This window comes from Hibiscus syriacus, unplaced genomic scaffold (assembly GCF_006381635.1).
Source record: "Hibiscus syriacus cultivar Baekdansim isolate YM2019G1 unplaced genomic scaffold, ASM638163v2 tig00003041_pilon, whole genome shotgun sequence".
Classification (NCBI taxonomy): Eukaryota; Viridiplantae; Streptophyta; class Magnoliopsida; order Malvales; family Malvaceae; genus Hibiscus; species Hibiscus syriacus.
This window is the reverse complement of record NW_024061960.1, coordinates 8,824,032-8,894,239: the sequence shown is the minus strand read 5'-3', so window position 1 is coordinate 8,894,239 and position 70,208 is coordinate 8,824,032. Positions and strand designations below refer to the sequence as shown.

Here is a 70,208-nt window from a genome sequence, read left to right as displayed (position 1 = left end):
CTATGTTGTCGTTCCTCTTCATTTCTCTCTTTCAACACAAACGCTACTCTCTTCTTCTTCTACTTCCTTTCATGGCCGATTGCAACCCTTAGCCACCATGGCCGCTGGCTTGGTGTCTATCTCACACCCCGACCGTCGATTAAAGGAATCAAAAGGATGATTCAAATGATGACAACACGAACCCCCTCAACTATCTAACTCAACTGAAAACTGAAACCCATAACCCGAGCTCCTTACTCCAACGATGAAACCAAATTAAGGTAAATAATTTTCACTCTATCTCTCTTTATTCTTACTCTTTTAATTTTAAAGTCACGATCTAAACACTAAACCCCACAACCCATATGCAATATCTCTCGAACAAATCTCAAGGATTCGGTCTTAAGCTACGATGGTTCAAACACGCTCTCGGTAAGCTTCTAACCCTTATCCTCGCTTCAAACAAAAACCATACACATGAATCTTTGCTGGAAAATAAACAAAATGGGATAAATACCTCTTTATTAATGTTCAGTTTTTGGTTTTTTTTTCAAATGAAAAGATGAAGAACCTTTTTTTTACATTGCTTGATTCGAATAAAAGGAAAAAAAAACTTCACTCATTCCCATTTTGTTTCGAATCTGAGAAAAGTATAAGTTCCCTCTTGTTTACCCTCTGTGTTTTGCTACTGCCGAGACCCCCTCTATGATCACTAATAAATTTATGGGTTTTTTTTATGGTTCTCCTCTCATTCCCCCTCTTTTTCTTGCATGTAAACTCTCATTCTTTTTATCACCCAAATCCCATTGCATGTTGTTGGATTAGGTAGAAGTATGTAAATTATTTCTCTGATTTGGTGAAGTGAAATCCTGAAAGTTTAGGGATTTTCGGTTGCTTTTTCTTCTTTTCTTTTTTTTGACTTGGATGATAACTTTTGGTGATTGATTGGTGTTTGCTGTGGATGATTTGTGCAGTATCAGCTTCAACAATGGCATGATTGTCGGCAGCAGCTAAACGGGCCAATTCTGGATCCGAGTCACACTTGGGCTGCTCTTGGGCTCTGGGTTTTAATTTCTTCAAGCATGTTGTAATTGGTCTTTGTAGTTTGGTCCTGTAAACGTTGTAAAATAATAATATTAATAATAATTATAATTTTATAATAATAATAATTATTATAATACAATAATTATTATATAATATTTATTTCTCAGACAAAAACGGGTGTCTACACCTACCCCTCTTTACTCATTACAAGAATAGAGCAAAGATAAAAAAGACAACGCGTTTTTGTTCAGTTTTATATCCATGCTTTAAAATTTGATAAGTGATCCGCTCCACCCTTTCTGTTGGGGAAGTTGGACTCGAGATCGATTTGCTTCACTACTCTTTGGTGAAGGCTTAGGATTGATTTGCTTCACTACTATTTGGTGAAGGCTTAAAATGGCCCGGAGGACTTCATCTTGGTGTGAAAACATCCTACCCGAAGGTCTTATGGATGGCCCGAAGGACTTAACATCTTACTCAAAAGGCTTATAGATGACCCGAAGGATATAATCATCACGCTCAAGTAACATCCTACATGAAGGTCTTTATGGATGGCCCGAAGGACTTATCATCTTGCTCTAAAGGCTTACAGATGACCCGAAGAATTTAAGCATCATGCTCGAAATACTTACTGATGGCCCGAATGACTTATAAATTGTGAAATTTTGAAAATCACATTCTTTGTTTTCAAAAATTCCATCTTCTTAGAACATCATTTTTTTCATTTTCAAATTCATGTGAAAATATCATACCCAAAGGTTTTATGGATGGCCCGAAGGACTTATCATCTTGCTCTAAAGGCTTACAGATGGCCCGAAGGATTTAAGCATCATGCTCGAAAGACTTACTGATGGCCCGAAAGACTTATAAATTGTGAAATTTTGAAAATCTCATTCTTAGTTTTCAAATATTTCATATTCTTAAAACTTCATTTTTCATTTTCAAATTCATGTGAAAACATTCTACCCGAAGGTCTTATGGATGACCCGAAGGACTTATCATCTTGCTCTAAAGGCTTACAGATGACCCGAAGGATTTAAGCGTCATGCTCGAAAGACTTACTGATGGCTCGAAGGACTTATAAATTGTGAAATTTTGAAAATCGCATTCTTTGTTTTCAAAAATTCCATCTTCTTAAAACATCATTTTTTTCATTTTCAAATTCATATGAAAAAATCATACCCGAAGGTTTTATGGATGGCCCGAAGGACTTATCATCTTGCTCGAAAGGCTTACAGATGACCCGAAGGGTTTAAGCATCATGTTCGAAAGACTTACTGATGGCCCGAAGGACTTATAAATTTTGGAAATAGTTTAGTAAATAAGAAATCTTTAATTCCATCTTCTTAAACATCATTTTTTTCATTTTCAATTCATATGAAAAATCATACCCGAAGGTTTTATGGATGGCCCGAAGGACTTATCATCTTGCTCGAAAGGCTTAGATGACCCGAAGGTTTAAGCATCATGTTCGAAAGACTTACTGATGGCCCGAAGGACTTATAAATTTTGGAAATAGTTTAGTAAATAAGAAATCTTTCTTACTTTTCAAAATTTTCAAATCTTCAGATTTTAATCAGAAATTTTCTCATTTCATTTTTCATTTATAAAATGGATTAATGGTCTGGCCACATGCCCTTCTTCAAAGTAATGATTCCTCTGTGGATTGGCTCCCTTGTGTTCCTCAGGTTCTGCCTCACTAAACATGATTACATGTATTTGATGTTTTACTTCTCCCTTTCACTTGTCGGGATTTTAACATCATGCATCTTCTCTTTTCATTAGAAGACCTGTCAAAATCATGTGTTTATGCATGAAACACGAATGTAATTAGATGTATCAATGTAATGCATTATCTTTTATGCAAATGATGTTCTCATGAATGCATAAATGTCGATTTAATCTTCATTTGCCTTCAAAGTGGCAAACTTAGTCTTCTTCTACTTGATCACTATTTCCAGGGTCTAATTCATATACCCGTGTAGCAACTCACAATTTTCCAATTTGCATTTTGAAAGAGCTCTATGATCTTCTTCTATCTTCTTGTCGTTTTCTATCTTTATTTTGGATAAAGCGTTTTCTCTCTCAACTTCTTGCTATGGTCATGAATATGACTGTGTTGCCCCATTTCCGTCCTTGGCTCAAATTCGCTTTCAGAGTTGTTCTTACAGGACTCTGCCATTGATCAATGCTCAGTTAATTTGCTTTAAAAGATAGCTTTGCTCAAATTCAAAGTCTGCCCCTGACACTTCAAGTTGCGAGACTCATTCTCAATGACTTATTGGTCTGAATATTGTTTTCTCATCATGACGTGGGTTCAGTCGTGCCCCAACCTTATCTTATACTAGTACAAGCCTTCAAAATGCCCCATCACCCCAAATTATAAGGCTCATTCTTCATGCCTCCTTGGTCTGAATCTTGTCATCTCAACATTATGTGGGTTCAGTCGTGCCCCCACATTATCTTATACTAGTACGGGCTTCCAAAATGCCTCATCACCTCAAATTGTAAGGCTCATTCTCAATGCCTACTTGTTCTGAATCTGGTAATCTCAACATGATGTGGCTTCAACCATGCCCCAACATATCCTAACTTGAATGTTCTCATTCTGGTGTCACATCACATCAGTATTGTCGAATATCTTGAGGGCTTCTCTTCATGTTGCCACAAACACTTAAGAAGTTATCAATTTTTCTAACCAAATGTCTTGCATTTTATACAAGTTGTAATATGTGTCCCTTCTGAACCATGAGGTCATCTCCTTCTTGGTGGGTTACTGACAACGTCAAAAGGAAATGTTGTCAGTTCTATCCTTCATCCGTTCTAATCTCTCAGATCGTCTGCTTCAAGATTGCAGAATGCTTCATATTCTGGAATTGCTTATTCCTATTCTCCAATGGAGGCAAAATGAGCCTCACCAGCTTCAAGGACCTTTCGCATTCGAAACTGTCATGTTTAAAAATGTTTTCCCCCATTTTTTTTATTTTAGGGATCAAAGAATAATTTTTTTTTATAAAACATTTCCCCTTAATTCAGGCTCACAATCGAATCAAATGATAGACATGAGTTCATAGAATATCCAAAGAATCAATAACTCTTTAATATTTTCAGGGTTATAGCTCTTTAACAAGTGTAAAAATTGAGGAGTTGGCTTCAGGTTGGCTTCCTATCTTCTAAGGTTTCGACCACCGAAATGTCATTTCATTCTTGATCATTGTGAACATCGCAACATGCCCTTTTTTCTTGGCTTGGTATTTTAATCGGGATGCAGACAAAATGACGCAACTAGCATAATCCATTACTAGACTTTCTAGAACACTTCTATTTCAGTTCTCTGAAATCTTTCATTTGTTCAAGCTCCGTAGACTCCTCTAACTAAGGCAGTGCAGAAATATCGATCTAAAAATGAAATTTCTGAGTGCTCGTATGAAATTGACTATAACAGGTGTTCCATAACTCCCTTAGTCCATCTTTACCGAAACTCCTTATTCATAAAATTGATTTAATTTGCCATTTTCTGGCTAGCTGGAATCAACTTTATTATAATTTGCCTTTATCGGGCTAGCTGAAGGATTCATCTCATCACAAAGTCTTTGACTTGACAATCACAGTGGAGCATACACTGAATTGTCAGGTACCCAATCAAGGTCATGGTTTGAATATAATCTATTAATAAAGCCAGGGCTTTCGAGTTTCCTCTATAACCAATTGCCTTAGCGGAATAGCTCAGCTTTATTGTATACCCATATTATATATATATATATATATATATATATATATTGTTGGGTACGCGGATTCAATTTCTTAAGCTTGTCAATAAGAACATGTCACAGTCTAGGTGTTGTTGAAAGTCAGAAAATCTCACCGTTAGAGTTCAATTTCAAATCAACTGACCTAAACTAGATTCACCTACTCGACTATTCCATCCGTAAAGACCATAATCATCATCGAACGTCGTCAACAGAAGTATGGTCTAGACAGTTTTGTGATGCCATATACAAAAGATGCCCCATGTTGTCTGCTCCTATGCATACTTGAATACCAAGCCTATTGTTCACTTCCTTATAAGAGGAAGAGGCTATATCGGTCTCTGTAATAGAATGACATGGTGTTCAAGTATATCTTCTGTGGGTGAGGTACAGGGTCCTTGTTTTATTAGGTTTCAACCTTGTCATTTTGTTAAAGATTTATAACTCTAATCATTAAAGAGCTTTTAATTCAATTGATATTCAAAGAATTTCAAGTCATGAATTCGATTCAATGCTCACCATCCTTAAAGTAACACGAATTCATTTAAATATCATTACAAAAAACTGATGAGAAAGTCCAAAAAAACATGTTCAAACAAGATGTTGAAAATGAAAAAAGTTTTATGATGAACAAAATGATTTCTGCACCGTCAGGATGCCCCATTATTCTTCTGATGTAGCGGTGTTTGATTCGATCAGCTGCTAGCTCTGGTGCCCCACTCTATTTCGTCATCCATTGTTCCACTAGTTCTTGTGTCAACGTCCCATTTTCCACAAGCATCTCTATCTCCTTTAACAACGGCCTATAATTCCCTGTAGAATGCCCCAATTCCCCCAAGTGAAAATCACAAACACTATCCTGATCATAGCTATGAGCAGAAGGGTCTGGTTGCACTTTCACTGGCCTTGGTGTGAGGTATTGACCTTTAACCAAATGGGGATATAGGTCCGAGATAGAAGTTTGGAACACTTTCAAAGTATTTTTTGATCTTGGGACCTTCTTTGGACGACTCGAGTAACTTGCTACCCCTTTTCTTTTACGGTTGTGAGAGCTCTGGATGTGACATTCATTCACCTCACCAGCCTTTTTCTTTTGGTCAGTTGGATGTTTAGAAGTGACCTTCAAGTTTCCTTTGTTGATTGCATCTTCAATTGACTCTCCAGCCAGCATAAGATCCTTAAAGCCATTCGTCGAGTATCCTAGTATTAACTCAAAGAAAGGAGCTGGGAGAGAATCGTGAAACATATATGATATTTCTTCTTCTAACAAAGGAGGCTGAACTTGTTCTGCCACCCCTCTCCATATTAGGGCATATTCTTTAAAGCTCTCAATAGCTTTCATCCTTATCCTTTGAAGGTCATAACATTTTGGGGCTAAGCCTTTAACATATTGATATTGCCCCAGAAAAACATCAGCTAGGTTGACCCATGTCTTGATCTGTTCTTTGTTCAAATGATTATACCATACTACAGCAGGACCAGCGAGACTATCTTGGAAGAAATGAATCAGCAAATTATCATTATTTAAGTACCCTTCCATCTTTCTACAAAATATCCTCAAATGTATTAGGGGATAACTAGTGCCCTCATATTTCTCAAAATTAGGCACCCTAAATTCATGTGGGATGACCAAATCAGGGACCAAGCTAAGTTCCCTAGCTTCTAACTCCTTGTGAGAGGCATTAACGACCTCATATCTTTAACGGCTTCGTTCAACCACTTGAAATTGTCTTTAAATTGCTCAAAAATTGATGAGGCTCATCCCTAGGTCTGAGTTAGATGCTTCGGGGAAAATTATCGCTCTTGATGTACCAGTTTGATGAAATAGATTTCCTTTCTTCTCTATTTTCTCTTTATCAGCCACTTGTGGTACCAATACCTGAATCATTTGATTCGATATGCCTTGTAGAGAACCCGATGCTTGATTCCTCGTATCTTGTTGTGACCTGACCAACTGTTCTTGCAACTGATCTTGTGATTTCTTATTAACTTGCTCCATCTTGTTTGTTCATGATGATGAGGAACAATATGAATGAATGATCTTGTTATTATTGTCACATAACCTCCCATAAGTTATTTCCATGTTTTCATAATTAATGCATATAAAATGCTTAAATAAATACATCCAATGTAAATGCAAATGCAAAATGCAAATACAAAAGGTGTCATTCTAGAGTGACCATCTTAAAACAACTTTCATTGAACACAAAGGTTTCGGTACATCAAACAAACTTTTACAGATAATGGACAGCTTTCACTCCTAGCTTTTCTATCTCCTTCAAAAGCCAATTTAACTTCTACTCATGCTCGGGGGTTGAGTTATCAATCTGCTTTAATTCTCTTGCAAAGCCAGCTAAATCAACCCATTTGTGAGCCACATTGCTTGCTTAGGTCATAATATCTTTCATGATGTTGTTCATTTTCTCTATCTTGAGTACTGATTCTCGGAGCTGCAAATACTGCTGTTGATTTTTTCCTTGTAAGAAAGTCATTGTGGTTATGAAACTCTTGCATAAGATTACTACAATCATCCACCATCTTTATCAACTTCTTGTTCTTGGCTTTAGTGGCTTCTAGCTCAGCTTCACTCTCGCGCTTGTGGCGTTGATATGAAATTTCCATATTGGCAATTGACCTGTTCAACGTCTGATTTTCGACTTGATATCTTCCCAAATTATCAATAGTTATATTGCGTCTCTTCTTTCTGCAATCTGTAAATCATGAGAAAACTTCTCGGCTTTCATGCACCTTACAATTCTTTCTCCACTGTCCAACATCATTCTTCAATTTAGCGACCCCTACTATCCACTCCTCTGGGATATTTCCTATACCGGTAAATTTAAAGGCGTGCCTGATCCTTTGAAAACTATCCCACATAACTTTCATCTCTCTGCTCAATCTATCATTCTCGCTCCTTAAATGACGAATCTGAGCTTCATATCTTGGCAAACTATCTTCTTCTTGGATGTCCTCACTGATACCCTTACCTTTGAACACTTTTGGCTCCACCTTAATTGGATAATCAGTCACCAAACCCAGTTGACTCTTCATTTCGAACTCCAAAACTTCATTATCCAAAAGATGTTGGACTCGATGTTTGAAGGTAGTGCAATTCTCAATGGAATGTCCTTGAACCCCGACATAATACTCACAATGAACATTGACGTCATACCATTTTGGATACGGAGACTGCAGATGTTTCACATAATGTGGGGACACTTCTCGGGATTCTAGCAGTGCATCATACAACTCCTTATATGATATTGGGATATAATCAAAAAGAGAGCCACCTCTAGACTTGGGTTGGACTGGAATTCCCATTTTAATGCCCCTGATGTGGGGAGTAGACTATCAAACACCATCGAGTTCTGATTGTATGGCTTCTTTTCATCATTCTGAACTTCTACGGTTGCCCTTATTTCTTTGGCGTTTCCAAACAGCTTGTTGATATGAACAATGATTGTGTGTGGCCTCTCATACTGGCTAGAATCAGCAGGCTCTAAAGTAGTCTCTTGCATATTTGACACCTCAAGGTTGCTTCTGTTGAGCTCTGTTGTAGAAGTCTCTATTCCTTTAGACAAAGCATCTATCTTATCCATCATCCTGGACATCTGCTCTTTTATCTCTCTTATCTCATTTTTCTTTTTCTCAAGCATGTAATCTTCGGGTGCATATATTTCCACTATTCTCGAAGCTTTCTTAGGATGCAACTTCTTAACTGCGTTATAGTCTGCTTGATCACGAAACCCCTTGTTCATCATGAGAACCTTCTACTATGCTGACCACTCACAAATCGACACCTTTTGATTATGTTATGATCATGCAATGCAGATAAAGAGAAAAACCACGTAAAAAAAGTTAGTACAAATAAGATAACAAAATGACAAAATGCAACAATAGCAAAATAAGTAAACTAATAAGATAATGCAAAAATAAAAATGTGAGTGCAAATGCAAATGCAAATGCAAATGCACGGGGTGTTAATTCCAAAAAGTGACCACTCATAGAACAACCGTTCACTTAGACAACAAAAATTCAGTAAGTACACCATGTAGTCAAAATACAACTGTGATTCTCCATCTCTTCATTTCCTTGAGTTGTACTCTTCATGGAATCTAGTATTGCACTTCTAAAATTATCGGCGTATTTGATCACCTTTTGATAACGTCGGATGTCCTTAAATTGAATCTTGAAATCTCTATTTTTACCTCCAATACGAAATGGTCTTCATGTCTTTGTGAAAGGTTTTCTTGTCCTTGGTATGACTATCTATCCCTTGAGTCAACGTCTTGGCCTTTGCACCTTTAAGGAATCCTTCAATCAACTCCAGATCTCTTCATTCATCGGGTATCCTTCTTCATGGATCGTTTGAACATCTTTGGATCTCCTGGTTTTGACTACATGGTGGAGAATTTCTTGCCTCAATATGGCCATCCTTCTTGTTAGTCAATCACTTGCGAATTAACACCCCTTGATGACATGAGGATGCAAATGTAATAAAATCACAATAAAATAGACATAGAACAAAAATGGGTTAGTGCGCATTAGATAAAAAACAAGATAGGGGATATCGTAAACATCAAATAAACCTACCCTCACATGCTGGCTACCCTCACATGCTTTAGTAGATCCTACCCAACATGATATCTACCCACATGCTTTGTTATTCACAAAAAATCCTAATCGCATGTTTTTCTAGTTCTCATACTTACTGCAAAAATAACTTTGAGGAAAATATTAGAATGAGTTTCCCCATTGTGTCTGCGGACGGAGATTCAATCATAAGACGGACAGAGTATTGGTATCACTAACAAGGTCCTCGAACTGTCTTTTGCTGGTGCCCCATTGAACTTGACAGACCCTCGACCCTAACACATTATAGGCTTAAATAGGCCAAGTTCAATTCGAAAGGATACACTTCCCTATGTCCATGCAAGGAAACTCAATGTTTCGCTCGTAAACATAAGGCATGCACCCCAGAGGTTACTTGCTAAAGCCCATGCGGAGAAAAATAATTTTTCTCACGTAAGCGTAGTGTTCACCCCTACCTAACGGGACAGAGCACAATAAGAAGGCTCTAATTTTTCTCACGTAAGCGTAGCGTTTACCCCTACCTAACGGGAAATAGCACAATAAGAAGGCTCTAAATATCGAAAGGTTGTAGCAACAGTAAGGGGAAACCCATAATCCTCTACCTCGATCCAAGAAAAACAACATACTAAGGTCAGAAAATTAAAACACGCAAATCACACGTTAGTACAACTATTTATTTGTTAATCAAATCACAAATTAAAATACAAACAATCAAGGGATCAAAAACCAAATTAGAACGAACTTATAAATTTTGTTTGCAAAGACAATTAATTAATCGATTATCAGCTTGATCCTATAAAAAAGTCCCCAGCAGAATCGCCAAGCTGTCGAAACAATTTTTTTATGAGTGGCGAGATTTTGATAGAACGAACTTATAAATTTTGTTTGCAAAGACAATTAATTAATCGATTATCAGCTTGATCCTATAAAAAAGTCCCCAGCAGAATCGCCAAGCTGTCGAAACAATTTTTTTATGAGTGGCGAGATTTTGAAAACCGTGTCATTTTTAATTATTTCTCTTTAGGTTTGATTTTTAATTAAAAACAATGTGATTTTAGAAAACCTCTCGTTTCAAAAAATTTGGAAATTCCTTTACGACAAAAACAAATATGATTCGAGGAGTCGCCACCAATCTTTGATTAGGGTGTGATTGGGCACCCAAAAATGTTTTTGTCATTTTAAATAAATAAAAATTAATTTTAATTAAAACAATAAATTGAGGTCTGCATTACCAGAAAATGAGTTCGGGAGTCGGTTACGTGTGAGGAATGATTAGAAGCCCCACAGCGCCCTATATCGGTACCTAGTCGATTAATTAATGTCTTTGCAATGAAATTTACAAGTTCGACTTTAATTTGATTTATGATCCCTTAAAACAATAAAAATATATAACATTCAATAGCACCAAAATAATTAAATTAAAATTACTGAGTCATTAGAAAGATAAAGAATATTCGATTATTTAAAAATATCGAGACCAAATCTTTAGGTGAGTTCTAACGACCTTGTCTCAACAAATTTAAATAGTCGAACATTTTTTTTTCTTACGTTTTCACATTTTAAGGTGAAGAATCAATATTTTTTAGATGTCGCTAATGAGATACACTTTTAATTTAAAATCGTCAAAAGCAGATCTCTAATCAGTTAAGACAACCCACTTAAAACAATTTTAAATTAAAAAAGTATTACCCTTAATCCAATTATGTAATATGAGTCACGTGAGGCTCTCATGTGAAACTTAATTAAAAAAGTAATCATTTAAAAACAAACAAGCACTTAAAAATATCATATAAAAAGCATTTACAATCAAGGATTAATAAATATATTTAACTAATATAACAAATATATACATGCTATTAAACATGATATATAATAGGACTAAAAAAAAACATAACACTTGTAATTTTACAACTAATCATACTTGTCAAAACAAGGGTTGAATAATAATAAATAAAAATTACCGTCTTAACTACAAAAAACATAATAATGATAAAAAAAACTAATATACCACTTTAAATACTAAAACTAAAATAGAACTATGGTTAATAGAATGGACTGAAATTATAATAAACCCATCATGCCTAAAACCAAAGTACAACATCCGATGTCTAAACAGCAAAAACTAAATACCATAAAACTTAGGACTAAAATTAAATGTGCATGAAATAAAGAGACTAAATTAAATGTAAAAACATTCGATTTAAGGATTAAAATGAATTATAAACAAATATTGAATGACCTAAAGGCCAAATAAACCGTTCCTAATCAAACAACCCCAAGTCTCTTAAGCTACACCATTTTGGGATTATAATTAATATTCTAAATTTGACCTAACAACACATAAGGCTAACCTAGTATCACCTACGAAACTAAACCCATTCTATGTTGTCGTTCCTCTTCATTTCTCTCTTTCAACACAAACGTTACTCTCTTCTTCTTCTTCTACTTCCTTTCATGGCCGATTGCAACCCTTAGCCACCATGGCCGCCGGCTTGGTGTCTATCTCACACCCCGACCGACGATTAAAGGAATCAAAAAGACTATTCAAATGATGACAACACGAACCCCCCAACTATCTAACTCAGCTGAAAACTGAAACCCATAACCCGAGCTCCTTACTCCGACGATGAAACCAAATTAAGGTAAATAATTTTCACTCTATCTCTCTTTATTCTTACTCTTTTAATTTTAAAGTGTCGATCTAAACACTAAACCCCACAACCCATATGCAATATCTCTTGAACAAATCTCAAGGATTCGGTCTTAAGCTACGATGGTTCAAACACGCTCTCGGTAAGCTTCTAACCCTTATCCTCGCTTCAAACAAAAACCATACACATGAATATTTGCTGGAAAAATAAACAAATGAGATAAATACCTCTTTATTAATTCTGTTTTGTTTTTTTTCAAATGAAAAGATGAAGAACCTTTTTTTTACATTGCTTGATTCGAATAAAAGGAAAAAAAACTTCACTCATTCCCCATTTTGTTTCGAATCTGAGAAAAGTATAAGTTCCCTCTTGTTTACCCTTTGTGTTTTGCTGCTGCCGAGACCCCCCTCTATGATCACTAATAAATTTTTGGGTTTTTTTATGGTTCTCCTCTCATTCCCCCTCTTTTTATCACCTAAATTCCATTGCATGTTGTTGGATTAGTTAGAAGTAGGTGAATTATTTCTCTGATTTGGTGAAGTGAATTATTTCTCTGATTTGGTGAAGTGAAATCCCGAAAGTTTAGGGATTTTCGGTTGCTTTTTCTTCTTTTCTTTTTTTGACTTGGATGATTACTTTTGGTGATTGATTGGTGTTTGTTGTGGATGATTTGTGCAGTATCAGTTTCAACAATGGCATGATTGTCGGCAGCAGCTAAACGAGTCAATTCTGGATCCGGGTTACACTTGGGCTGCTCTTGGGCTCCGGGTTTTAATTTTTTCAAGCATGTTGTAATTGGTCTTTGTAGTTTGGGTCTGTAAACGTTGTAAAATAATAATAATAATAATAATAATAATAATAATAATAATTTTATTATAATAATAATTATAATACAATAATTATTATATAATATTTATTTCTCGGACAACAACGGGTGTCTACATCTTCCTCTAATAAAATTATCATGCCTTTCAATATATAATTGGTGTTCGCTTTTCAAATCTTTTTCCTTTATGATGTATAAGATTAGGTTTTTAGTTTATGATGTAATCTTTTTCCATTGTCAAAATTTCTCGCCAGTTTTATATTTGAACTCGGTGACTCTGTTCATAACTATGTATCTTGCTCACTGTTTAAAGCTATGGCCGACTCTTTTTTGTCCAGGTGTGCATGCTGGATTACCTAAATGCATTCCCGTTAACTTAAAAGACATCGAAACTGCTGGATTTCAAGTCGTAGACGAGGTGTTGTTGGAGAATTTAATGGAGAGGGGTTTGATCAACCCATCAGGAAGAGAGAGGAAACTCCCTTTAAAGGTATATATGATTCCAGGTTTATATCGCAACAACTCTAGTTATGAGAAGTGTAATGACCCCAATAGAACATGTTCTCTCGGTAGGAAGTTTCTGTTTTCTCTCGTGCATGAAGGCATTAATCGTAACAAAATCGATTCGACCTTCTTGATTACTAATGGAAATAACAATAGGATCACATGTAAAGCCAAATGGTTTGTAATTGAGATAACAATGCTAATTTACCCTCTTATTTGTTTCTCTCATATGCACGAAGTGGAATATGTTCATTGCAAAATCCCATTTATTAATTAGGAGGAAAGGGTTAATCAAACATGTGAAATAATGTTGTTTTTAACATAAAATATGGATTGTTATTGATTCGTTAATGTGTTGGTTTAGATTCTGGGTGATGGAGAGCTGAATGTAAAGCTAAACTTGAAGGCACGTGCCTTTTCAACATCTGCAAAGGAAAAGCTTGAGGCTGCTGGTTGTTCTCTCACTGTACTGTCGGGGCGGAAGAAGTGGGTAAGCCATCGGTTGCAAAGTGTTAAAAGTTAAGTTCAAAGTTTGGCAACCAACTTTGAAAAAATGATTTTCAAAGTTTGGTAAATGTTTTTTTGAAAATGGTTTTTCAAAGTTTGGTAAATGTTTCTTTGAAAAATAATTTTTCAAAGTTTGGTAGATGTTTGTTGAAAAATGAAAATGGGATAATCACAATTAATCCCTAGACTTTAGAGTATTTACAAGATTAAGTCCTTAAGCTTCAACTATAAATACCCTAGCTCATTTAGTTTCAAAACCATCCCAAAATCATTTTCTTTCTCCCAATACTAGAGAGCTTTCTTGTGAGTAGTGAGTGTTTTGTAAAACCTGTACTCTTAGTAAAAGATCTGCAGCAGTCCGGAGACGTAAGCAAAATTGGCTGAACTCCGTTATAAATTTCGGGTATTATTTTTCCGCTTTTATTTCGCATCCTCACTAATCTGGTTATAGGGAAATTACTCGTACTCTGTTTATTTCCCAACAACTATTAATCAGAGCTTTTGGTTGTGAATTTTGTCAATTTTTGCTAGGTTACTATTCATCACTTTTCACGTGAATAGTGAATTTCATGAATAGTGAAATTTTATCGGCGATACGAATTTGTCGACGGAGGTGTTCTAATACACGGCGGATCGCGAAAATTGTCAGAACGATCCAAAGAAGCCAGATTTGAGTGGGAGAGATGGTTACAGACGAAGGGAATGTAAAAATTGAAAAGTTCGATGGTGCGGACTTTGGCTTTTGGAAGATGCAGATTGAAGATTTTCTGTACCAGAAAAATCTATAGAGAAAATCGCCTCAGTGACAAAAAATGCCTTATAATATACAATTTTAACCAACTTTTTCCGGATTTGCCAAAATGACCAACAAAATCGCAATGCGATCGCTAATTCGCAACGCGATCTCCATTATCGCAAATTCGCGTATCGCAAATTCGCGTTGCATTTCGCGTTGCGATAGTTGGAAATCACGTTGCGATGGTCTACAGTGTCGTTGCGATTTTCCCAATTCGCAATGCGAATAAGTAAATCGCAACGCGAATTGGGAAAATCGCAATGCGATACTGACTATCGCAATGCGATAATACAAAATCGCAACGAGATACTGACTTTCGCAATGCGATTCTGACTTTCGCAACGCGATTTACATAGCGCCATTCGTATTAACGCGTATTTTTTTTTTCAAATTCCAAACACGAATGTTTTCTTAATAAATCGGAAACTGAACCGTCCACAGTAATCGCAACTCATAACCTCAAACCCAAAATCACAACACTCAGTCCCATCTCCATCTCTCACTCTCTACGGCGAAATCTGTCCCCATCTCCAAAGATTTCCGTCCCCATCGCCGGCGAAATCCTCACAACATTCACAGTCAAAATCCCTCACAATCATTCAGAAATGGAAAATCAACCTCCGAGGGTTAGTTTTTTATTTTTATTTGAAATTTTTGCATTATTTTAGGTTTTTTCATATTGAGATTGATGATAAGTTTACTGGTAATTTCAATAATAGATTAACCATTTCACTTAGATTTCTTATTAAATTCATTGATTGCTGCCAATACTGCTAAACTGTTTAGCCTGTGAAGTTAGTATTTGTCTTTTGGTTGAAGTAATGCAGAAGAAGAAATAGTTTCGAGAATGAAATCGCAACGCGGAAATAACTATCGCAACGAGAGAATCGCAACGCGAAAAAATCACAACGCGAACCAAAATCGCATTGCGATTTTCATTTCGCGTTGCGATTTTCATTTCGCGTTGCGATTCTCTCGTCGCGATAGTCATTTCGCGTTGCGATTCTCTCGTTGCGATAGTCATTTCCGCGTTGTGATTCTCATTATCTCGTTGCGATTTTCATTTCAACCAAGGCTTCATTGACATTAAGGAATAAAGTTAGCCTAGCCACTACAATTGCTTCGAAGCTTTCACTGCACAAAGAAAATTGTTTGAAGAAACTGCTTCGGGCCATGGCTGAGAGTACAACATCCGGGTGGAGATGCTAATTTGACCCATTTGTGGCTTCAGACCATGACTAGCGATCTACCCGACAGTATACAACGTGGTGAGGAAGAGATATGGTTTCATTTTCCACCGGCGTATACTTGTTTTGGGCGGAAGGAGTTCTGCTTAATCACTGGTCTACGATTCGGACACGATGATGTAGGCCGGTACACTCGTCATATCACCCGCCCATCATGGTTATCCAGGGTTTTTCCTGATGAGTCAATAGAGAAGCCGAACTTACACGTCGACGAAATGAAGAAATTGTTTAATAAGAAAGATGGTTTTACTCGGATGAATGATGTCGATGTTGTCCGAGTATGCCTTCTACTACTTTTGTATGCCGGCTTTTTAGGCAGAGAGGCCAGACAACCTATTCCTTAGGAGCTAATATTATTGGTAGAGGACCTAAATGCATGGAATCTATTTCCGTGGGGTTCATATATATGGAAAGCTACCTGGACTAAGTTGTCGTCTGCCTTTGATGACCGTAAAAGTTTGCGGGGCGATGGGTCGAAATACACTTTGTCAGGCTTTGTTTGGGCCTTTAAGGTAAGAATTTCTATATAATGTTTTCAAAATTATAATTAATTATTTAACAATTACTAATGTTTGTTATTATATTGTTTGTAGATTTGGATATTCGAGGCTTTTCCCGCCATGAAGACATATGCAATAAAAACTTCAAATGATATTCTCAAGGCTATTTCCTGGAAGAGGAAACGTATGTTGGATTGGGAAGACTTAATACCATATGCGACAATAAATAATGTAAGTTAACACAAATACTATCATATATAAACAAGTTATTAATAGTAGATGTTTAACTTTCTTTGAGTTTTTATATTTTTAGGAGGCCAACATTTCATTAATTAGACTGACACCCATGGAGGCTGAGCTTGCCACTGATTGGTGGCAAGCTAGTCAGCGTTTTCTTGATGGCACGAATGACGAGCAGCCTCCACTTCCTCCACTTCGAGAGCCATCACCTCACCCAGAGCCATCACCTGATCGACCCGACTATACACCTCTACAACGAGAGCCATCACCTATCCCGTCACATCATCGAGCCTCATCTCCACCATCACCTCATGATAGGCGACCGGCAAAGATGCCACGACTTCTATCTCCCTGTTCTCCACCTCCACGGGATGAGTCAAGGGAGTTACGTGATGAGGTCAATGCCTTGCGTGAGGAGATCGGTACTCTACTCGATAACGATGGTGCATGGCGTGTGGAGGTGTCTACTTTACGTGGTGAGGTTGCCGCTCTACGTGAGATGGTAGTATCGTTGCAGAATGAGGTTCATACTCTACGCAACGAGGTAAGTTTAAGATTTTCCATATTTAACTTGATGATAAATTTACTCGTAATTTCACTTAAATTAACCATTTCACTTAGATTGCTTAGTAAATTTATTCGGTTGCTGCCAATACTGCTAAACTGTTTATTAACACTGTGAAGTTAGTATTTGTCTTTTTGTTTTGTCTTTTGGTTGAAGTAAATTTATTCGGTTGCTGCCAATTCTGCTAAACTGTGTATTCTTTAACACTGTGAAGTTAGTATTTGTCTTTGTTTTGTCTTTTGGTTGAAAGTTTGAAATATATTTGTCTTTGTTTTCACTGATTAAATATCATGTCTGTTTATTTACTGATATTTGTATTTAATTATTTAGCGGACCGATAAGGTGGATGCTTTATGTCGGGTTTTTCTTGCACGACAGAGTTCACGTATCAGACGGCGTGCACGTGCTATTAAGTCTCCGTATACCCCAATAGTGCGAAGACACCGCAAGAAGAAGCCCGACTCGCCTGTCATCCCTCAAGAGTCCACTCCTATCGTTGAAGAGGCCCCTATTATTCCTCGAGAGTCCCCTCTCACCATTCAAGAGGCCACTGTCATCCCTCAAGAGTCAACTCCTATCGTTGAAGAGGCCCCTATCATTCCTTGAGAGTCCCCTCCCACTGTTCAAGAGGCCACTGTCATCGTTGAAGAGGTCTCTCCCACCATTCAAGAGCCCGATTCACATGGCATCATATGTAGGATTCTTGAGAAACCCTCTGACGTGCCGGGCATGATGGATTCAAGTTGGCTCTCGTATGAGTTACCGGCCAGTACCATACCGGTATCTGAAGTGGAGAGGAAACAACTACCAGACACAATTCTGGATAACACCCTTTGGGCTAAGACCGTAGTTGATTTTTATCTACATGAGCGAAGCCAGGGGTGTTTCACTGACATATGCAAGCTCAATGATGATATTTATTTGTTGCTTGATCGGTCTTGGTGGGGCGTATTATTAGGGGTCGAAGACAATGGCTATTTCGATGGAGGGGTAAGTCTTATATTTTCTTATATTTAATTTGATTTTTTTTTGTAAATTTATGTAAGTTATTAATATGTCTTTTTTTGTAAAACAGCATATCGATGCGTGGGTGTCACGTTCTAATATTAGGAAACTTAAGGAAAATAAAAGAAATACACGATATACAATTATGCCGACGTCTTTTAACGCCGTTCACTTGAAGAATCAACGAGATGAATCATTTGCGTTGGGCAATGGACAAGCTAAACTTTATCCTGCATGGTGGGAGGTCAATAAGGTTAGTGTTTATTTTAGATTAAGTTTAAAGGTATTCATAAATAAGTGCGCAAATGAATGAATTATTACTTATGATTGTAGGTGTTTATCCCTGTTTTGGAACGTAACCATTGGCTTCTCGTCGAGCTTCAGATCCATCCCTTAAGGCAATAGTATATGACAGCATGATAAATTACATATCATTGGCTGATTTAAGAGATATTATTAAGGGATGGAGCTTATATTTGCTAAATTCTTGGATACGATAAATTATTGGACTCGTTCTGGAAACAAGAAGCCAAAGAAGCTCAATATTACAGTTAGCAGAGACGAGACCGCACCACAACAAACGAAAGGACCTAGAGGGGATTGTGGTCCTTTCGTATGCTTGGCGTTGGACCGTTTGATCACAGGAAGTATAAAGTATCTACCTCCCACCGATATAGATAGAGCTGCAGTAGGCTTGTGGTTTCGACATTATATGGCTAGATCGATATATAGACGTTGCCTACCTGCATCTGCGTTATAAAATGTCCATAAACAATTGGTATGTTTATAGGCTTGTGGTTTGAAAATGTTTTTTAAGTACCTAGAATTCAATAATTTGTTTTTGTAGGTTTTAGATGTGTAGAAAGTGTTGTTTGAGCAAATGTTTGGTTTATACAGGTTAATCTCAGAAGTGAGCTGCGTGAAAATGATGTATGGCTGCAAAAGTTGATTCAATAGTAGAAGTGTTATTTTCTCTAATAATTATTGCTTATTTTTTGATTGTTTAATTGATTTGTAAAAGGTGATTTGTAAAAGTTGATTGTTTAATTGATGTTAACATAATTCTTATTTGTGCTTGTTTAATTGATTGAAATGTAATGGTTGATTTGTTGATTTCAATATGCATTATGTTGAAGGCAAAAAGTACTATCGCAATGCGAAATGAAAATCGCAACGAGAGAATCGCAACGCGAAATGAAAATCGCAACGAGAGAATCGCAACGCGAAATTAAATTCGCATTGCGATTTTCATTTCGCATTGCGATTCCCTCGTTGCGATTTTCATTTCGCATTGCGAAATTAGCGTTGCGATTTTCATTTTGCATTGCGATTCTCTCGTTGCGATTTTCATTTCGCATTGCGATAGTAATTTCCGCGTTGCGATAGACATTAAGATGATTACCTATTAAGTGATAACAACTGAACAGATCATAGCAATTTTCAAACTTAAGTTACTAATACATGCCTAACTGAAAATGTTAAAAGTTCACACATAAAATCTACATAATACAACGTTTGCATTTAAAAATCACCTAAGTTAATAGTCCCAAAAGGTGAAGCCAGTTGTGATTGGGATTTTAAAGATGATTGCGATTTTGATTGCCTTTTTCTTGACACCATATGAGCTTTGGATTTTGATGATGATCCATATTTTGGTAGAGGAAAAGATGATTGTGATGGCACTGGTGATCCACATGTCAACCTTGTATGACCACTTTCCTTGCACCGACTACATGTCGATCTCTTCTTCTCTTCACCCTTAGACGGTATACGATCGTGACTTTTTGGTCGGCCAGGTAGCCTTCTGTCCATGGCTGGTGGCAAAACTGTTTGTAAGTCATCTGGTATATCCCACTCAGAAGGATGTGGAATAGGGTAGACAATCTCGGCATAAGTCTGTCGATATACTTCTGTAGTGTAGCAATCCATAGCGTATGTGCTTGAATCATCTTGGTTTAGATGAAGAGCAACTTTTATAACATGGCCACACGGATAACCAGATGTTTGCCATTTCATACAACTACACGTCCTGCATTTAGACGACAAGCCCATTTAAGTTATTATCCAGTACTTCAAACAAAGTGTTTGAACATGTTCAACTCTCCATGACGTTGACTTCACACACGTTTCGTTATCTTTTTTCAGTCCATGGTGTAACACGATGTTCCAATGTTCCTGTAAATTTAAATAAATAATACTTAGTAAAATATATGATAAGTTACGAATTCAAAGAAATAATACCTGCATGGTTTCTTTTCTTGTAGTACCACTGTTGAATAGAGGCTTGAAAAAACTCCATTAACATAGTAATGGGTAATTTCCGGGAATGACGACTTAGAACATTGATTGATTCTGCACTATTAGACGTCATGAAACCATATCTTGCTCCAAGTTGATGTACTCTTGACCATCTTTCAAACCCGACATCTTCTAGTGTTTGAGCACACTGAGGCAAAACACGTCTTAAACAGTTTATATGCTTATTGAAATCCACTTCCCGATAAGCTTTTACAGCCTTCCAGTATGTCCATTTGTGCTTTTTTATACCAGCAGACCTTAATTTTAGATTTCTATACAAATGAACACCACAAAGTCCATGAAAAGCATCTGGGAAACACCTTCTAACAGCGTTGTCAATTGAGTTTGCCCTATCGAATATGATTGTCAGATTGCTAATAGGACCTATGCAATCCCTAAGATGCCCCATAAACCATGTCCATGAATTAGAGGTTTCAGATTTGCCAACCCCGTAAGCTATTGGCAATATCCCATTGTTAGCATCAATGGCTACTGCTAATAAGTTTACTCCAAGGTATCAACCTTTCAAATGTACTCCGTCAACTATAATAACTGGGTGCATGCAAGTAATAAACGAAAGAAGCTACAAAATAATATACACAAGAAATATAATCATTTAAATGTGAAATGCATGTAACTAACAGAAATGAGTCAACAGAATTATATTGATTTACTAACCGCAGCACCAATGTCGATAAACAGCAACTCAAAGCCTCCATCTCTATATGTTTTGATATGAGTTACCGACCCAAGATTTTTCAGCTTTAAATTGTGACAATAAGCCGACAGTTGGGCAAACGATGCTTCTGGAGACCCCCTCAACAATTCCAAGGCATAACATTTGGCTCTCCAAGCTTGAGAATATGATATACTAATCTTGAACCGAGCATTCATGTCAGTCATAATTTCATGTCCCCGATATACCCTGCCATTCAAAAACATTAACTCATCCAGAAAACCACCCAACACCTTTTTGTTTGCCTATCTATGGTTAGGAAAAACTTGGGTTCTTGAACATGTATGTTTATCAATAAAAGTCCTAACTTGAAACATTTCGCAATATTTTATCCTCTTTTGCAATCATACGCCACGTACAGTTTTTGTCAATCATACACCTTGTTTCGAAACGATCTTTGCTTGATTTGTTAACTTTTAGTTGATAGCCATCTTCCACACATTTCGTATACAAAGCTATCTTCAAGTCTTCCTTTGTATCAAAACAATCATCTTTCTTGATACGAATAACTTTTGTGTAACAATCAACTGCTTTCTTTACCAACTCTTCTTCCGGTATCTGAAGTAATTATGGCATATTCCAGTTATACTCCCGTGGCATTTTCTTTTCTTCGGGGACTTTTTTCTTCTTCTTTTTCTTCTTCAGGATTATATGAATTACAGAATGGATGTTCAACATGTTCATTCATAGCCTCCACTTCCTCCTCATTATCATCAACAACATCTTCCTCGGCAACGGTTGTTTCATCATCAAAATTCGGGTATTGACCAATATCAAAATCATTACACGCAGGGTCTGTTTCTTCTTCTGAAACATCATCAAAATCCGAGTATTGACCAATATCAAAGTCCGGGTATTGACCAAGATCAAATTTCGAATACTGACTAGTACTCACAATTTTTTCTCTTGGCTCATCATCGTCTAATTGGTCAATACGAAAACCGGAATTTGGTACTGAAAGTTGATTGGGATTTGGATTAGAGAAAGGTTGTGGGTTTTGATAAAAACTTAGTTGATTACTACCCGCTACTGACCCAACAATACTACTTCTAGGTTCAACAATATACAATGTAACATCATCACTTGAAACACTAATGTAAGCAATGAATCGTTCAACATCTTCATTGTCGGTTAACAAATAAACTTTACCATTCCTCTGATAAGATAGCCTAAATCCACTTAGGGGCTCTAAATTCAATTTCTTTGAAACACGTAACATTAGAGTTTCATAAGTTAACTTTTTTAATGACAGTTTTAGTTGAAGATTCATGGGTAAAGGCATATATTGTAAAACACCATGAACATTCTCCCATGACCCTCCAAAACACAAATCTATCCAAACATGATCAACATTAGATGATTTCATGGTTGTAAATTAATTTACTAAACAAACGAGCTGCGAAACTAAGACCTGTTGCCGGATGGGGAAGGATGTAGGAACGGATGTCGCCGGAGAGAGTGATAGATGGAGATGGAATGAGTTGCGATTTAGGGATTTAGGTTATGAGTTGTTGCTTCTGCGTAGATATATACACAAAAAATTTGTGTTGTGAAACTAAAACCTATTGCGAACTTTGAAAATCGCATTGCGATTCTGTTTATCTCGTTGCGAAATTAAACCTATTGCGAACTTTGAAAATCGCATTGCGATTCTGTATTATCTCGTTGCGAAATTAAGTATCGCGTTGCGATTTTCCTAATTCACAATGCGAATAAGTAAATCGCAATGCGAATTTGGAAAATCGCAATGCGATACTGACTATCGCAACAAGATAATACAAAATCGCAACGAGATTCTGAAAATCGCAATCATCTTCAAAATCCCAATCACAACCGGCTTCACCTTTTGGGACTGTCAACTTAGGTGATTTTTAAATGCAAACATATTATGTGTTTTATGTGTGCACTTTTAACATTTTCAGTTAGGCATGTATTAGTAACTTGAGTTTGAACATTGCTATGATTTGTTCAGTTGTTATCACTTATTAGACATTCATTTGACTATCGCAACGGGGAAATCGCAACGCGAAAATGGCTATCGCAACGCGAAAATGTCTATCGCATTTCGAAATGAAAAATCGCAACGCGAAAATGGCTATCGCAACTAAAAAATCGCAATGCGAAATGAAAATCGCATTGCGATTTTCTCGTTGCGATTTTCATTTCGCATTGCGATTTTCATTTCGCATTGCGATTTTCATTTCGCATTGCGATTTTCATTTCGCATTGCGATTTTCTCGTTGCGATAGTCAATTTCGTGTTGCGATAGTCTGTTTTGCCTTCAACATAATGTAGATTGAAAATCAACAAATCAACTATTACATTTCAATCAATTAAACAAGCACAAATAAGAATTATGTACACATCAATTAAACAAATCAACATTTACAAATCATCTTTTACAATCAATTAAACAATCAAAAATAAATATTCTTATTTCTTCATAAATAATTGAATCAATGAATCAACAACTTTGTGACCCCGTACATCCATTTCACGCAGCTCACTTAAGGATTAACCTGCAGAAACCAAACATTTGCTCAAACAAGACTTCCTACACATCTAAAACCTACAAACAACAAATTATGAATTCTAGGTACTTAACCAACATTTTCAAACCAAAAGGAGTATATATGTTAACAAAACTGCATTGACTTACCAATTAACAATGGACACTTTCATAAGGCGGATGCAGGTAGGCAGCGTCTCGATATATGCTCTAGCCATATAATGCCGAAACCACAAGCCTACTGCAGCTCTATCTATCGGTGGAGGTCGAAACTCTGTGCTTCCGTCGTCAAACGCGCCAAGCACAAGCATACGAGAGGACCACAATCCCCTCTGGCTCCCGCGATGTTGTGGCGCGGTCGTCTCTGACAACTGTGACATTGAACTTCTTTGGCTTCTTGTGTCCAGAATGAGTCTAATAATTAATCACATCCAAGAATTTAGCCAAATGTGAACTCCATCCCTTGATCATATCTCTCAAATTAGACAGTGATATGTAATTTATCATGCTGCCATACACATTATCTCAGGGATGGGAGCTGAAGTTGGACGAGAAGCCAATGCCGACGTTCCAAAACAGGGATAAACATCTGCATCATAAGTAATAATTCATTTATTTGCGCACTATTTATGAACACCTTTAAAAAATTTAAAAAATAAACACTAACCTTATCGACCTCCCACCATGCAGGATAAGTTTAGCTTCCATTGCCCACGAAAATGATTCATCTCGTTGATTCTTCAAGTGAACTGCGTAAAAAAGCCGTCGGTATTATTGTATATCGTGAATTTTTTTTATTTTTCCTAAGCTTCCTTATTATTAGTAGACGTGACACCCACGCATCGATATGCTGTTTTACAAAAAAATACATATATTAGTGAATTACATTAATGTTTAAAAAAAATTAATCAAAATCATTTATAAGACAAATATAAGACTTACCTCCCCATCGAAATAGCCACTGTCTTCAACCCTAATAGCACACCCCACCAAGACGATCAAGCAACAAAAACATTTCATCGTTGAGTTGCTTATGTCAGTGTAACACCCTTGGCTCCGCTCATGTAGATAAAATCACTGCGTCTTAGCCCAAAGGGTATTATCCACAATTTTTTCCGGTAGTTGTCTCCTCTCCACTTCAGATACCGGAAGGGTACTAGCCGGCAACTCATACGAGAGCCAACTCTCATCCATCATGTCCGGAACCGGTGGGGGTTTCTCAATACTTCGATATATTACCCCATGTGAATCGGACTCTAGAATGGTGGGAGGGACCTCTTCAACGATGACAGTGGCCTCTTGAACTGTGGGGGGACTCTTGAGGGAGGATAGGGGCCTCTTGAACGATTGGAGGGGACTCTTGAGGGATGACAGGTGAGTCGGGCTTCTTCTTGCGGAGTCTTCGCACCATTGGGTGAACGGAGACGTAATAGCACGTCCACGCCGTCTGATGCGTGAACTCTGTCGTGCAAGGAAAACCGACGTTAAAGCATCCACCTTATCGGGCCGCTAAAAAAAATTATACATAAATCAGTAAATAAACAGACATGATATTAAACAAAGACAAATATGTTTCAAACTAGCATTGTATTAACCCAAGTCATTCTATCATAGTTCACAAAATGCTCAGATATTCCAGAAGTAAGCACTTATATAACATTTAAAAGGACAACATATATAAACATTCCAGAAGAAGAATAGTTTACTTTCGCAACACGAAACTTAAAATCGCAATGCGAAAATGACTATCGCAACGCAGAAATGGCTATCGCAATGCGAAATGAAAATCGCAACGACAAAATCGCAATGCGAAATGAAAATCGCAACGACAAAATCGCAATGCGAAATGAAATCGCAACGACAAAATCGCAACGCGAAACACAAATCGCATTGCGATTTTTATTTCGCGTTGCGATTTCATTTCGCATTGCGATTTTGTCGTTGCGATTTTCATTTCGCATTGCGATAGCCATTTCCGCATTACGATAGTCATTTTTGTATTGCGAAAGTAAACTATTCTTCTTCTGCAAATTGAAACTTGAATGGATTGCATTACTTCACCAAAACAAAAACAAAACCAAAGACAAATACTAACAAAACAGTTTAGCAGTATTGGCAGCAACCGAATGAATTACGAGTATGAAAAATCTTAAACTTACCTCGTTGCGTAGAGTATGAACCTCATTCTGCAACGATGCTACCATCTCACGTAGAGCGGCTACCTCACCGCGTAATGTAGACACCTCAACACGCCATGCACCATCGTCTTTGCGTAAAGTATCGACCTCCTCACGCAAGGCATTGACCTCATCACGTAACTCCCCTAACTCATCCCGTTGAGGTGGAGGTGGAGAACAGGGAGATAAATGTCGTGGCATCTTTGTCGGTCGCCTATCTTGCGGTGATGGTGGAGAAGAGGCTCGATGATGTGACATAATAGGTGATGGCTGTCGTTGTGGAGGTGTATAGTCGGGTCGATCAGATGATGGCTCTGGGTGAGGTGAAGCTCTGGGCGAGGTGATAGCTCCCGAAGTGGAGGCTGCTCATCAACCGTTCTATCAAAAAAACGCTTACTAGCTTGCCACCAATCAGTGGCAAGCTCAGCTTCCATGGGTGTCAGCCTCTGTAGAGGAGTGTTGGCCTCCTAACAATATAAAAGCTCAAACAAAGTTAAACGTGTACTAGTAATAACTTGTTTATAAACATATGGTAGTATTTATGTTAACTTACATTATTTATTATCGTATACCGTAGTAAATCTTCCCATTGCAAGGTCCGTTTCCTCTTCCAGGAAATAGCCCTGGGAATATCATTTGAAGTTTTTTATTGCATATGTCTTCATGGCGGGAAAGGCCTCAAATATCCAAATCTACAAACAATATAATTACAAACATTAGTAATTGTTAAATAATTACTTATAATTTTGGAAACATTATATAAAAATTCTTACCTTAAAGGCCCAAATAAAGCAAGCCAAAGTGTATTTGGAACCATCGCCATGCAAACTTTTTCGATCATCCAAGGCAGACGATAACTTATTCCATGTAGCTTTCCATAAATACGAGCCCCATGGAAACGGTTCCACGCATTTAGGTCTTCTACCAATTTGATTAGATCATTTGAAATAGGTGTCTGGCCTCTCTGCCTAAAAAGCCGGCATGCAAAAGAATTAGAAGGCATACTCGGACAACGTCGACGTCATCCATCCGAGTAAACCATCTTTCTTATTCAACAATTGTCAGGTCTTCTACGTGTAGATTCGGCCTCTCCAGCTCAAGAAAAACCCGGGATAGCCATGATGGGCGGGTATGTGTCTAGTGTACCGACCTACATCATCGTGTCCGAAGCGTAGACCGGTGATTAAGCAAAACTCCTCCCGCCCAAAACACGTATACGCCGGTGGAAAATCAAACCATATCTCTTCATCACGACGTTGTATAGTCTCTGGTAGATCGCTAGTCATGGTTTGAAGAAACAGGTGTGTCAACATCGCATCTCCACAGGGATGTTGTACTTTCAGCCATGGCCCGAAGCATGTATCCTCAAACATTTTTCTTTGTGCAGGTGAAAGCTTCGACGCAATTATTTTGGCCAGGCTGACTTTATTTCTTAAGGTCAATTGAGCCGAATAAAAGTTCTACAAAACAATAAACATACTAAGTTAGATATACCAAAAACTACACTGTGAAGATATACCAAAAACAATAATAACATAAAGAGTAGTAGTTTATTCTTCAAACTTAAATTTGCAACACTGTGAATTTCGTATTTGTCTTTGTTTTTTGGTTGAAGTAATGCAATTCATTCAAGTTTCAATTTGCAGAAGAAGAATAGTTTCTGAATATGAAAATCGCAACACGAAAATGACTATCGCAACGCGAATTTGACTATCGCAACGCGAAACTAAAATCGCGTTGCGATTCTCGGTTGATTTAATAAGCAATCTAAGTGAAATGGTTAATCTATTATTGAAATTACCAGTAAACTTATCATCAATTTCAATATGAAAAACCTAATAATAATGCAAAAATTTCAAAAAGAAAATAATTAAAAAAACTAACCCTCGTTGGTTGATTTGGTTGATTTTCCATTTCTGATTGTGAGGGTGGCTCTGAGAGATGGAGATAGACGGATTTCGCCGGAGATGGGGACGGATTTCGTCGGAGATGGGGTGAGAGAGTGAGAGATGGAGATATGACTGAGTTGTGATTTTAGGTTTTAGGTTATGAGTTGCGATTACGGGATATACTGTGGACGGTTCAGTGTTCCAATATATTAATATTCGTGTTTGGAATTTAAAAATAAAATACTTGGCCAGGATACTAATGGCGCTTTGAAAATCGCATTGCGATTATGTATTATCGCGTTGCGAAAGTCAGAATCGCATTGCGAAAGTCAGTATCTCGTTGCGATTTTGTATTATCGCATTGCGATAGTAAGTATCGCATTGCGATAGTCAGTATCGCATTGCGATTTTCCCAATTCGCGTTGCGATTTACTTATTCGCATTGCGAATTGGGAAAATCGCAACGACACTGTAGACCATCACAACGCGATTTTCAACTATCGCAACGCGAAATGCAATGCGAATTTGCGATAATGGAGATCGCGTTGCGAATTAGCGATCGCATTGCGATTTTGTTGGTCATTTTGGCAAATCCGAAAAAAGTTGGTTAAAATCATATATTATATGGGAATTTTGGTCACTGAGGCGATTTTATCAAATCTATATCAACCTCTCTCAGGAAAGCAACCAGAGGGCATGAAGAAATGAAGACTGAGCTCTTCTCGACATACAAGCCCTCGGAGTTATCCGACTGACGTTATCTCGCAATGTTACTTTCAACATAGAAAAGGAAAAGACAACGGCAGGTCTTATGGCGGCTCTCTTCAGTATGTATAAGAAGCCATCGGCCTCAAACAAAGTTCATTTAATGAGACGATTGTTCAATTTGCGGATGGCGGAAGGGGCATCAGTGGCTCAACACCTAAATGAACTCAACACAATCACAACCCAATTGAGTTCCATGGAAATTGAATTCGATGATGAAGTTCGAGCTTTAATTCTCTTATCATCTCTACCAGATAGTTGGAATGCTACTGTTACAGCAGTTAGCAGCTCGTCGGGAAATAGTAAATTGAAATTCGACGATGTTCAGGATCTAGTACTAAGCGAAGAAATTCGATGGAGAGAATCGGGTGAAGCATCAACCTCCTCAGCCTTGCACACGGAGTCCAGAGGGAGAACCTCATAAAGAAATTCAAATCGTGGCAGATCCAAATCCAGAAGGGGAAAATCAAGAATAGGAAAGAAAGATTTTACCTGTTATAACTGCGGCAAGAAGGGTCACTTTAAAAAAGATTGCCGAGCACTGAAGAAAAATATCGGCACACAGGAATATGCCAACGTGATAGAAGATACAGGTGATGCCATGATTCTAAGCGTCAACAGTCCGATTGAATCATGGATCTTGGATTGAAGAGCATCTTTCCACTCCACCCCATGCCGAGAAATCATGGAGAACTATGGCAGTGGTGATTTTGGTAAGGTTCATCTAGCTGATGATGAAACCTTAAAGATCGTCGGAAAAGGAGACATCCGATTAAAGTTGCCAAACCAGACCACCTGGACGCTGAAAGGAGTAAGACATATTCCTGGCCTTAAAAGAAATTTGATTTCTATAGGACAACTTGATGGAGAAGGATATAACACAACCTTTTCATGAAGTGAATGGAAGATTACCAAAGGAGAACTTGTCATTGCTCGTGGTAAGAAGACTGATACTCTCTATGTAACCTCAAATTTAGAGAATATCATTGTAGTAATAGATGCTGATGGAAAATCAAACCTATGGCACCAAAGGCTTGGACATATGAGCGAGAAAGGGATGAAAACACTTTTGTCAAAAGGGAAGTTGCCGGATCTAAAGAGTGTAGATGTCGGACTATGCGAGGATTGCATCTTTGGCAAACAAAAGAAAGTCAGTTTTGCAAAGATTGGCAAGACACCCAAGGAAGAAAAGTTAGAGTTGGTTCATACTGACGTATTGGGACCATCTCCAATTCCATCTCTTGCAGGCTCATTGTATTATGTCACCTTCATCGATGATTCTACAAGGAAGGTGTGGGTTTATTTTCTGAAGAATAAATCAGAAGTCTTTGATACCTTCAAAAAATGAAAGGCCATGGTGGAAAATGAGACTGGTTTGAAAGTCAAGCGGTTGAGGTCTGAAAATGGATGAGAGTACAAAAATAGAAGATTTAGAGATTTCTTCGCAAATAATGGGATCAAGATGGAGACAACAGTTCCCATGACACCGCAACAGAATGGCGTAGCGGAGCGCGTGAAAAGAACTCTGAATGAACGTGCCAGAAGCATGAGGATACATGCCGAATTGCCCAAATTTCTATGGGCTAAAGCTATCAACACTGCAGCTTACCTAATCAACCGTGGGCCCTCAGTTCCCTTGGATGGTAAAATGTCGGAGGAAGTTTGGAGCAAGAAAGAAATAAACCTTTCACACTTAAGAGTGTTTGGTTGTATTTCTTATGTACACATAGACTCTTCTGAAAGAAGTAAACTTGATGCTAAGTTCAACAAATGTGCCTTTGCTGGTTATGGTGGTGATGAGTTCGGTTACCGATTTTTGGACTATGAAAATTGGAAGATCATCAGAAGCAGAGATGTCATTTTCAATGAGAATGTGATATACAAAGACATGCCAACCATAGAATCAAGTAGCTCAAATATCGAAGCTGAAACAAAGGAATTTGCTGAGTTTGAGGAGATTTCTGGAAATGATGTTCAGATCAGTCCTAAAGCAGTTCAAGAAGAACCATGCACACCAGAACTAAGACGCTCCTCCAGAATTCCTAAACCAACCCAGCGTTATTCGCCTTCTTTGCACTATTTGTTGCTGACTGACAATGGTGAACCAGAGTGCTATGATGAAGCAATACAGGTGGAGGATTCAGTCAAGTGGGAGTCTTCCATGAAAGATAAGATGGACTCGCTTATGTCAAATCAGACGTGGGAATTAGCTGAATTACCACCAGCCAAGAAAGCGCTTCATAACAAGTGGATTTACAGGATCAAAGAAGAGCACGATGGGAGCAAACGCTACAAAGCAAGATTGGTTGTCAAAGGCTTTCAGCAAAAAGAAGGTATTGACTAAAATGAAATTTTCTCTCCAGTCGTAAAATTGTCTACAATCAGACTGGTGTTGAAAATTGACGCCAGACAGAATAGTGATTATCCTGTAGGCTAGTTCCGACAGACGATTCACAAGAGAAAATTCGCCCAAAAAACAGAGAAAAAAAATCTCTAGGGTTTAATAAAATATTATAAAATCCAACAATGCAAAAAGCAGTCCACAAGCCGGACTGTTATAGCAAAAAAATCGTCTTTATTCGAATTTTGCCAAAAATAGCAAAATCCCGAAAATCACTCTAAATTGAAATTCGAAATAAAATAAGCAATCTCCCAAAAATCCGGCCTAAATCGGATTTAAATTGACTTCCTAATTAACAATCGAAATATTTCCATAAATAGTAAAAAATAACTAAATCTAGTGATTCGGAGGGGAAAACGGCAGAATTTGAGGTTGAAAAAAAGGCCACATGGAGCATAGCTCAATGTGGAGAGCGTGCGCGTCGAAAAGAGCTTTCCGGATTGGGGTCTTATGCGCGATTCTGACACCTGTAGCCAAAGTTATGGCCAAAAGACTGAAACATACTCAAAACGACCCCAATGAGGAACATGTCACAATCAATTCCCGCCTTTGCACTGATCTGCCAACTCATGGTATCTCAGCGCCATCAACGTGCAATCTGACAGCTCAGCATCATCTATCTCGGATCCCCCTGCATCAAAAATTGTAGCTGTAGAAAATTTACACCTTGAGCAATTAGATGTAAAGAAAGCTTTCCTTCATGGTGATTTGGAGGAAGAAATATATATGAGGCAGCCAGAAGGCTTCATAGAGGTAGGCAAGAAAAACCTGGTATGCAGGTTGAAGAAGAGCTTGTATGGTTTAAAACAAGCTCCTAGACAGTGGTACAAGAAGTTTGATAACTTCATGAGTAGCAGTGGTTTTACCAGATGCCCAAGTAGATTATTGTTGCTACATCAAGAGGTTCGACAACAGCTTCATTATTTTATTGTTGTATGTTGATGACATACTCGTTGCAGGCTCAGACATGCAAACTTGAAGCAAAAATTATCAAAGCAGTTTGCTATGAAAGATCTGGACGCTGCAAAGAAGATTCTTGGGATGAGGATCAAGATAGACACAAAGTCAGGGACTTTGATGTTATCACAGACTGAGTACATCAACTAAGTACTCTCCAGGTTCAACATGCAAGATGCTAAACCAGTAAGTACACATTTAGGTGTTCATTTTAGACTCTCCAAAGAACAATCACCAAAGACGGAGGAAGAACGTGCACACATGGTGAAGGTGCCGTATGCCTCAGCAATTGGAAGTCTGATGTATGACATGGTTTGTACTAGACCAGATATTGCTCAAGCAGTGGGAGTTTTAGCAGGTACATGAATAATCCGGGCAAAGTACACTGGGAAGCTGTCAAATGGATCCTCATATATCTGCGGGGTACTACAAACAAAGAACTTTGTTTCAAATGTGGAGATACGATACTGACAAGCTATGTAGATGCTGACTTAGTTGGAAATGTTGACATCAAAAGGAGCACTACAGGGTATGTCTATACTCTAGGAGGTACTGCAGTGAGTTGGGTTTCTCAACTACAGAAGGTAGTTGCTCTCTCCACAACTGAAGCAGAATATATGTCGCTGTTACGGAAGCCAACAAGGAGATGGTTTGCTCTAAAGTTTCTTGGAAGATTTAGGCAAGAAACAAGAAAACAATGTCTTGTATTGCGACAATCAAAGTGTTATTCATCTAGCAAAGAATCCGTATTTTCATTCCAGGACAAAGCACATACAATTGAGATATCATTTTATGCGGTCTCTTCTGAAAGATAGGATTTTGAAGCTTGAAAAGATTAGTGGAGCTCGAAATCCGGCAAACATGTTGACAAAGACGGTGACCACTGACAAACTGAAGTTGTGTTCAACTTCAGTTGGCATGCTAGAATAACAGGACCAGAAATGTTGCTGCATTGATCGAGGTGTGAAGACAGATTAAAATCAGTCTTCAATTGGGAGATTGTTGAAAGTATTGTTAAAAGTTAAGTTCAAAGTTTGGCAACCAACTTTGAAAAAATGATTTTCAAAGTTTGGTAAATGTTTTTTTGAAAATGGTTTTTCAAAGTTTGGTAAATGTTTCTTTGAAAAATAGTTTTTCAAAGTTTGGTAGATGTTTGTTGAAAAATGATAATGAGATAATCACAATTAATCTCTAGACTTTAGGGTATTTACAAGATTAAGTCCTTAAGCTTCAATCATAAATACCCTAGCTCATTTAGCTTCAAAACCATCCCAAAATCATTTTCTTTCTCCTAATACTAAAGAGTTTTCTTGTGAGTAGTGAGTGTTTTGTAAACACCTTTAAATTTTCTCTCTTAGTAAAAGATCGGTAGCAGTCCAGAGACGTAAGCAAAATTGGCTGAACTCCGTTATAAATTTCGGGTATTATTTTTCCGCTTTTATTTTGTATTCTCACTAATCCAATTATAGGGAAATTACTCGTATTCTGTTTATTTCCCAACACAAAGAACCTTGCTCGAGCCGACGAATACTTTGCCAAGAAGAGGGCTGCATCATCATCATCATCCGAACCGGCTTCTGAGTAAATAGCATGTAGTTTTTCAAAGAATTGTTTTCACATTATGGGCTGTGAAAGTATTTCACCTTCCACCCTAGAGCTGGAGGCGTGACACTTGTGTGGTCTTAATATAAAAATGGTAAAATATTTAAAATTTAGGGCAAACTACATAAATTGTCACTTAACTTATAGGGAACTTGCATTTTGCTCACCTAACTTTTAAAATTTGTAATAAAGTCATCGAACTTTTAGTTCGTTTTTAGTAAAGTCCCTGACGTTACCTCTCGTTAGTTTTGTTTGATCGCTTATGTTATTTTTTAGCTTGATAAAATAATCATTTTAATTCATTTTAGCTTAGTAAAAAAATTTCCTCACTCAAAATTTAGTGACAACCCTAAAAATCAAATTGAGACTAAAATCCAAAATCAATTACAACTCAATCTTTTTTAAACCCTATTGGGACTAAAATCACATTCAATATGACAAATAGTAATTTTAGAATATGAAAAATCTCTCAATTTCAGATTCCAAAATATTTAAACAAACTTCAGTAACATATGAATCAAATCAAAAATAAATTTTCCAAATACATCAGAAATAACAATTTATCGTTCATCACACTTGAAAAACCTTCAATCGAGTCTTTCTCCCCTCATTTTCATCCACTAGCAGTCGATAATCTAGAAAAATCCTAAATCAGAAAATCCAAATTAAACTTAATTTATCTAAGTCATTTGATTGGTTAAAGAGTTTTAAACCCTTTTAACTTTTTTCAAATTTTATATGGCGTCGTTTGAGATTTTTTAAATTTTTTTACTAAGCTAAAAAAATAACAGTAACGTGCTACATCATATAAAACTAATAGTAGATAACGTTAGAGACCTTATTGAAAATAAACTAAAATTTTGGTAATTGTATTGCAAGTTTTAAAAGTTATATGACCAAAATGCAAGCTTCCTATAAGTTTGGTGATCATTTATGTATTTTACCCTAAAATTTAAATTCTTAAAGAACTTTAATTTCGTTCATAGAATGTAAGATTACCTTCGGAAATAAGATTACCGGAATATTATATTACCTTACACATTATCGGGAATGTTACGTTATTGTGTTTGGTTTTTTGACATGAATGTATGATTACAGTGTTTGGTTAAAGGAATAAAAGATTACTGGAATGTATATTTTACTAAATTGTCCTTATGATATTTTTTTAACAAGTTGAATTCCATATATTTAAATGAAAATATTTATATAAAAATTCATAAAAAATATATTATTGTATTATTTTCAATTTATATATTTTTTATTAAATTTAAATTCATAATTTTTTTTACAATATTTAAAAGATAAATGGACATATTAAAAGAGTAAATATACCATATATTCTTTTAAACTTAATTAATATTTAAAAAGTTATGATAATTTGTGAAAATAAATTTTTGAAATAAATTTGTAAAAACAAAAGATTATAGGAAAGAAAAAAATTCCTAAGAAAAGCATGCAACTAGCATTTCCTGTGACAAGAAAAAACAAATTACTATTGAAAATATTTTATTACTCCCTATTAAGAATATTTCTCATACAAACGTGAGAATTTGAATCTGAAAAAAAATTCACCAATCTTGAATTCCATAATCCAATCACTAAGATCGATACTGAATGGCGCGTACGTCCGCGACGAGGAGAATAGGCGTGGGTCTAAAAGTTGACACTTTTGAGAAGAAAAAGAAATAGCCTTTCACTGCCTTCTACTACAGTGTTCACAAGTCAAAGAAAACACTTTTGCTTTGCTACAATTCACACCTTTTGCTTTCCCCCAACTTCACATTAGTAGCTAAACAAACGAGGCTACCCCCCCCCCCCACAAACACTTCTCAATCTTTCTTCTCACCCTTTCAGTGTCCGCCGGAGATGGGAGAAGGAAAGGGCTCCACCCTCGTCCACCTTCTGGTGGTAGTCCTCAGCTTGGTCGCATTCGGCTTCGCCATTGCTGCTGAGAGAAGAAGAAGCGTTGTAAGCCCCTTTTTTCTCTCTTCAACTCTTTTAAGCTTTACTTAAGATACCTAAAACGCTCCTTTTAATTTCCTGTCTTTCTTTTTGTTTCTCTTTGTCATCTTTGTTTTAGTGCTTATGTGTATTGTGTTTGATGTTTTAATTCATAAGGAAATTAGGCTTTTTTGAGGTGTGATATGTAGAGATTTGTGGGTTTTTAGAGTGAATTCTTGCTGGGTTTTGCTAGGATGTTATGTTTGAAGCTCAGATTCTCTGCAACTATTTCTTTATTCGAGGATTCCACATGTAGAATATGTTAATGAAGATCTACTATTTCTAATAGAACGTGTTACTGCCCTCCTCCCCTGTCAATGGCCCTTGGTTGACTATATAGTAAACACATTTAAACAAGGAAGAATAACAGAATAACTAGTGACATATACTTCAACATGCTTCAAAAGCCATGTGCTTCAATATAGTGCTTCTTTCAACCTTTTTTATGCAGTAATAACTAGTGCAGTTTCTTTATAAGGCGGAAAATTTGACGTGCATGATTACCTATGATGAACCACAATGATTAGCACTTAATATCTTTTGTTGAAATGGTTTGAAAATTGAGCGGCTTTTAAGTTTTGTTTAGGTTCAAAGTTTAAGGATTAGGGTTTAGGGTTAGTTCTACTTATGTAGTTGTTTTATTTTGTAAGGCGGTAGGGTTGGATATGACTCTGTAATTGGCAACTTTCAACCTCTTTTCTTGGAGATATTTTATGTGCCTAAGCCATTTACATTGAATTTATTTATGAACTTTTAACCTTTACTTAACCGCATTGTAGGGCACAGTCGTTAAAGATAACATATCAAATTCTACGTATTGTGTCTACAACTCGGATGTCGCCACTGGCTATGGAGTAGGTGCTTTCTTGTTTCTTCTTTCAGGTGAATCCCTGTTGATGGGAGTTACGAAGTGCATGTGCTTTGGGAGACCATTAGCGCCGGGTAGTGACCGAGCTTGGTCTATCATCTATTTTGTTTCATCGTGGTAAGTATTTCGGGCCTGCATACCGTATTATGTTCATAAGCCATCATTCTTTATGGTGGTCCTCATCTCTACACTCCTTGCCTTCCTGTTTTAATGAAATTTGAGTGATGATATGCCATATTACTTCCTTCTCTACCATTTGGCCAATATGATTTATTTTTTAATCTCGTTGATCGTCTTTCTTGCTCAGACTCTATGACGCATTCTGCTCACTTCGTGTATCCTGCTTAATATCATATACAAATTTTTATTCAGGCTTACCTTCCGTGTATCCTGCTTATTTCGAGATTTCAGTTATTTCATTCGCCTGCATTTGCAGGTTGACTTTCTTGGTTGCAGAAGCATGTCTAATAGCGGGTGCAACAAGGAACGCTTATCACACCAAGTATCGTGGGATGATTTATGCCCAGAATTTCTCCTGCGAAACATTGAGGAAAGGCGTCTTTATTGCTGCAGCGGTGTTTGTGGTCGCGACAATGGTTCTCAACGTGTACTACTACTACATGAATTTCACCAAGGCAACCACCACAACGCCAGCTCACAAGGCAAATCGCACGAATCCAACTGTTGGGATGACTGGTTACGCATAAGATTAAAACTACTCAATTAAAGGGTCTAGGAAGATGAGTTTCGCTTATTGTTTATAGTGAGTTCCGATTGACATTAATCATTATAATAAACAACTGTACTTATTATGTTCGTGCTTTTCTAGTGATGGTATGCCGCAGGTAATGAATGCTCGGTGTTAATGGAAGGACACTGATAAAGCGATTGATTGCAGAGAATTATGTACGTAAAGATCAAAGAAATGCATACTGGCGTAAGCCTTGGTGCTTTATTTCGGATCTTGGCCATGGCTTGGCCTAGTGATAGTCCACAGGAACTTTGTGGGAGAAATATTAGCAACTTGTTTCATATGGAAAACTGAGTCTGGTATATTAGAATGTCACATTCTAAGTTGCATCCAACTTAAATTGTCGTGTTTTTTTTATCACATTCTAGATTGTATTTCTTTTCGACATTTTTTTAACCGCATCTTAATCTGCCACACAACAAAACTCCCCATTTTGTATCCATTTATTAACGTAGGGAAGTTGGTGGTCAAAGTATACAGTGAGGGAGGATGGGTCATTTCGTGATGACTAAGGTAAAATGACAGCTGTCGCTGATTTATTAGACCAACTTCCCTCACACACAAACTCCATGTCTGAGATTAATATATAATTTATATTTTTATATAATCTTTTATATAATATATATTTTTATTAATAATTTATTTTTATCCTAAAATTTTATAAATTTATATTCTTAAATATTTGAAACTCATTCCTTAAAATTTTATACATTTACCCTTTATATATAATCTAGCTTCCTTCCCTACTTGTAAATTTTTAGATTCTAATATTATTTGAAGATTTAAGAGAAACTTAAGTTATTATTAATAATTCAGCAACTCTTACGTTAATAAATAAAAGTATAAAATAAAATTAGAGGACTAAACATTTTGAAATTGAGACATTAAAGGTACCAACTTGAAAAAAGTGTTTTTGGGTTTTTCAAAGTGAAAAATCACAAGATTGCATCAAAGTCTGGTAATTTGATACTTTAGATTTGATCTTGCGGACAATTTTCAGACACATCTCCTTGTTACCTACTTCAATGTACCACATATGTCTCCAACACCATGGCGAGATTCGCGGTCAACTTCCTCTACCTCCCCCATGTTTTCACCAATTAATATGTGCCACTACTTTTTTTTTATGTTTTTTTAATCAAAATTTTAATATTTTGTAAGTACAAATAATTCATAGATCTATATTTTATTACAATCATTCTAAGATGAAATAAAAAAAATTCTATTAAAAATTTATTTATAAAGAATATTTTAAAATAAATACGAAACTATTTCAATATTCATGCATATTAGGGTTCTATTTTCTACCAATGATTAAATTTATAATTTAGTTTGAAATATCTCTATTTTCTATTTTGATATTTAATTTTTATCTCATTTTAACACTTGAAATAAAATTCTATCATAGTTCCCCCTAAAAATAGCTTCCAATTAAAACGTGGTATGTGGCATGTTTATATTTGATTTTTTTGAGAGAAATGTTAGTTTACGTATTAAAATGAGAAAATAGATAGAAATCAGGGGCTAAATCATAAATAAGACCTTTTTTAATAAAAGAAAATATACCTCAAACTTAGTCACCGACATGCATATTTTTTAAAAAGAAAAAAGACCTAAAACTTAGGTTTAGTTACGTTTTAGGAGCTAGAAGGCTTAATAAATTACCCAGGATGAAGACTAAAAGTCAAGGAACAATAATACTGTGTTTAATCTCTCTCCATGGCTGAAACTGGAGTACTATATAATAATCATCTTCTCAGATTTAACCCATTGCTAGGCATCACAGTGACTGTACAACCTGTAGACTTAGAGACCACAGTTGTATTCTATTTCTTCTCTCTATCACGTGGGCCACTGCGAGTTGCATGAGCCGATCCTATCCATCTATCTATCTATCTATCATTCTCTTACCTAAATTAGTCACTTTCCATTTTTTTCTCCTGAAACTTCTCCCCCATTGAAATTCCAGGAAAAAAGCAAGCTGCATTTCTTTAGAGAAACAAGTTGGATTGTTGTTAGAAATAGAGTGTTTTCTGTTCTACTTTATGTGGATTTTGAGCGGCAGAAGGAGGAGAGTTTTGAATTCTTCTATTGTGGTGATGTTGGTGATTTATGTGTTACAGATTTTGGTTTGCGGTGATTGCTGTTTAGCTGGAGCTATCAGGATTTTCCCGGAAAATGGAATGAGAAAGATGATGGAAAGAAAGGTCCGCAACAACATGGAAGATATTCAAAACAACTTCTATGGAACAACAACATCTTTCAGTTTCAAAGGAAGAACCGATAAAGGATTTGAAGAAAGCAAACGAAGAGTTCCCAGTTGCCCAGACCCTCTCCACAACTAGTAGAAAAAACCCTTTTCAACCTAGATCTCCTCCATTGTTTTTTTTTTCTTTTGAATTTCGTTGATTAAATCGTATCCAAAATACCCGCGTTTTTCTCATCTTTACCTTACTGGTGTTTTGGTGGGAAAAACGATGGTATTTTGCTATTTTAGAACTGTTGTTTGTGGTTCTTTGAAGTGGAGGAGGATCCAGAATGTCTGGGAAGTGTCGATATAGGTTATAAACAATGAAACTCTGAATGTATAGAATTTCTATATGTACTTCCTTTTGGATCCTTTTTCACAAGAAACAAACATGTTTTTCTCTACATTTCTATAAAGAAGAAGAAAGAAAATAGTGGTATGTAACACCACAGATCCATGTTCTCTCACTGCAACAATCGCTAACAACAATTATAATGATCAAATTCGTTTCCCAGTAGCTGCTTTGTTGAACATGGCGAGTTTTCTTCTTGTTTATTCAAAATGCATGCTTCTTCTCACCTTTTCCCCAGAAACAGGAAATCACAGAAATATTTCCTAGACGTCAGATCTATTGACCAATTAGTTAATTCACCATCCAACAGAGGATCTTTCAAAAGTTACACAGCTTTTACTTCTCTCTTTAATTCTTTATGCACCTTATGGAATGTCACTGTTATAACTTACAGCCCTATCTTCTACCTTTCATATTCAAATTTACGACTAATTTTTTCAATAATATAATTCTTTAAGTTCGAATTTAGAGTATAATATTTATCTGTATTGATTAGAATAGGCATAATGTAAAAAAATATTCATAACATTGTTTAAATAGTCTTTTTGTTCTTTAACTTTTAAAAGTATTTTGATTCAAACAATTCATTTTAAGAAAAACAATTCTTTATTTTAGAGTGCTAACGGTTTGTTGACTAGTAATTTCCATCAACGATAAATATTTTTATCCCAAAATAAAACGTCATGGACCAAAATACTAAAAATAATAGATATCAAAATAATTATTTAATCACACGTTACAGTTGTTTTATCGTTATAGCATTTGAATACCAATATATTAATCAGGGTTTCAAATAACGGTCCACGACCGCGATATCGCCCGCGAAATAGCTGTAGCGCTGTCTTCCGATATACCCGCTACACCCGCAATCGCGCCCAATAGCACCGGCTATGGCCACAATCGCGATAAACATGAAATGACAAAAAATGCGACCGAGATTCGAAACCCTTATATTAATAATGCATAGATGTCACAAAATAAGTTAGGGTTAAAACTAGTGAAGAATGGAGCGTGGTGGTTTCGGAAACTTATGCAATTTATTTGACATTGTCTTGTTAAGGGTAGAAGACAAATTACAATGGAGTGCAGACAGTGATATTTTAATGTTGGGTAATTTGGATATTCTCTCCATTTTATAATCGTAGCAGTGGTGATTTGTTTGCTAGTGCTTTGGATTTGGAATCAAATTCACTCACTCTCTCCTTCTTCTTCCACGTCCAGACAATTTAACTCACCAATGCATGCAATTCTTTCAACTTTTTCTTCTACGTTTCTATTAAGCTCAATTTCAAATGAATTAGTAATAAAATTTTAATAATCTTTCAAATATGTTAAAATAAACACACACAATGATAGTTTCTTCCCAATTTAATGAGACAAAGACGTCCAAATTTAAATCCAAGCAAGACTCCTAACCGATTGGACCAACCCAGCAAGCTGCATTAATTTAGCCATACACGGATACGGTGCACATGAAGGATCTAAATTAATGTCGATAGCACGAGGTTAATTTTTAATATCATTTTAAATTGTGGCCAAATTAACATAGTTATCTAATTCTATCACACCCATTTTGAAAATAAACATTTTTTTAAAACAATAAAATTTATAAAAATATATATATAAAAATATTTTAATTGATTATGTTGAACTCATCGAGCAATCTTAATGGTAGAAGAGAGTGTTACTCTATTTAGAAGTCTTGGGTTCGAGTAGTTACGATTGAAAGGTGTGTGCTCGTCGTCAATGACTAAAAAGGATTTTGAATTAATAATACAACGTAATTATCTCAAACTATTACATAGAATTAATTGTTTTATTCATTATTATTTATTAATAAAAAATAAAGTACTGCTATTTTTGTAAACAATTATATTTAAAAAAATATACTAATTGATGAAATAATAAAAGATTTGTATATAAAAAATTTTAGTCTTACATTTGAATATCAAATAATTCATAATTGTTTGATATTCAAAAGATTTAGGCGGCCCAACCAGGTAGCTGGCTTTAATCCAACATTCAAACAATAGAGTTTGATAACTAGTATGGTCTAATTTGGTTTTTTTTAATAATAATTTAAATTATGTATTTATTTTAAATTTAATTATAAAAATATACAAATATCACTATAAAATTATAATTTTATTATTTTCAAATTAAAAATTGGGTATTATGGACATGTCAGATTAGGCTTATAAAATTTTTATAATTGATTTTGAGTTCAGTCTGATCCATAAATATTTATAGATACATCGCTTTAAAATAAATATTTTAGAAAATATAAAAATTAATTAAATTATAAATAATATGACTATAGTACTAATATACGTATCAAAGTCATGCCAAGAACTTCTGTACTTAGGATTGAGGTACTGAAAATAATTGAGTTATATAAATTTGAGGGGCATCTTCCTCAACAAACTTTAAGTAACTAATTAGCTTCAGTCCCATCTTCCTCAATCATTCTCTCTCCTCTTCAGTAGTTCTTTCGAGATCCACATCTTGCTCAACATACGTTATATAGTCAAACTAATTAGAATTACTGATTCAATGATTAAAATAAGATAAACTAATAACATAAGTGATCAAATTATTTTTTTTTAGAAATCAATAGCCAAAAATAAGATAAACCAAAAACAAAAGTGATGACCCGAATAATTATCTCGACATTTAATCAGGGTTGGGGGAGAGAAGCACGCAATTCTAAGATGAAAGGGCTCGTGCATCTGTTGCGGATTTTCTGCTACTCCGTTCACTCTTGCTTGCTTGCATGGCTTCCACCTCTCGAATGCTGTCCCCTTTACGTTTTCCTTTGCTTAAAATATTAAAAATATATATTTTATTATTCTATTTAAGTACTTATTACATTTTTAATAAACTTTTTTTCTAGTATTAAAAATAATTCACAAAATATTGATTTATTTTAAAGTATATTTTAGGATGAGACAGGGTTTTAAAAAATGGTTCGCGACCGCGATATAGCGGTTTCGTTGCCGTCCGAGTTACCCGCGACGGCTGCAATAGCGTCCGCGACGGTCGCAATCACGGTAAATCTGAAATAACCGAAAACACGACCGCGATCGCGATTTGAAACCCTGGGATGAGATTAACATTTTGTCGAGAGAATAATCATCCATTCAGTTTATCTACTCTTAAGATCCCATAACGGAATGGTCGATCATCTCGAGAAAAAAAAGACATGAATAAGTTTGAGTTTTTTAAAACATGGTGATAGTCAGGTTTGTCTTGTTGTGTTGGTTGGAGATTTGTTTCTGTAATGCTTTTTGCTGTTTTTTTTTTCTAGGGTTGATCTTCGCCTAAATTTCATTTTGCAATAGTGGTGTAATACCCCCTTTATTGTTGTGTAACACTCGGTTAGAGAAATTTTTAATGAGACTTATAATAGGATTTTTTCTATTATAAATAAAATATATTATTGAGAAAAAGATGAATAAAAGATCAGAGCTCATTTAATTACAAGTTATTAAAAGTTAAGATTTTTATTTGATTTTCTCATTTAAAATATTATAAGACTTGTGAATGACATCCGGAATTAATGATAATATTAAGAATTTAAATTTATTTTGATTTAAATTTAATTATATGTGTGTTTTTTTAAATTCATAACCAAAGTTATATTGTAATTATGACTGCACTTATAATAAAATTAAAGCATTGTCATTTACACCTTTATTTAGAAAATTAGAAAACATATTCTCAAGGTTAACTATTCTTTCATCAAAAGAATTGTGCAAAGTCAGAAACAGTGTGGTAAAAGTTTTTTTTTACAGTTAAGTGTATAAATTTTACGCATGGTTAATGAATTATATTATAATACATTATTAATAAATAATTTTTTAAAAGAAAATGTAGTACTATTATATAAATTAATAATTATTATCTTTATGATTTACTATATATATATATATAGAGAGAGAGAGAGAGACGAATCTACGGATTGATGAGGCTAAATTATGAAGTAGGCTCTTTAAAAAGTATCAAATTACAACTTAGTACATAGTAATTAAAATTGTTTTTTTTTGGCCTCCTTTAAAATGATAAAATCAAGATTTAATTATTCTTAAAATGGTAAACTTAGAAACTAGTAAAATAATAAAATAATTATAATTCAACTTTACCCATGGATTAAATTACTCTATTTTATTTTTACAAGAAATTGATTTGTTTAATTTTAAGACGGATAAAAACCTAAGGATTAATTAAATTAAAATAATTAAATGAAATAACTATAATTTTAAAATTTTAAATTCAAATCAAAATGTTTCTTTCTATAATAAAATGATTAAATAAGCTTATATGTGTGTGTGCAGTATAACTAATTATAGTGGGTTTAAACCATATAAACATTCAATTTTATTTGAATAATGGAATCAAAGAAAAAAAGACCCATATAAAATGTAGAATAAATTATTTTATGATATTTTTATTAGTTTAAGAAGTGATTATAATATAATATATGTTTGAAAGACTTAAGCATTTGATAACGAACGTTCAAACACCTTTATGGATATCGTTCTCCAACTTGGGACCTCTAAAGATAACAATCATCCCTTAACTATTAGAGTGTTTGAACGTTCATTGTCAAATGTTAAATAATTGAGAGTCTTTTAAATATATATTATTTTATAATTACATCAAATTAATAATAAGTATTTCCTAAACTAAAATTTTTGCTACGATAATCAATGAAAATCGTCAAAATCACAGTACGATCTCTATCCAAAATCATATTCCTATGCATCACCTGTGTGAAAAATCGTTGTGGTCTAACAACTTTCATAAGTCACCGTATATCTTAACTATTTCCATCAAATTCTATAACAATTATCCTAATTCAAAAAATAATTTCAACTATACTTGTTATGAACAAATATTTTTTATTCGCTCCATTATTCAAGCAATTTTACCGTATAAACGCTACAAGAACATGTTGTAAATTCTTTAAAAAAAATTGGAGTTAAAAGGGTTGGTAGGATTGGTAATAAGATGGTGCATGTAGGGTTGTTTGCAATAGAAGGAAAGCACCAAAAGAAGAGTCTCATTTTCCAAAGAGGGGCAGTCCGCAAACAAGAAAAGCAAGGCAAATGAAAGAAAACACTCATTACATAACCCCGGTTTTCAGGTCTTTTACTTCAACTCCTTTAGAAATTACAAACCCCTGCGTTACTGTTATATATACCAAACCTTAATCTTCTCCAATCTCCTTCTTCCTCTCCCTCAATCTCTCCTCCTTCTTCCTCTCCCTCAATCTCTCTTAGCATGAGGATGAGCTGCAATGGCTGCAGGGTTCTGCGTAAGGGATGCAGCGAAAGCTGCTCCATTAGACCTTGTCTTCAATGGATTCACTCCTCTGATTCTCAGGCCAATGCCACTCTCTTCCTCGCCAAGTTCTATGGCCGTGCTGGTCTCCTCAATCTAATTGAAGCCGGCCCTCAAGAACATCGCCCAGGTAATTATTTTAATTAATATCCCCATTTATGAAACTGAAATGTATAATTCCTTTAGTTTTTGCATTTGTAGACATCTTTAGGTCACTTTTATATGAGGCCTGTGGGCGTGTAGTGAATCCGGTTTATGGCTCAATCGGCATGCTCTGGTCCGGCAACTGGGCTGAATGCCAAGCTGCCGTTGAGGCAGTTCTCAAAGGCTCGACGATAACCCAAACTTGTTCTTTAGAATCACTTGAAGAAGAGCAACCCATTTATCCTCTCAAAACCTACGACATCCGCCATGTCTCCAAGGACACCAAGCCGGCAGACATCGACAAGGTTAAGACCCGGTCCCGAGCTCGTTTTAAGCGATCCAAGAGACAGATACTTGACTCGCCCAACTCTGACACGTGGATGAGCCAACTCGGCAATGGTGACAGCATCTTGTCCAAAAAGAGTCTTAGTAGCAGTAATGTTGGCTTACAACTCACTCTTGCGCTGGTTCCTGAGGCATTACCAAAGTGAATCTCCCCTTTGTTGCTTCTTCCATTAAAGATAGAAGAAATTTTGTAGGCTATAAAACTATCAACTCTCTACTTTCACCTCGTCATATATAATAGTTAATGTTCAAGTACTCAATTTCCTTTTTGTGTTCTGTTTGGTGAAAAAGAAAATGTGCTTCTTCTAACTTGTGCTTAATCAACATCTAATCATCCAACTTTTGCAACAGGAAAAATATTTCTCATTCGATGATTAATACTTGGATCTTGGGACATAATTAGATTTGGATTCTCTTCGTGTGTGTTCCAAATTCCAATATATATTTACCAACATTGAGCATTAATTAATTAAAAATAAAAATGTTTCACGAATATTTTTGTATAAACAATAAAGAATATGTATTTATGAAGTGTTTCAGCTGTGGGCACCACAGGGTTCCAAGTCAGTGGGATTGGTCCACGTAGATTTGTAGGAATAGATTTTGGGACAGGTGCTCCTCATGCACCGGGTCTTGGTGTTTGGGATTGGGAGTTACCTAATACCTGGTTTTATTTATTGTTTGTCGCATGTTGAAAAAGGACAGGTTCAAAACCAGTACGTCAGTAAATGGAGAGGATTGAAGTCGCTTGCTTGCTCATTGCCCTTAATTGGGGTGCAAGTGCAACCCTACTCCATCAATCATAAATTCAAATCTCAAGGAAAAGAAGAAAAGTTGGTGAATAAAGAAGGATGCATTGAGGTTGCGTAAAATTATAGATGTTATATAATTAAAATTAAAAAGGTAAATTGCATTAAATTAGCTTACCCTTATTCCCATATGTAATGGGGTAAGGGAGAGGTAGTATAGTAGACTGCCCCCAATACCAGGTTGACAGCAGCTTTCGTGGAGACCTCCGAATTATGAATTGCCCACTGTGGGACTCGATCCCACGACCCCAAGGTTAATAGCTTTGTGCATTCATATCACTTAATTTAAAAAGATTTTAATTTAACCATTGGTTTTTTTTAATTTTATCAATCATATCATTTAACTATTTAAATGATGTAATCAAATCATTTAACTATTTAAATGATGTAATCAAATCATTTATTAATATTTGATAAATGAGCTGACATGATCGTTAATGAAATTGATATAATTATATATTTGATCATCATTGCTTATACATTCTATAATACACTCTTAATGTTAATTTAATCATTTATTCAGATAATGACATATACCATTAGTGACAAGAATCATATGCCACTATCTAATTAAAAGAAATTTTATTATAAATAATAAAATTAAGAAATTAGATGATAACACATATCTCTTAAGATTTTTAGTTTTGGGTCCAGAGTTAAAGGTGAATATCGGATTTAAGTAATGGAAGATTCTACCATGTAGAGGGGATGATGACCTAATTTTAAGGATATAGAAGGATTTGATCATTATCGAATTTAAATGAGTTTATTTTGGGTTAAAGGAAAGAACGATTATCAAAATTAAGCCTTCTGTGATAACAGATCAGCTACTGCAATAAGGACCAAACACATTGGCAATTCCTTTTTTACTTCATCCCAAGACTTTGTTACCACTAGAGAGATTTCTTCAAAGGATTGTGATTCGAACGAACGAAGACGTATAGATCATCTGCTTAGAAACAATAAATTATAAAGAAAGGAACAAAAAAATTGATATTACTGGCAACAACGTTTAATTTATAAAACCGCAACAGCTGAATGTATCGTGAACTATGGTTTCAATGACCCTTCTTAACTCGCTAAGATGTTTCTTTCAGAGCCTTTGATATGGCTCGAATCGTGGATGGTGTTGTTCGACAGCAGCCCCCAATAACTTTAGCTCCAAGGTCACGCCATCTCGGTGCAACTACCTCGAATGTGTCATCACTGAAGCACTTTGATGGCTGTTTAATCAAAGAAGACAGTCCATTAGAGGTGGATGCGACAATTTTTTTTTTTTGGTTTAACTAATTGCAGAGTGATTGTTAAACCAAGTCATACAGTCATAACTTACCTTCCATTTCTTAGCTCTGCCGTCCCATATGTCCCCACTATTTGGATAAACGACGATGGCCTTGGTAGTCAACTGGAATATCGTGCAGTTCTGATTAGAATCAATGGTTTATTACATTACATATATGTTATGTTGCTCAAAGGAATTTACCTCCTTAAATTTGCAGAGAAGGCTTTCAATGAAATGGGGAGGTGCACAATTTATTCCAATTGCATTTACTTTTGTGCTCTTGTTTAATACATCGAAGCACTCCTTGAAACTCTCTCCGGATGGGGCATTCTCGCCATCGACCGAACTGAAGCAGATCCACGATGGGATTTGAATGTTTTCTTCCTCCAGCAACTCAACACAGGCCTGCAATTGGACATAAAAAGCTGTCACGCTGGCCTGCAGTTTGTATGTTTTCTCCTGATGGTCTTAAAATAGATTTGATCCATGATGATTAAAGTTAAAATGCATTCACTAACCGCACTGTCGTTAAACAAATTGTGAATTGAAGATAGATTCTCCGTTTGGTATATACGATACATAACGAATTAAATACGAGGAAGAACAAACCTGAGCTTCGAGTTTATTCGGAATGGTCTCAAAGGCTAGCAAATCTGGACCTGCTTCGACGAGAACTCGCAGTCTGCGCCGGTGAAAATCTTTCAGCATATCCAGACTTACATCAGGTCCATAACACCCACTGAAGGAAAAGACAGAGCCCATGCAGATAATGATATCATGTTAAGCAAATGAAACGTGACTGATATCTAATGTTTTTTATGTTGCAAAAATTTCCCCAACCTGTATTCGGAACCGTCAGCCAGATATGCTCCATAACTTCCGATCGAGGCTGCTACCAAAGCTCGGTTATAGCGATTCCCAGGAACGTTTCGTGTACCGTCCCAGAATTTATCACGAGCTTCCACGGCCAATTTGATACTCTTCTTTAGCAATGTCTCTGCTTCTTCAAAGGACAATCCCCTGGAAAGAAATCCAGGAATAGTGGCCTGGAAATATAAAGTAAAGACAACTATGAGATATATATAACTTATGAAATATAACAGAATAAGGACACTTTGTTTCACAAGAACATTTTGTTCATTAACTATTAAAATCAAAATCTAATCTTTTCACCAGATCAATACGAGAAATAGATGCAAGACAGATCAGACATTAGCCTAACAAATCAAATCATTTGGATCAATCTGAGAGGAAAAAAACTAGTAGTTAACAGACCTGATAAGATGAAGTAACCAAGATATCTGCACCAGCCTCCAGATACTCCAGATGAACCTGTACATTTCAAGAGTCCACATTGATTAAAAATCTAAAACCAGGTTTCAGATATTATAAAATACCAATGTACATATTCCCATCAAAGCTAATAGATAAATAAAATGAGAAAAAAATGGCATAAAGGTACCCGCTTGATAAGGTGAGGGTCTTTGATCAAGCAAAGAGCGCTCCAAAGTGGGTCATTAATGGAAGCACCATGACTCTCAAGTTGGGTAGCGAAACCCCCATCCATTACAGCACAACCTCCAGCTTTTTCTATCAAATCTTCCAACAATGACATTCCTTTTCCGAAACCCATGTTTTTTTTTGGTATTTCTTTGCAGAGTTCTCCGTGTCTTTGGTTAGATCTTCCAGGAAGAGAAAGACACAGAAGCCTGGTTGGTGCTGGCAATAGAAGTTGTTTTAAGAAATAATAAGCCAATAGGGTTTGGCATTTTAGTTGGGCATTTATAACTTGGGTTGGTAATGGACTTGACCTATTATAGTTGCAATTATCATACCTACCCCATAAACCACCAATGTTTTGGTTTTCCATTTCCTATTGGTCAACATTCCATCCAGATGCATTTTAGTTTAGGGTAAAATACAGAAATGGTCCTCTTGACTATAGGATACTGCTTAGTCAAGTGTCCTAACTATTAAAAGTTATAAAATGGTCACCAAATTATAAGGAATTATTTCATTGAGTCCCCATACTATTAAAAGTTACAAAATAGTCACCCGACTATTCGTATGTTCCAAACTCATCATTTCCTATTGAAAAATTAGTTGTCGTTTGAGATAGACATTAACTTGTCGACGAAGATATGATAAAATATGATCTTAGAACTGTTTAAGTTGTATTTTACGGATCGACACTTTGTTTATATTATGTCGTCGAGCCAATGCTTGAAACATTATGTCGTCAAACCAGTGTTTGAAAGCAACGACAGTGTTAGTAGACATCATTAAAATATGATTTTATCATATTCTAGTCAACAGGTTAACATCCAGCTTAGATGATTGCAAATTTTTTTTAACAAAAAGGATGAGTTTTGAACATATGAATAGTCATATGACCATTTCATAACTTTTAATAGTCGAGGGACTCAACAAAACAACATCATATAGTCAATGGATCATTTTATAACTTCTAATAGTCGGAGTACTCAACAGAGCAATGTCCTATAGTCAGGGACTATTTGTGTACTTTATCTTTTAATTTATGATTTTAAAATGTTATTTTTCATTTACCATTTCCAATTTCTCTCGATCAATATTTCATCTAGATTCATTAAACAGGAGGCTTTGCCCTCTTTCTTTGAAAAATAAAATAAAATTTAATGTTTTCAAAATTTTGATTTTGACTTTTACTAATTCCTATACTCTCTTGGTCAATATTCAGTCTAGATACATTATATAAGAGGTTTTGCTCTCTCTTAAAAAAGTAAAATAAAATTGAATCCGTTTTAATTTAATATTTTAAAAATATTATTTTGAATTTTATCATCTCTAATCTCTCCTGGTCAATATTCTATCTAGATACATTTAAATAATATCTCCTTTTTTTTCCTCACCCTATAAGAAAAAAGAATATGAAATGGGCATAAGGTAATATATGTTCAAAATTTTTCTTAATGTTCGATAACGTTCACATATCACGAAGACACAATTGTTTAATTTTGTGTCCTCTAAAAAGAATAATATTTCATTTTACTACCAAGGCACTAAATGAGTTGATATAAAGACTTAAAATATTTTATTAATAATTTTATATTTTAACATAAAATGTAAACAAAAGTTTATTATCAAATATTTAATTCCGATCTAAATTAGGAAATATTTTATCAAAACCCTAATTAGTTGGAATAAAACATAATATAGATAAAGGAAAAAAGTCTATCTAAATCTACATATTTCCAGAGAAATGCGTTGGTGTCAGAATCATTTTTTTTTTTGTCTAAATAAAAAGAGACAGATTGTGTTGGTCAAACCCACCGATTCTACCAATCCTTTAGTTCAACCTCATCCCAATTTTAAAATACTATTTACATTTGGCATGCTCATACCTTGGCCTTTTTCTTCAACTATGTGATTTCTCATTTTATCTTAAGGTGTATTTATTTGGTTTTTCTTTATTCTCTTTCAATAATTTTTATTATTATCTTATTATTTTTTTAATAATATACGGTGATTATAAGGTAAGGTTTATTTAGAATCTTTATCAACATTTTACAATGAGCATATACGCTACAAACACAATTACTTAAATTCAAGATCTTAAAAAAATAATGTCTTTAATCACTAAGACTATTTGATGAATTTTATTATCTTATTTAATTACGTAACAAAAATAATAAATGTAAACGCACAAACCATGCGTAACAACACATAAACGCAATACAAATTATAAATGACCAGCAAAAATGTTGGAGTGGTTTTAAAAAACACGACATCATAGATAGTATCGTGTGAATGGTGTGTGCCTGTGGTAGGTAAGGAGTAATAATATGATTGTATAATAGAAGTAAAGAAAATACGACTACGACATAAAATATATTAGGTAAATATATATATATATATAAATGGTCAAGTTTAGTGGTAAGTAAGTTAGATATTGTATAATTTTAAGGCTGCTTTGAATTGAATGTGGTGATGTGCGACACAAGAAAGTCATCTCTCATACTTTGAAACGAATACCAGAATGCGGAGAAGAAAAGGAATTAGGTTGGTCAGAAGTAAAGACTTCACTGCTGATCCAATTCAACCACCTCTGAATCTTTACTTTCAGATATGTAAATTTGGGATGAAGCTGGCAACACGGTTTCCTATTTGTTTTTTTTTCATACTAAATCATGGATTGGGGAGGCAGATATAGCATGGGATGTGCTGTATTGTACGTTCGGTGCTGGGTGACCATAATATCAAATATTATAATTTAAATACGCTCCAGCTGCACCAACCTGGATTTATGTATGCAATTCTTCTTCCCCACCGACCATATTCACTCATTTTCATATGCATACATGTATGTTTAATGCCACGTGTTGCATATGCAAATGCAGGTTTCCGACCGTATCCTTTTTTCCCCCGATTGCAGTTTAAGGAAATAAAACCCGTTTAAAGAAAGAGAAGTTAAAACTTTGGTTAGGTGTCATCACTAATCGAAGAAGTGTTGGCCGTAGCGGCGTCGACAATAAACGGGATAATGAGTTAAAAGAGAATTTAAGAGGGTTCACGAATCAAATTAATTTTTTTCTAAAATTTTAAAGATTAAATTATAAATTAATCATTATATCAACACGTTATATTATTAAAATTATAAGAGTTAGTGATTAAATTATAAAAAATCGATAACATATAAATGATCGAAATATAATTTTTAAATTTTTTGTTAATAATTAATTATTAATAATTTGAACGAAATTATTTTAATAATTTAATGATAATTTTTATACGAACATATCTTTTAGTCTAGTTTATTCAAAGCCTCTGAAATTTTGAACAAAGTTTCGAAAATAAATAGCCCTATGCTTAAACAAATTTACATCTAATCATCTATACTGCCTATGCATTTGATTTAAGATAGATTGGGTCAAACTTTGCCCTCATTGGACTTGAACTGAGCTATTACAAGCAAAACAGTTTCATTTGGTCTTAAACCCAATTTGACCCGTAAATACTGCAAGCACAATCATGTCATACACTGAAGATATAGTATTTTGTCTGAATTTTGAACCAACTCGACCCGAATACTTACCTTAGACCCGCACCATCAGGGAATTTTTGGGGAAATTATTCTTTAGCTTGTCGCTTTGTCGGAGTCTTCAATTATGTCCAATTCTATGCTTTAGACTTTAGATTTTAGCCCCAAGATTCTAAATTTCACTCAATTTAATCCCATTGTTCCTAAGGTTTAGTTAATAGTTCATAAGTTAGCTTTAATAAAATTTAGACATGTAACACTCTATATTTGATCGGGATGATCCGACCCAAATATGAAATGCCATATTAGTCATCAGAATAACTCGTATACGAATTTATGATTTAGGGATTTATTGAAAACACGATTAAATAAAAAACTTGTTTATAACATACAATATTATTCATACAACAGAAGCATATGTGACCAACAAAGAAGTTGCAAACCAGGGTCGAGTTTGAAAATTAAGAAGAATAACTAATCATCTATGTAAGAGTAAATACATCATTTCACATTAAACAGCTAAAGCATGCTTGAAAATTTAATTTAACTGCACCAAATAATCTAAGTACATCCATAAAAGCATTATGCAAACTTTTAACTAAATTGGACTTCAAAAATGTCCTAATTTGCAAAATCATCATATTTAAGGACCAAATTATAAATTATTACTTAAGATAGTCATAAGAGATAAGATTTAAAATGGTTTTTCCTTGTCTACCACTACAAATGAGAGAACAAAAATCCATTATAAACATATAAATCAATTATAAATTACTTAAGATAGTCATAAGAGATAAGATTTAAAATGGTTTTTCCTTGTCTACCACTACAAATGAGAGAACAAAAATCCATTATAAACATATAAATCACAATGAACACAAAAATACATAGAATTTACTCATATCCAAAAATCATATATATATCCCAAAACTTGGTTTATCCAAAACAGTCTTTCAGTATCCCTACAAGATTCGTCTATGCAATATAAATTCTAATAATTATAAAAATTGTAAAATAAATTACACCACTATAAAATAATCCTATTATGTAATTTTAAAAAATAAAACATACTCTCATAATTCACAAATACATTACATCTTGTATCAACAAACAATAATAATTATTTTATAACCGTAACTTCCAGCTCAATCCAACCCTTTAATTAACTATTTTCCAGAAAATAACACATACCTAATTTGAAATTCAAATTCAATATCTTAGGTTATCTCTCGTCCATAATACTCAATAGTCTCGGTAGGAAAAGAAAGGAAATTGCAGCCTTTGAGCACACGTTGCTCGTGAGAGTTGGAGTTCATTAGAGCCGAAAAATGAATAGGGTTAGGGGTGGATAAGGTTAGGAAAGAAGGTGGGATATTATAAAGCCCCATCTGTGTGTCGGGGAATCAAGTTGTTGGTTGTTGAGTGATAGCTATATCCAACCATAACCTCTAAATTAGCTCTGCACTAAATTGTCATTAAACTCCACTCTTTCTCTTCATGCAATAACCTCCCCGCTCTAAACTATCGTCATGCTGTAGAAAGATCTATTTTATGGTATAGGAGGAGTTCTAAGGGATTCAAATGTACTCGTTCTTCTTCTACCTTATCGGAACGAATGATTTTGATATTTGTTAACGGTTGTTTAATCACTGAATACAACTCTTCGTCTAAATTAAAACAGATGAACCGCATAAAATTATTGTGACTCGATTGTTCCATTCAACTTGATGATATTATCCTGAGCGTTCTCTTCGATTCCCTTTCAAAATTATTGGATTTCTGTGCTGGTAATGAGGGGATAAGGTTGTGTTATTGCTCTTTTTAATGGTTTAAATATCAATTTTTTCTCCTCAAGAATTTTTTTTTAATATTTCTTCCACTTTAAGATTAATTAAGTTCAATGAATTATCTACTCTAACAATTTAAAAGTAAATATAAGGACGGTAATTTTAACCAACTCAACGCAAATAACGTGTAAACAATATTTCTTGTGAAAATTCAAGTCGAACTAAACATGTTAAAAAAATGATAACGTGTTGTGTGACTTGTGAGACGTACCAGTTGATTTTGGGATACCCCATGGAATCAAACTAAAGAAACACACGCACACATACAACGTCGACCCATTTTATGAAAATTGACTACATATATAGTTTACAGTTTATTAATGTAAAAGTCATGTTTGTGTAAATTATATTTTATAAATTAAAGAATAAAAAAAAAGTAAGTGAGAGAGAGAGAGTCAACTTCACGTGAATTATCTTTGATGTACTTTTGTCACATGACAGTACAATGGTGACCATGACCAATTTTATTGAATTCATGATAATTAAAATATTTCTAAGAAAACCTTAGATAAAAATTTTATTGGGTAACGCTTTTAGAAATATGATTTTCTCATAAAAGGTGTTAAGGTGACTTTGAGAAAAAAAATCTTGAATTCAGTAATTTTATGAAAGACACCCAAAAGATATAACGTCTTTTATAAGCTTTTTGTATGTCTACCAAAATGCATCTTCCCAGAAGATACTGAAAACGATGTGTTTTCTAAGCGTCTTCTAGAAATTGATGTCTTATGGACGTCTTCCATAGAATACTATAATATTCACTATAGATAAGAAAAAAAAATACCCTAATACCATAATTCATAAACAGTAAATCAATAAATCAGTAAATCAGTAAATCAAAATATCGAACAGTGAAAATATTCGTAAACCAACGAGATAACAAATCATATTTTTCAAAATAGATAAAACATTCATATAACACATAGGTAACGCACCTAGTAAAAGGGATTAGTCGGTAAGTCTATTGAGCACCTGCCTCGCCACGCTCTGTAACAATGCTCGAACCTAATTCATAATACAACAGAGCTATTATCGGAAAATATTTTAATTCGAATATTCTTAGGGTCTACGGATCATATGAGTAATCACTGGCTCACGGGGTCAAACAGATCGAGAGGAGTTGGATTGAGCTGTCGAACTGTCGGGAGTCTCGAGTACCTTCGAATAATAACACACGAATTAATCCTTGTCTAATTTAAAATGTGCTTAAATAAAATACTTAAATACATATGAATGTTCGGGTTTAATGGTTAATTCAGAGACTTTTGGGTTCAAATTTGACAAAACGAACTTCGAATTCGGACTCAGGACGTTGAAAAACATAAAATATGATTTTTTTTAAAAATTGACTTTTTAGTCAAAGTCAATGTTGGTCAAGGTCAAAGGCAATAGTCAGGTAAATGGTTAGTCAAAGTCAATGAATTGACTTAGATCGAGTTAACTCAGTCGAGTTGACTCAATTCAACCCGAATCGGTCTGACTGGATCGGTTCGATTTGATTGGATCGATTCCAGAAGCTTTATGGACCGATCGAGGAGTCCTACGCGCACTGTCGATGTGTGGCGATAGTAACAAGATCGGTTTGATAGGTCGAAAGCTCCATGTGAGTCCACTTACCTCTATCAAACAAGAATCAGACCAAATCCATCCAAAATTTCATTCAAACGCAAAATAAACTTAAACGAAAAGTGATCAGAGCTTACCCTCGACGGTAGCGGAGGAGAACGAAGATGAAGAAGTGACCCAAGGGTTGGGTTTAGAGCTCACGGTGAGAGGGAAACTAATGGGAGTGGTAGTGCACTACAACACCGGTGGAATCGACTGCAAAATCAAAGAAAAATGCGGCGGCTGATGGTTTTTCTTAGTGCACGCTCGAGCATCGATTCACGACGAATGATGACGTCTTTCATCGAGATGGTGGTCGGGTTTTGGTCGTCGGACGATGGCGAGTCAGATGCTGGCAGCGGTGCAAGCTATGGTGGCCGGGCGATGGAGGATTGGTGAGGGGTAGGCGGTCATGTTAGGAATTTGGGGTTGGGAATTTGTGGATTTTGGGCTTCAAATCTAAAAAGGGAATTGATTTTTGGGTTGTAACCTAAGCCTAATAACTTTTGTTATTATTATTTTATACACTAACAGTGGCATAGCCTATTTGGTAGGGGCTGACATACCATGTTGTAGACTAGGGGTTTAAACTCAACAACCACACATTTTTTTTCATTTTTTATTTTTCTTTATTGATTGAAAAAGGGGAAAATTTAGGGTTGAGTCTCTAAACTTCCTAAAATTTCAAATATGACCCGCAAGCTTTTAAAACTTGCAATTTAGTCCATAAAATCAACTAAATTAAGTTTATAAATTTAATTTAAAAATGGGGGTGTGACACAAACCAAAGTGATCTCCGTGATAAATGAATTGTTATTATTCTTTGAGGTTTCAAGTTCTAGCACCATGATTCCATGAATGCGAGAAGTATAAACATTCAATATCAAATGGTTGAGAATTATCTTTGAATAGATATTATCTTATACTTAACCTAGTTTAATTAAAAAAGTTAATGTATATTCTTTTTTGGACTTGATTTTAGGTATTTAGATAGTTTATGATTTTTTTATTTTTTGATCTATGTAACTCTTAAACTTTGTTTTAGGTACTTATTATGATTTTTTTTTATCTATTTGACCTATGAACTCATTCTTAGGTATGTGATTTGTATTTGAATTTGAAAATCATCACTTATATTAATCTAAAAATATAATTTTATTAAATGTTTAATGGTATGTCATGTCCAACTAATCAATAAACATTATATGTCTTTAAAATTAGATTGATAAATTTAATATCGAGTATCTAATTGATATCCAAACTTAGAAATTATTATATACATACATTAAAATAAGAACTTAAATCCTTTAAAATTTTATTAATATTTCATATCTAACCAAATAATTGATATCAAAGAGTATCTAATTCATATCTAACGGCAAAGTGTCCAAAATTATGGTTTTTTGATATCAAAAATAGAAATGGACTTGAATTGAACCCTTCACGAAAAATGGAGTCTGCAAGATTAACGGAGTGCATCAAATAGCCTTCTTCAACCCCACATTTGCGGTAATTTCCCACATCACAAAGATTGTAAAGTTTGGGCCATCTCATCATTAATCCTTACCAAATTCTTGTCATAAATTCCAAGCTTGTAGTAAGTGGTTTTTCTCTCATTTTATGCTCGCAATAATTTTTTTAGGGTAAAGTGTACAAATAATCTCCGATTACTTTATTGATTCACACGACTATTAAAAATTATAAAATGATCTCTGATTATATGTGTTTTTTTGCCGAGTCGCTCGACTATTAAAAGTTACAAAATTGTCACTCGACTATTCATATGTTTCAAACTCATCATTATTCGTTAAAAAATTAGCAATCGCCGCTGGATATTAACCTACTGACTAGGATATGATTAAATCATATTTTAACGATGTTTATTGACACCATCGTTTCTTTCAAACGCTAGCTCGTCATCATAATTTTTCGAGCACTGGCTCGATAACATAATATAAACGGAGAGTCGGTTCATAAAATAAAGCTCAAACGTTTCTGATATCATATTTCACCATATCTCAGTTAATAAGTTAACGTCTAGCTCAAACGGTTGCCAATTTTTTAACGAAAAATGATGAGTTTGAAACATATGAATAGTTGGGTGACCATTTTGTAACTTTTAATAGTAATGAGACTCAATAAAGCAGCGTTCTAGGGTTGGGGAATCATTTGTATACTTTACCCTTTTTCTAATTAATCGGATAATATATGTTTAGAATTCTCTTAATTAATTAATTAATAATAAAACACACTTTATATATGCAACTGCTCAATTTTTTTTTTAAAAAAATAGCATTTTTTTCAACTAAAATCGGTTCATTTTTTCTCCCTTTTATTTGCTCTGTTAAATTCAGTTTACGTTGATATAATGGTTCAATTAATTCGTTTATAATTATTTATTTAACTTAATAAAAAATATAAATAATTCAAATTTAAATTCAAGCACCGAATTATTGACCCTTAAAAAAAGCAAAACTAGATCAAATTTATAACTATTGGAACTCAATTAAAGTCAATTTTCGCTGTAATCGAAGACATGTATTAAGAACCAAGAAATCAAGAGCCGAACAGTGGACCGTTAGAAAACTACGAAGATGGTAACAAACATTAATAAGGAGACCCTACAGGGACAATACCAAAACGTTTAGAAATATAAGCAAATACTGTGTTATTATATAGCTATACTAATTTTTCTTTTTGCAATCAGTATAGCATTTTTGTGTTAATATTCCAGGTTTATTTCAAGAGCTAATTCACACTGTTACTTCCTTAATTCCCTTGCAAGGGATACATTAATTAACACATAAATAGGGATGATATTAGGTATCTATGCAAATTCATGACTTGAAAAGATAAGAAAATACACAAATGGATAAATATAAATGCAGGATAACAAGCTCATGATTCTAGCAAATTACTAAAACCCATCTGTCCTTCCAATTTTGTTGCTGCCTAGAGCTTGACAACTTCGGGGATATGGACAGGATACCTATCGATGCAATCGTCCCAAGGTCCGCCGGTCGGGGTTTTGATGGTCCGGTTGCACTTCCACACGGCGCTGTTACACTTGAATCCACTCCCGAAAGCTATCTGCCAAACCCTGTCTCCCTTTTTCATCCTCCCCTTTGACTCAATGTAGTTCATTTCGTACCACAATGACGACGACGATGTGTTCCCGAATCTATGTAGTGTCATCCTCGATGCCTCGACGTGCTCTGCTGAGAGCTGCAGGTTCTTTTGAAGCTCGTCGATCACTGCTCGTCCTCCGGCATGGATGCAGAAGTGTTCGAATGCCATCTTGAAGTCCGGAATGTATGGCTTCCACTTGGGGTTGAAGATTTTACGTCCGATTAGAGTAAGGAGAAATAGGAGTTGCTCTGATCCCGGAAGAACCAATGGCCCGATTGTTGTAATGTTGGATTTTAAAGCTTCTCCAGCAATAGCCATGAGATCTTTCGATAAATTTATCCCGACTTTGCCTTCTCTATCTTCTTCTTCGAACACGCATCTGTAGGCTTTGTCGTCAGCGCCTTTGTGTGTTCGAACAACATGGACGAGGCGGTACTTTGCTCGCCTCCTCTCAGAGCGGCGGTTCGACAAGAGGATCGCAGCACCTCCCATTCGGAAGAGACAGTTGGGAAGTAGCATAGCTCTTTCTTTCCCTTGGTAGTAGTTCGGAGTAATGATCTCCGTGCTGACAACAACGGCATTCGAATTCGGGTGTACTTGGAGAAGATCCCGAGCTAAATCGATCGAGATAAGCCCAGCACTGCATCCCATTCCCGAAAGATTAAAGCTCTTGATGTTACTCCTCAGCTTGTACTTGTTAATCACCATGGCTGACAACGACGGCGTCGGAGAAAACAGACTGCAATTGACAATAAGAATATCTATGTCTTTCGGCTTTAACCCCGTTTTCTCGAACAAAGAATCCATAGCCGAGAAGATAACAACCTCGGCCTCACCTCTCGCGGCCTCCATCGTCGGCTTCGGAGGGATGTAATGAATAGCAGGAGGTAAACAAGTTTCTTCACCGAGGCCGGAACGTTCGAGAATCCTCATCTGGAACTCAACGCTCTTCGGATTGTTACTCAAAATCAACCTGGAATGCTCCATGAAAGTAGCGAAAGGAACCCTGCAAGTAACGGGAGGCTTGTAGCACGCATAATCCACAAGGTAAATACACCTCGGCTTCGACATGAAGTAAACAGTGGCAATGAAAACGAGCAAGAAAGAAGAGCACAAGAGTTGAATGAGATCGAAATGGACGGAGTTCCACATGTTAAGCAGCTCATCGGGGCCTAAACGAACAATCTCGACAACAATTCCAATCATGACAGGAGTCAGCGTGAGCGTAAGAAAATGATCGACGAGGTAGTGGTAGCCGAGCTTAACATACTTGAGGTTAACCGAGTTTGAGAAATCCGGCAACGTGGGAGGCATTTTTTTGGTCGAGAGATGGCAAAACAAGTGGAGAAATTAAGAGCAAGAGTACAGTTGTGTTGTGTTGGGTGTATTATTGAGGGAGGGGATTTAAAGGCAATGGTAGGGAAAAAGGGGTGGGGGTGCAGAGGGCAGATGAGAAGAATAAATGAAACACTGGTATCACTCAACGCTCTACTTAACTGCTATAATTAATTTTTCCTAACGCCCCTTTATATCCGTGTTCTAACTAAAATCCTTGCTTTAACCAATAACCCTCTCCTTTCCTTTCGTGTTTACTTTATTCATCTTTCATTTATTATATAACCTATGATGATTTGACTCAAAATTCAAATCTTTCTATTCGCACTTAACCCGATTTGAGTCTGAGAAGGCTCTACCTGGTCTAAAACTCGACCTAAATTTTAAGGTCAAAACTGACACTCGACTCGACCTCTTTATATTTTTATATATATATATATATATATATATCATTTTTATTAGATAAAATAAGAATTTAATTAAAAAAAAAATCCATAGATATTATTGTAATTATTTCTACATTTATAAAATATTACTATAATAGTATCTCATGTTAGGTTTTTTTACCCAAATCCGATATCATCATTAAAAAAATTGTCTCAATCCAAATTTTAAAAAAACCAACCCCATCAGATTGTGTTGAATCAAAGTCCGTCAGATTCTGATAAAATACTTATATGTACTCATAATTGTGATAGTTAAATTTTCTACTTAAATATCAATCAAATATTTAAATTTAAAATTTAAAGGATAAATCAATATTCAAAGGTAACTTTAAATATACATATGCATCTATCAATTTTCGAATAGAAAAAAAAATTAAATAATTATTATTTAGACATTGTATAAAAAACAACAACTCACTAATATAAGAAATCCAATAAAATCATTTTTAAAAATGCGAAACCTAATAAAATTGATCATAAAATAATAATAGTGATAGTTTAATTTAGAAATAATTATATCCTTTTAGTTTTTTATAAAAGAAATTTATGTAAAGAAAAAATATTTATTTTAAGAAATAATCAATTCTATAGTAAGTACTTTAGAAGTCAAGCTTAAACTCAACTACCATTATTATTTAGGTCAACTTATCATCGTTGACAAACTACCTGACTTTCTTTTTTGTAAATTTATGGCATCTTCCTAAAACGATTTTTGGGATTCTTTTTAGCTGATTTATATATTTTATGGTATCTTCCTGACAGTTCTCGATTTCTAGAAAGAGTGTGTTTAGACATTTACCGTATAATTAAACTTTAGTATATTGAATGTAATTATAATTATGATGTATTTGAATAATTATTAGAATTTACAAATCTTGATGAATTATTTGTAATTAGAGATTTTTAATTTTACTCTACAACTCAAGAAATATTAAAAATTAATACAATTATTACAAGAGAAAATAATTTCAGTGACCGAAAATGTCTTCTAATATACGATTTTAACCAATTTTTTTTATTTGCGAAAATGACCAACAAATTCGCAACGCGAACTCCAAATTCTCAACACAGTTTCCAAATTCGCAACACTGAATTTCAAATTCGCAACTCGATTTCTGAATTCGCAACACGAATTTTAATTTCACAATAGGTTTTATTTTCGCAACACAAATGATTTGGGTATATAACTACGCAGCAACAATAACTCATAACCTAAATCCCTAAATCGTAACTCATTTCATCTCCATCTATCACTTTCTCCGGCGACATCCGTTCCTATATCCAACGACATCCTTCCCTATCTCTAATTTTTTTTTACATAATTTTATTTCTATATAATTTTTCAATGATTTCTCTCCCAAATTATCAACTATCAACTTAATAAATGTATGTTTTTTCTAAGTTAGTGATGATATGTAGTTTATAGCTCATTTGTTTAGTAAATTAATTTACAATTTGTAGAATGAAATCATCTAATGTTGATCATGTTTGGATAGAATTGTGTTTTGGAGGGTCATAAGAGAATGTTCATGGTGTTTTACAATATATGTCTTTACCCATGAATCTTCAACTAAAATTGTCATTAAAAAAGTTAACTTATGAAACTCTAATGTTATGTGTTGCAAAGAAATTGAATTTAGAGCCTCTAAGTGGATTTAGTCTATCTTATCATAGAAAATGTAAAGTTTATTTGTTAATCGACAATAAAGATGTTGAACGATTCATTGCTTACATTAGTGTTTCGCAAGAAGATGATGTTACATTGTATGTTGTTGAACCTAGAAGTAGTGAAGTTGGGTCAGTAGCGGGTAGTAATCAACTAAGTTCTTCAACCCCAGTTTATGGTGCTCACAATGTACAATGTTGTTATCAACCTCAAAATTTAATAGTTCTACCACAATTTCATCACCAAGAAAATTTTGTTTCACCACAATTCCAATACCAAACACAATCTCAAATACAATCTCAAAACCCACAACCTTTTCCTAATCCAAATCCCAATCAACTTTCAGCACCAAATTCCGTTTTCGTATTGACCTTCATATAACCCTGAAGAAAAAAATAAGAAAAAGAAGTCCCCGAAGAAAAGAAAAAGAAGAAAATGCCACGAGAGTATAACTGGAATATCCCAGAATTACTTTAGATACCGGAAGAAGAGTTGGTAAAGATAGCAGTTGATTGTTACACAAAAGTTATTTGTATCAAGAAAGATGATTGCTTTGATACAAAGGAAGACTTGAAGATAGTTTTGTATACGAAATGTGTGGAAGATGGCTATCAACTAAAAGTTAATAAATCAAGCAAAGATCGTTTCGAAACAAAGTGTATGATTGACAAAAACTATACGTGGCGTATGATTGCAAAGAGATAAAAGATTTGTGAATGTTTCAAGTTAGGACTTTTATTGATAAACTACATGTTCAAGAACCCAAGTTTTTCCTCACCATAGACAGTCAAACAAAAAGGTGTTGGGTGGTTTTCTGGCTGAGTTAATGTTTTTGAATGGCAGGGTATATCGGGGACATGAAATTATGGCTGACATGAATGCTCAATTCAAGATTAGTATCTCATATTCTCAAGCTTGGAGAGCCAAATGTTATACCTTGGAATTGTTGAGGGGGTCTCCAGAAGCATCGTTTGCCCAACTGCCGGCTTATTGTCACAATTTAAAGCTGAAAAATCCTGGGTCGATAACTTATATCAAAACAGATAAAGATGGACTCTTTGAGTTGCTATTTATCACCATTGGTGCTGCGGTTAGTAAATCAATATAATTTTGTTGACTCATTTTTGTTAGTTACATGCATTTCACAATTAAATGATTATATTTCTTGTGTATATTATTTTGTAGATTCGTTCGTTTATTACATGCATGCGTCCAGTTATTATAGTTGACGGAGCACATTTGAAAGGTCGATACCTTGGAGTAAACTTATTAGCAGTAGCCATGGATGCTAACAATGGGATAACTTACGGGTTGGAAAATCTGAAACCTCTGATTCATGGACATGGTTTATGGGGCATCTTAAGGATTGCATAAGTCCTATTAGCAATCTGACAATCATATCCGATAGGGCAAACTCAATTGACAATACTGTTATAACATGTTTCACAGATGCGTTTCATGGACTTTGTGGTGTTCATTTGTACAGAAATCTAAAATCAAGGTCTGCTGGTATAAAAAATCACAAATGGACATACTGGAATGCTGTAAAAGCTTATCGGGAAGTGGATTTTAATAAGTATATAAATTATTTAAGACGTGTTTTGCCTCAATGTGCTCAAACATTAGAAGATGTCAGGTTTGAAAGATGGTCAAAAGTACATCAACTTGGAGCAAGATATGGTTTCATGACGTCTAATAGTGCAGAATCAATCAACGCTCTAAGTTTTCATTCCCGAAAATTACCCATTACTATGTTAATGGAGTTTTTTCGAGCCTCTATTCAACAGTGGTACTACAAGAAAAGAAACCATGCACGTATTATTTCTTTAAATTCGTAACTTATCATATTTATATATTTTACTAAGTGTTATTTATTTAAATTTACAGGAACATTGGAACGTCGTGTTACACCATGGACTGAAAAAAAGATAACGAAACGTGTTGTGAAGTCAACGTCATGGAGAGTTGAACCATGTTCAAACACTTTGTTTGAAGTATTGGATAATAACTTAAATGGGCTTGTCGATATAAATGCAAAGATGTGTAGTTGTATGAAATGGCAAACATCTGGTTATTTGTGTGTCCATGTTATAAAAGTTGCTCTTCATCTAAACCAAGATGATTCAAGCTCATACGCTATGGATTGCTACACTACATAAGTATATCGACAGACTTATGTCGAGATTGTCTACCCTATTCCACATCCTTCTGAGTGGGATATACCATATGACTTACAAGCAGTTTTGCCACCACTCATGGACAACAGGCTACCTGGCCGACCAAAAACTCACGATCTTATACCGTCTAAGGGTGAAGAGAAGAGGATATCGATATGTAGCCGGTGCAAGGAAAGTGGTCATACAAGGTTGACCTATGGATCACCAGTGTCATCACAATCTTCTTTTCCTCTACCAAAATATGGATCCTCATCAAAATCCAAATGTAACATCCTCTATACCAGGTTAGTGATCAAATTGTGAAATTTTAAAATTTAGTGACCAAAGTAGATAAATTGAATAGTTGAAAGATTTAATAGGAATGTTTCATGTAGGATGGATAAGCAAAGAAGGGAAATTAAAAGGGCAAATGAGTCTTTTAGCAAGAGAAATAATTAAATATTACTTAAGGTTATTTTATAAACCACGTGGTGGAAAGCAAATGAGAGAAAACAAGGTTCCAGATATTTCTTTTTTCTTCTTCTTCACTTCTTCTTCTCCATCGTGAGACCAAGCTAAAGGTGAGTTTTCTTGTTGATCAAATTCTTGATGGATTTAAGGTTGCTTATTGATCATTAGATGATAACTAAGCTTAAGGAAAGCTTAGATTATCTTAAAACCATAAGATGAGGAGTACATGAAGAATTAAAGAAAGGAAATAGAAAAATGAAATCTTTGATTAGAGCTCAGAATAAGAATTGGAAGTTGGATTTGACTTGTCATCAAGCTAACTAAGAAGTATGAGGTGTTAGAATTAAAATTAGAACATGTTGGAATTTGGGTTAGATTCTTAAATTCTATATGGAGAATTGGATTTCTAAGTTTTAGAGGTATGGAATGATAATAATTAGTTTAAGTAACAGTATGTAAGTTAGGGATATTAAAAGAGGGGAAATATAAAGTGTTGAGAAGATTATGAAGAGATTTTCGTGCTAAAATGACATTTCTAGGCAATGTGCATCGATGCACATTCAATGTGTACCGATGCATCAAGGATAAATCCCAGAAATTATTCAAGGTGTATCAATGCACATGATGTGCATCGATGCACTCCTTTAAAATAAAAACATCGAATACCATCAGTGTATCGATGCACAAGTAGTGCATCGATGCACCCCCTTAAATGCAAACATCGAACAAGATTTATGTATCGATGCATAGATAGTGCATCGATGCACCTGTCAAGGGATGCATCGATACATGGTGTAGTGCACGATGCATACCTTCATTAAAAGATAAAAATGGCTTTTATTTTAGCCTAAGGAACGATAGTTTAGAATATATCAATTAATATACTGATATGTATCAATGTATTACTATGTAGATTTAGAACGTAATCTCATTCCAGAACAATTGAAGGATTAGAATCGAGTCAAAGAAAGGCTAAGGTGAGTACATATTATAAGTATGATACAATGGAATAAGACTTGTGATAAGTCTAATTCCTATGTTGATTTTCCTAGCACAATAGTTATGAATATGCATACATGATAATTATTATGATACATGCATAAAGTATATATATATATATTCATATGATTTGATAAATGATATATGTGAATAGATTCAAATGCACATGTGACATGGTAAGTGATATGAGTTATATGATCACAAGAGAAATGGTATGAATACATGAACATATGAAATATAAGAATAATGCCCATGGTATATGATATGAGAGCTATAGGTATAGTTGGCATGCCAAGAGTCGAGGGTTCTACGTGGCCCTTTGGGACATATATGTATCATTTGAAACATTTACAGGTCTTTTGAGATAGATTTGATCCACTGGAATATGTTATATGGTTCTTAAAGAGTGGTCATTCGGGACAAATATAATACATAGGTCCTTCGGGACAAATTTTATAGCCCCTAGTGGGACCCATACGAGCTGTGGTGATAGCATAGTGCACAACCTCAATATACTCTAATGCCTTGAGTTCTAAAAAATGTACATGGGCCTATAAAAGGTTATATAAGGTAATTGCATTGTTATAGTTATATGTTACCATATTATTATTGTTTACATTGAATTGTATATGACATGATTGAATGGATAGATTTCATGTTCATATTTATACGTAATGTATTATTATTATATTTATATGTCTCACTAAGTCTATGACTTAGCATGTAAGTGATTTACACGTAGGTAGAAAGAATCAGGAAGAGCGGAAATAGGGTGGAAAGAACAGCAGCACTGCTAGAAGATCAGATCAGAAGTAACATATAAAGTATGTCTTTTGTTGTGTATAGTGTTGGCATGTAAGAAAAGTGTTTGTTACAAATGCTTTGATCAGTTTTGTCTTGTTTTGGTTAACTTTTGTAAAGTAAAAATGTTATTTTAATGAAAGTTTTCAATTTCCTTGATTTTTTTGGTCAAGAGTCAAAGTTTGAAAAGTCGATGTGACATCTCGGACTCGTATTCGGGTCGGGTACGTGCTGAGGGTGTTACACCAAAGCTCATATGGTACCAAGCTAAAGGAAATCAAAATTGCAATAAAAAAATCCCAATCACAACCAGCTTCACCTTTTGGGACTTATTAACTTAGGTGATTTTTAAATGCAAACGTTGTATTATGTGTGAATGTATACATTTTTCAATTAGACATGCATTAGTAACTTGAGTTTGAACATTGCTATGATCTGTTCAGTTGTTATCACTTATCAGATTGTTGTTTGTTATATTTTTTAAGGTGGTTTCCTTGAATTCGCAACGTGAAAGTCAAATTCACGTTGCGATTGTTGCGAAAGTCAAATTTACGTTGCGATTTTCGCGTTGCGAAAGTGTACATTCAACAGGTCTTTTTTTCCTTCAACATATTGCAGATTGAAATTTTCTTCTTTCTTAAACAACAAATCAAAATTTACAAATCTGTAAACAAGAAAAACACAATTCTTATTTACACATCTAAAAAACAAATCAACAGCACATTGATACAGTTAGCCCCAGACAGTACATCCAAATGCTCCTAATAATAGGGAGCTTACATCCAAATACATTCACGCAGCTCACTTCAGGATTAACCTGCAGAAACCAAACATTTGCTCAAACAACACTTTCTACACATCTAAAACCAACAAACAACAAATTATTGAATTCTAGGTACTTAACCAAACATTTTCAAACCAACAAAGAGTATATATGTTAACAACACTTACTCAAACTTACCAATAACAAATGGTTGTTTATGCACACTTTCAGAACGCGGAAGCAGGTAGGCAACGTCTCGAATATATCGCTCTAGCCATAAAATGATAAAACCACAACCCTACTGCACATCTATCTTTATCAGTGGGAGGTAGAAACTGTTTACCTCCTGTCATCAAACGTTCCAAGCACATGCATACAAGAGGACCACAATTCCCTCTGGCTCCGCCGTTTGTTGTGGCGTTGTCTCGTCTCTCATCATTGTAACTTTGAATTTTTTTGGCTTCTTATTTCCATAATTAGTCCAATAATCAATCACATCGAAGTATTTAGCCAAATGAGCGCTCCATCCCTTACAAATAATATCTTTCAAATCAGACAATGGTATATAATTCAACATGCTGTCATATACTATCGTCTTCAGGGATGGGAGCTGAAGCTCGACGAGAAGCCAATGACGACGTTCTATAACAGGGATAAACACCTACAATCATAAATAATAATTCAATTGAGCACATCAAATAAAATTTATGAACACCTTTAAAATATTCAAAAAGAAATACTAACTTTATTGATCTCCCACCACGCAGGATAAAGCTTAGCTTTTCCATTACCCAACGCATATGAAGCGTCTCTCTGATCCTTCAAGTGAGCTACGTGAAAAAACGAAGGCATAATAGTCCATCACGTCTTTTTTATTTTCTTCAATTTCCTTATAATCTGAAGACGTGACACCCATGCATCAATATGATGTGGATAAAAAATACATATATTACTTAATTTAATAAACTTTTTAAAAAATAATCAAAATGTAATATGAGAAGAATATAAGACTTACCCCCCATTCGAAATAGCCATTCTCTTCAGCCCCTGATAAAACACCCTACCAAGACCGATCAAGAAACAAATACATACTATCGTTGATTTTGCATATGTCAGCGTAACACCCCTGGCTCCGCTCATGTAGATAAAAATCAACTGCGGTCTTAGCCCAAAGGGTATTATCCATAATTGTGTCCGGTAGTGTTCTCCTCTCTAGCTGAGGAATAGTACTGGCCGGTAACTCATACAAAAGCCAACTCTCATCCATCATATCGGGCACGTGAGGGGGTTTATCAATATGTTGACATAGTATTCCATGTGAATCGGGCTCTTGAACGGTGGGAGAGACCTCTTGAACGATGATAGGGGCCTTTTGAACGGTGGGAGGGGCTTCTTGAATGATGAGAGGGGCCACTTGAACGATAGGAGGGGCATCTTTAATGATTACATGTGAATCGGTCTTCTTCTTACGGAGTCTTAGCACTATTGGGGTGAAAGGAGACGTAATGGCACGTATACGACGTTTGATACGTGAAGCCCATCGTACAAGAAAAACCCGACGTAAAGCATATACCTTATCGGGCCACTAAAAATAAATTAATACATAAATCAGTAAATAAATAAATAAATAATACCGAAAAAAGGTTATTTGCAGTTTTATTATAGTATTAAACAAACTTACCTCATTGCGTAGGTATGAACCTCATTCTGCAACGATAAAACAATCTCACATAGAGCGGCTACCTTATCACGTAAAGTAGATACCTCACCACGTAAAGCACCATTATCATCGCGTAAAACATCTACCTCACCACGTAAAGACCGTACCTCATCACGCCATGAACCATTGTCGTCACGTAAAGTACCGACCTCATCACGCAAAGCACTGACCTCATCACGTAACTCCCCTAACTCATCCCGTGGAGGTGGAGAACATGGAGATAAATGTCGTGGCATCTTTGTCGATCGCCTATCATAAAGTGATAGTGGAGAAGAGGCTCGATGATGTTATGGAATAGGTGATGGCTCTCGTTGTGTCGAGCTGTAGAATCGGCTCGATCAGGTGATGACTCTCAAAGTGAGGGGTGCTCATCATCCGTCCCATCAAAAAACGCTTACTAGCTTGCCACCAATCAGTGGCAAGCTCAGCCTCTGTGGGTGTCAGCCTCTGTAATGGATAATTAGCCTCCTAACAATATAAAAGCTCAAACAAAGTTAAACGCTACTAGTAATAACTTGTTTATATCTCGTTTTTATGTTAACTTACATCATTCATCGTCGTATATGG

The 70,208-nt window shown here is 35.2% G+C and overlaps 5 protein-coding genes across 6 annotated transcripts; 3 read left to right on the top strand and 2 right to left on the bottom strand.

Moving 5' to 3' along the window:
• Window positions 1–13,116: 13,116 nt before the first annotated feature.
• LOC120173921 (50S ribosomal protein L15, chloroplastic-like) lies at window positions 13,117–33,527 on the top strand. The gene is made up of 3 exons (XM_039180956.1): window positions 13,117–13,332; window positions 13,711–13,855; window positions 33,445–33,527. The coding sequence occupies exons 1-3, from the start codon at window positions 13,132–13,134 to the stop codon at window positions 33,525–33,527; spliced, it is 429 nt and encodes a 142-aa protein (XP_039036887.1). The 5' UTR covers window positions 13,117–13,131.
• A 1,732-nt stretch (window positions 33,528–35,259) lies between these two features.
• LOC120171794 lies at window positions 35,260–37,225 on the top strand. Its single transcript, XM_039179447.1, has 4 exons — window positions 35,260–35,347; window positions 35,381–35,508; window positions 36,321–36,526; window positions 36,846–37,225. Exons 2-4 carry the CDS (start codon window positions 35,407–35,409, stop codon window positions 37,114–37,116), a joined length of 579 nt encoding a protein of 192 aa, XP_039035378.1. The 5' UTR covers window positions 35,260–35,347; window positions 35,381–35,406; the 3' UTR covers window positions 37,117–37,225.
• Window positions 37,226–45,015: 7,790 nt separating this feature from the next.
• LOC120173910 (LOB domain-containing protein 42-like) lies at window positions 45,016–45,738 on the top strand. The gene is made up of 2 exons (XM_039180949.1): window positions 45,016–45,233; window positions 45,305–45,738. Exons 1-2 carry the CDS (start codon window positions 45,044–45,046, stop codon window positions 45,736–45,738), a joined length of 624 nt encoding a protein of 207 aa, XP_039036880.1. The 5' UTR covers window positions 45,016–45,043.
• Window positions 45,739–47,362: 1,624 nt separating this feature from the next.
• On the bottom strand, window positions 47,363–49,404 carry LOC120171777 (homocysteine S-methyltransferase 1-like). 2 transcript variants are annotated; one of them, XM_039179431.1, is made up of 7 exons: window positions 49,146–49,404; window positions 48,959–49,015; window positions 48,524–48,729; window positions 48,293–48,422; window positions 47,885–48,088; window positions 47,696–47,806; window positions 47,363–47,663 (listed from the first exon to the last, which is right to left on the bottom strand). In XM_039179431.1, exons 1-7 carry the CDS (start codon window positions 49,314–49,316, stop codon window positions 47,481–47,483), a joined length of 1,062 nt encoding a protein of 353 aa, XP_039035362.1. In that variant the 5' UTR covers window positions 49,317–49,404; the 3' UTR covers window positions 47,363–47,480. The 2 variants fall into 2 exon arrangements, with proteins under 2 accessions (XP_039035362.1, XP_039035369.1); XM_039179438.1 differs by having other exon boundaries at window positions 47,363–47,624; window positions 47,735–47,806; window positions 49,146–49,402.
• Window positions 49,405–58,923: 9,519 nt separating this feature from the next.
• Window positions 58,924–60,694, bottom strand: LOC120171767 (3-ketoacyl-CoA synthase 6-like). Its single transcript, XM_039179425.1, has one exon. It carries the CDS (start codon window positions 60,596–60,598, stop codon window positions 59,108–59,110), a length of 1,491 nt encoding a protein of 496 aa, XP_039035356.1. The 5' UTR covers window positions 60,599–60,694; the 3' UTR covers window positions 58,924–59,107.
• Window positions 60,695–70,208: the final 9,514 nt, after the last annotated feature.

Bases quoted from the DNA above. Each gene is read 5' to 3' on its own strand.
- LOC120173921 (XM_039180956.1), top strand. From the start codon at position 13,132: ATGTATCTTGCTCACTGTTTAAAGCTATGGCCGACTCTTTTTTGTCCA. The intron at 13,333-13,710 runs GTATATATGATT...GTGTTGGTTTAG, and splicing joins AGAGGAAACTCCCTTTAAAG to ATTCTGGGTGATGGAGAGCT. The intron at 13,856-33,444 runs GTGTTAAAAGTT...TCCCAACACAAA, and splicing joins GGTAAGCCATCGGTTGCAAA to GAACCTTGCTCGAGCCGACG.
- LOC120171794 (XM_039179447.1), top strand. From the start codon at position 35,407: ATGGGAGAAGGAAAGGGCTCCACCCTCGTCCACCTTCTGGTGGTAGTC. The intron at 35,509-36,320 runs GTAAGCCCCTTT...ACCGCATTGTAG, and splicing joins CTGAGAGAAGAAGAAGCGTT to GGCACAGTCGTTAAAGATAA. The intron at 36,527-36,845 runs GTAAGTATTTCG...CTGCATTTGCAG, and splicing joins ATCTATTTTGTTTCATCGTG to GTTGACTTTCTTGGTTGCAG.
- LOC120173910 (XM_039180949.1), top strand. From the start codon at position 45,044: ATGAGGATGAGCTGCAATGGCTGCAGGGTTCTGCGTAAGGGATGCAGC. The intron at 45,234-45,304 runs GTAATTATTTTA...TTGCATTTGTAG, and splicing joins CCCTCAAGAACATCGCCCAG to ACATCTTTAGGTCACTTTTA.
- LOC120171777 (XM_039179431.1), bottom strand. From the start codon at position 49,316: ATGGGTTTCGGAAAAGGAATGTCATTGTTGGAAGATTTGATAGAAAAA. The intron at 47,807-47,884 runs GTAAATTCCTTT...ACGATATTCCAG, and splicing joins TTCTCTGCAAATTTAAGGAG to TTGACTACCAAGGCCATCGT. The intron at 47,664-47,695 runs GCAATTAGTTAA...AAAAAAATTGTC, and splicing joins CTTGGTTTAACAATCACTCT to GCATCCACCTCTAATGGACT.
- LOC120171767 (XM_039179425.1), bottom strand. From the start codon at position 60,598: ATGCCTCCCACGTTGCCGGATTTCTCAAACTCGGTTAACCTCAAGTAT.